Raw genomic sequence first — 69525 nt, 5'->3', positions numbered from 1 at the left:
ATAAAATAAATGATAATAAATTGCAGCAAGGTAATTTTGTATTTTTGGATTAATAGATCTGAAAATATAAGCAAATAAAAATAGACCGCGAAGGCAAATATAATAAAGAAGAGACCCGGGGGCCATAGATTTCACTAGTGGCTTCTCTCGAGAAAAATAGCATACGGTGGGCAAACAAATTACTGTTGGACAATTGATAGAACTTCAAATAATCATGATGATATCTAGGCAATGATAATTATATAGGCATCACGTCCAAGATTAGTAGACCGACTCCTGCCTGCATCTACTACTATTACTCCACACATCGACCGCTATCCAGCATGCATCCAGTGATTAAGTTCATGGAGAAACGGAGTAATGCAATAAGAACGATGACATGATGTAGACAAGATCTATTTATGTAGAAATAGACCCCATCTTGTTATCCTTAATAGCAGCGATATATACGTGTCGGTTCCCCTTCTGTCACTGGGATCAAGCACCGTAAGATCGAACCCATCACAAAGCACCTCTTCCCATGGAAAGAAAAACCAATCTAGTTGGCCTAACTAAACCAAAGATTCAAAGAAGAAATACAAGGCTATAAGTAATCATGCATATAAGAGATCAAAGAAGACTCAAATAACTTTCATGGATAAAAACATAGATCTGATCATAAACTCAAAGTTCAACGGATCCCAACAAACACACCGCAAGAAGAGTTACATCAAATAGATCTCCAAGAGACCATTGTATTGAGAATCAAAAGAGAGAGAGGAGGCCATCTAGCTACTAACTACGGACCCGTAGGTCTACAATGAACTACTCACGCATCATCGGAGAGGCACCAATGAGGATGATGAACCCCTCCGTGATGGTGTCTAGATTGGATCTGGTGGTTCTGGAACTTGCGGCGGCTGGAATTGATTTTTGTCGACTCCCCTAGGGTTTCTAGAATATTGGGGTATTTATAGAGCAAAGAGGCAGTGCGGGAGGCCAGCGAGGTGGGCACAACCCACCTGGGCGTGCTTGGGCCCCCAGGCGTGCCCTGGTGGGTTGGGCTCCCCTCGGAGCACCCCTCAGGTACTTTCTTGGCCCATCTGGTGTCTTCTGGTCCAGAAAAAATCCACAAAAAGTTTGGCTGCATTTGGACTCCGTTTGATATTGATTTCCTGCGATGTAAAAAACAAGCAGAAAACAGCAACTGGCACTGGGCACTATGTCGATAGGTTAGTTCCAAAAAATGATATGAAGTTGCTATAAAATGATTGTAAAACTTCCAAGAATGATAATATAATGGCAGGGAACAATCAAAAACTATAGATACGTTGGAGATGTATCATTGCGGAGCTCCGTCCACCGTGTGAGATAGTCGCGGAGGGACTCGTACTTGTTGGGGAACGTAGTAATTTCAAAAAAATTCCTACGCACACGCAAGATCATGGTGATGCATAGCAACGAGAGGGGAGAGTGTTGTCCACGTACCCTCGTAGACCGACAGCGGAAGCGTTATCACAATGCGGTTGATGTAGTCGTACGTCTTCACGATCCGACCGATCAAGTACCGAACGTACGGCACCTCCGAGTTCTACACACGTTCAGCTCGATGACGTCCCTCGAACTCCGATCCAGCCGAGTGTTGAGGGAGAGTTTCGTCAGCACGACGGCGTGGTGACGATGATGATGTTCCACCAACGCAGGGCTTCGCCTAAGCTCCGCAACGGTATTATCAAGGTGTAATATGGTGGAGGGGGGCACCGCACACGGCTAAGAGATCTCAAGGATCAATTGTTGTGTCCATGGGGTGCCCCCTGCCCCCGTATATAAAGGAGCAAGGGAGGAGGAGGCCGGCCCTAGGAGGGGGCGCACCAAGTGTGGAGTCCTACTAGGACTCCCTAGTCCTAGTAGGATTCCACCTCCCATATGGAATAGGAAAAGAGGAAGGGAAAAAGAGAAGGAAGGAAGGGGGCGCCCCCCTTCCCTAGTCCAATTCGGACCAGACCAAGGGGAGGGGTGCGGCCACCCTTGAGGCCCTTTTCCTTCTTTCCCGTATGGCCCAATAAGGCCCAATACGTATTCCCGTAACTCTCCGGTACTCCGAAAAATACCCGAATCACTTGGAACCTTTCCGAAGTCCGAATATAGTCGTCCAATATATCGATCTTTACGTCTCGACCATTTCGAGACTCCTCGTCATATCCCGGATCTCATCCGGGACTCCGAACTCCTTCTGTACATCAAAACTCAATAAAACTGTCATCGTAACGTTAAGCGTGCGGACCCTACGGGTTCGAGAACTATGTAGACATGACCGAGACACGTCTCCGGTCAATAACCAATAGCGGGACCTGGATGCCCATATTGGCTCCCACATATTCTACGAAGATCTTTATCGGTCAGACCGCATAACAACATACGTTGTTCCCTTTGTCACCGGTATGTTACTTGCCCGAGATTTGATCGTCGGTATCTCGATACCTACTTCAATCTCGTTACCGGAAAGTCTCTTTACTCGTTCCGTAACACATCATCCCGCAACTAACTCATTAGTCACAATGCTTGCAAGGCTTATAGTGATGTGCATTACCGAGTGGGCCCAGAGATACCTCTCCGACAATTGGAGTGACAAATCTTAATCTCGAAATACGCCAACCCAACAAGTACCTTTGGAGACACCTGTAGAGCACCTTTATAATCACCCATTTACGTTGTGACGTTTGGTAGCACACAAAGTGTTCCTCCGATAAACGGGAGTTGCATAATCTCATAGTCATAGGAACATGTATAAGTCATGAAGAAAGCAATAGCAACATACTAAACGATCGAGTGCTAAGCTAACGGAATGGGTCAAGTCAATCACGTCATTCTCCTAATGAGGTGATCTCGTTAATCAAATGACAACTTATGTCTATGGCTAGGAAACATAACCATCTTTGATTAACGAGCTAGTCAAGTAGAGGCATACTAGTGACACTCTGTTTGTCTATGTATTCACACAGTATTATGTTTCCGGTTAATACAATTCTAGCATGAATAATAAACATTTATCATGATATAAGGAAATATATAATACTTTTATTATTGCCTCTAGGGCATATTTCCTTCAGTCTCCCACTTGCACTAGAATCAATAATCTAGTTCACATCGCCATGTGATTTAACATCAATAATTCACATCACCATGTGATTAACACCCATAGTTCACATCTCTATGTGACCAACACTCAAAGGGTTTACTAGAGTCAATAATCTAGTTCACATCGCTATGTGATTAACACCCAAAGAGTACTAAGGTGTGATCATGTTTTGATTGTGAGATAATTTTAGTCAACGGGTCTGTCACATTCAGATCCGTAAGTATTTTTGCAAATTTCTATGTCTACAATGCTCTGCACGGAGCTACTCTAGCTAATTGCTCCCACTTTCAATATGTATCTAGACCGAGACTTAGAGTCATCTAGATTTAGTGTCAAAACTTGCATCGACGTAACCCTTTACGACGAACCTTTTTGTCACTTCCATAATCGAGAAACATATCCTTATTCCACTAAGGATAATTTTGACCGCTGTCCAGTGATCTACTCCTAGATCACTATTGTACTCCCTTGCCAAAATCAGTGTAGGGTATACAATAGATCTGGTACACAGCATGGCATACTTTATAGAACCTATGGCCAAGGCATAGGGAATGACTTTCATTTTATTTCTATCTTTTGCCGTGGTCGGGCTTTGAGTCTTTACTCAATTTCACACCTTGTAACACAGGCAAGAACTCTTTGTTTGACTGTTCTATTTTGAATTACTTCAAAATCTTGTTAAGGTATGTACTCATTGAAAAACTTATCAAGTGTCTTCATCTATCTCTATAGATCTTGATGCTCAATATGTAAGCAGCTTCACCGAGGTCTTTCTTTGAAAACTTCTTTCAAACACTCCTTTATGCTTTGCAGAATAATTCTACATTATTTCCGATCAACAATATGTCATTCACATATACTTATCAGAAATGTTGTAGTGCTCCCACTCACTTTCTTGTAAATACAGGCTTCACCGCAAGTCTGTATAACACTATATCCTTTGATCAACTTATCAAAGTGTATATTCCAACTCCGAGATGCTTGCACCAGTCCATAGATGGATCGCTGGAGCTTGCATATTTTGTTAGCACCTTTAGGATTGACAAAACCTTCTGGTTGCATCATATACAACTCTTCTTTAATAAATCCATTAAGGGATGCATTTTGTTTATCCCTTTGCTAGATTTCATAAAATGCGGCAATTGCTAACATGATCCGGACAGACTTAAGCATAGATACGAGTGAGAAACTCTCATCGTAGTTAACATCTTGAACTTGTCGAAAACCTTTTTGCGACAATTCTAGCTTTGTAGATAGTGATACTACTATCAGCGTCCGTCTTCCTCTTGAAGATCCATTTATTCTCAATTGCGTGCCGATCATCGGGCAAGTCAACCAAAGTCCACACTTTGTTCTCATACATGGATCTCATCTCAGATTTCATGGCCTCAAGCCATTTTGCGGAATCTGGGCTCACCATCGCTTCTTCATAGTTCGTAGGTTCGTCATGGTCTAGTAACATAACTTCCAGAACAGGATTACCGTACCACTCTGGTGCGGATCTTACTCTGGTTGATCTACGAGGTTCAGTAATAACTTGATCTGAAGTTTCATGATCATCATCATTAACTTCCTCACTAATTGGTGTAGGTGTCTCAGAAACTGGTTTCTGTGATGAACTACTTTCCAATAAGGGAGCAGGTATAGTTACCTCATCAAGTTCTACTTTCCTCCTACTCACTTCTTTCGAGAGAAACTCCTTCTCTAGAAAATTTCCGAATTTAGCAACAAAAGTTTTGCCTTCGGATCTGTGATAGAAGGTATACCCAACAGTCTCCTTTCGGTATCCTATGAAGACACATTTCTCCGATTTGGGTTCGAGCTTATCAGGTTGAAGTTTCTTCACATAAGCATCGCAGCCCCAAACTTTAAGAAACGACAACTTTGGTTTCTTGCCAAACCACAGTTCATAAGGCGTCGTCTCAACGGATTTTGATGGTGCCCTATTTAACGTGAATGCAACCGTCTCTAAAGCATAACCCCAAAACGATAGCGGTAAATCAGTAAGAGACATCATAGATCGCACCATATCTAGTAAAGTGCGATTACGATGTTCGGACACACCATTACGCTGTGGTGTTCCGGGTGGCGTGAGTTGCGAAACTATTCCGCATTGTTTCAAATGTAGACCAAACTCGTAACTCAAATATTTGTCTCCGCGATCAAATCATAGAAACCTTATTTTCTCGTCACGATGATTTTCTACTTCACTCTGAAATTCTTTGAACTATTCAAATGCTTCAGACTAATGTTTCATCAAGTAGATATACCCATATCTGCTCAAATCATCTGTGAAGGTCAGAAAATAATGATACCTGCTACGAGCCTCAATATTCATCGGACCACATACATCTGTATGTATGATTTCCAACAAATCTGTTGCTCTCTCCATAGTTCCGGAGAACGGCGTTTTTAGTCATCTTGCCCATGAGGCACGGTTCGCAAGCATCAAGTGATTCATAATCAAGTGATTCCAAAATCCCATCAGTATGGAGTTTCTTCATGCGCTTTACACCAATATGACCTAAACGGCAGTGCCACAAATAAGTTGCACTATCATTATTAACTTTGCATCTTTTGGCTTCATTATTATGAATATGTGTATCACTACGATCGAGATCCAACAAACCATTTTCGTTGGTGTGTATGACCGTAGAAGGTTTCTATTCATGTAAACAGAACAACAATTGTTCTCTAACTAAATGAATAACTGTATTGCAATAAACATGGTCAAATCATATTCATGCTCAACGCAGACACCAAATAACACTTATTTAGTTTCAACACTAATCCCGAAAGTATAGGGAGTGTGCGATGATGATCATATCAATCTTGGAACTACTTCCAACACACATCGTCACCTCGCCTTTTACTAGTCTCTGTTTATTCTGCAACTCCCGTTTTCGAGTTACTACTCTTTAGCAACTGAACCAGTATCAAATACTGAGGGGTTGCTATAAACACTAGTAAGTACACATCAATAACATGTATATCCAATATACCTTTGTTCACTTTGCCATCCTTCTTATCCACCAAATACTTGGGGCAGTTCCGCCTCCAGTGACCAGTCCCTTTGCAGTAGAAGCACTTAGTCTCAGGCTTAGGTACAGACTTGGGCTTCTTCACTTGAGTAGCAACTTGCTTGCCGTTCTTTTTGAAGTTCTCCTTCTTCCCTTTGCCCTTTTCTTGAAACTAGTGGTCTCGTCAACCATCAACACTTGATGTTTTTCTTGATTTCTACCTTCGTCGATTTCAGCATCACGAAGAGCTCGGGAAATACTTTCGTCATCCCTTGCATACTATAGTTCATCACGAAGTTCTACTAACTTGGTGATCTAGAGAATTCTGTCAATCACTATTTTATATGGAAGATAAACTCCCACTTGATTCAAGCGATTGTAGTACCCAGACAATCTGAGCACATGCTCACTAGTTGAGCGATTCTCCTCCATCTTTTAGCTATAGAACTTGTTGCAGACTTCATATCTCTCAACTCGGGTATTTGCTTGAAATATTAACTTCAACTCCTGGAACATCTCATATGGTCCATGACGTTCAAAACGTCTTTGAAGTCCCGATTCTAAGCCGTTAAGCATGGTGCACTAAACTATCAAGTAGTCATCATATTGAGCTAGCCAAACGTTCATAACGTCTGCATCTGCTCCTGCAATAGGTCTGTCACCTAGCGGTGCATCAAGGACATAATTCTTTTGTGCAGCAATGAGGATAATCCTCAGATCACGGATCCAATCCGCATCTTTGCTACTAACATCTTTCAACATAATTTTCTCTAGGAACATATCAAAAATAAACACTGGGAAGCAAGAACGCGAGCTATTGATCTACAACATAATTTGCAAAAATACTATCAGGACTAAGTTCATGATAAATTTAAGTTCAATTAATCATATTGTTGGGGAACGTAGCAGAAATTCAAAATTTTCTACGCATCACCAAGATCAATCTATGGAGTAATCTAGCAACGAGGGGAAGGGGAGTGCATCTACATACCCTTGTATATCGCGAGCGGAAGCGTTCAAGAGAACGGGGTTGATGGAGTCGTACTCGTCGTGATCCAAATCACCGATGATCCTAGTGCCGAACGGACGGCACCTCCGTTCAACACACGTACGGAGCAGCGACGTCTCCTCCTTCTTGATCCAGCAAGGGGGAGGAGAGGTTGATGGAGATCCAGCAGCACGACGGCGTGGTGGTGGAAGTAGCGGGATTCCAACAGGGCTTCGCCAAGCGCTGCGGGAGGAGGGAGGTGTGTCACGGGAGGGAGAGGGAGGCGCCAGGGCTTAGGTATTGCTGCCCTCTCTTCCCCCCACTATATATAGGGCCAAGGGAGGGGGGGGGCGCAGCCTTGGCCCTTCCTCCAAGGAAGGGTGCGGCCAGGGAGGAGTCCTTCCCCCCAAGGCACCTCGGAGGTGCCTTCCCCCTTTAGGACTCTCCGTTTTTCCTATCTCTTGGCGCATGGGCCTCTTGGGGCTGTTGCCCTTGGCCCATATAGGCCAAGGCGCACCCCCTATAGCCCATGTGCCCCCCCGGGGCTGGTGGACCCCCAGACCCCTTTCGGCACTCCCGGTACAATACCGATAAAGTGCGAAACCTTTCCGGCGACCAAAATAAGACTTCCCATATATAAATCTTTACCTCCAGACCATTCCGGAACTCCTCGTGACGTCCGGGATCTCATCCGGGACTCCGAACAACTTTAGGGTTACCGCATACTAATATCTCTATAACCCTAGCGTCACCGAACCTTAAGTGTGTAGACCCTACGGGTTCGGGAACCATGCAGACATGACCGAGACGTTCTCCGGCCAATAACCAACAGCGGGATCTGGATACCCATGTTGGCTCCCACATGTTCCACGATGATCTCATCGGATGAACCACGATGTTGAGGATTCAATCAATCCCGTATTCAATTCCCTTTGTCTATCGGAATGTTACTTGCCCGAGATTCGATCGTCGGTATCCCGATACCTTGTTCAATCTCGTTACCGGCAAGTCTCTTTACTCGTTCCGTAACTCACATCATCCCGTGATCAACTCCTTGGTCACATTGTGCACATTATGATGATGTCCTACCGAGTGGGCCCAGAGATACCTCTCCGTTTACGCGGAGTGACAAATCCCAGTCTCGATTCGTGCCAACCCAACAGACACTTTCGGAGATACCTGTAGTGCACCTTTATAGCCACCCAGTTACGTTGTGACGTTTGGTACACCCAAAGCATTCCTACGGTATCCGGGAGTTGCACAATCTCATGGTCTAAGGAAATGATACTTGACATTAGAAAAGCTCTGAGCAAACGAACTACACGATCTTGTGTTAGGCTTAGGATTGGGTCTTGTCCATCACATCATTCTCCTAATGATGTGATCCCGTTATCAACGACATCCAATGTCCATGGTCAGGAAACCGTAACCATCTATTGATCAACGAGCTAGTCAACTAGAGGCTTACTAGGGACATGGTGTTGTCTATGTATCCACACATGTATCTGAGTTTCCTATCAATACAATTCTAGCATGGATAATAAACGATTATCATGAACAAGGAAATATAATAATAACCTATTTATTATTGCCTCTAGGGCATATTTCCAACACATATTACTTAAGAACTCCCACTTAGATAGACATCCCTCTAATCCTCTAAGTGATCACGTGATCCATATCAACTAAACCATGTCCGATCATCACGTGAGATGGAGTAGTTTCAACGGTGAACATCACTATGTTGATCATATCTACTATATGATTCACGCTCGACCTTTCGGTCTCCGTGTTCCGAGGCCATATCTGTTATATGCTAGGCTCGTCAAGTTTAACCTGAGTATTCCGCGTGTGCAACTGTTTTGCACCCGTTGTATTTGAACGTAGAGCCTATCACACCCGATCATCACGTGGTGTCTCAGCACGAAGAACTTTCGCAACGGTGCATACTCAGGGAGAACACTTATACTTTGATAATTTAGTGAAGGATCATCTTATAATGCTACCGTAAAACAAAGCAAGATAAGATGCATAAAGGATTAACATCACATGCAATCAATATAAGTGATATGATATGGCCATCATCATCTTGTGCTTGTGATCTCCATCTCCGAAGCACCGTGCTTGTGATCTCCATCTCCGAAGCACCGTCATGATCACCATCGTCACCGGCGCGACACCTTGATCTCCATCGTAGCATCGTTGTCGTCTCGCCAACTTATTGCTTTTACGACTATCGCTACCGCTTAGTGATAAAGTAAAACTATTACATGGCGATTGCATCTCATACAATAAAGCGACAACCATATGGCTCCTGCCAGTTGCCGATAACTCGGTTACAAAACATGATCATCTCATACAACACATTATATCACATCATGTCTTGACCATATCACATCACAACATGCCCTGCAAAAACAAGTTAGACGTCCTCTACTTTGTTGTTGCATATTTTACGTGGCTGCTACAGGCTTAGCAAGAACCGTTCTTACCTACGCATCAAAACCATAACGATAGTTTGTCAAGTTGGTGCTGTTTTAACCTTCGCAAGGACCGGGCGTAGCCACACTCGGTTCAACTAAAGTGAGAGAGATAGACACCCGCCGGTCACCTTTAAGCAACGAGTGCTCGCAACGGTGAAACCAGTCTCGCGTAAGCGTACGCGTAATGTCGGTCCGGGCCGCTTCATCTCACAATACCGCTGAACCAAAGTATGACATGCTGGTAAGCAGTATGACTTATATCGCCCACAACTCACTTGTGTTCTACTCGTGCATAGCATCAACGCATAAAACCAGGCTCGGATACCACTGTTGGGGAACGTAGTAATTTCAAAAAAATTCCTACGCACACGCAAGATCATGGTGATGCATAGCAATGAGAGGGGAGAGTGTTGTCCACGTACCCTCGTAGACCGACAGCGGAAGCGTTATCACAATGCGGTTGATGTAGTCGTACGTCTTCACGATCCGACCGATCAAGTACCGAACGTACGGCACCTCCGAGTTCTACACACGTTCAGCTCGATGACGTCCCTCGAACTCCGATCCAGCCGAGTGTTGAGGGTGAGTTTCGTCAGCACGATGGCGTGGTGACGATGATGATGTTCCACCGACGCAGGGCTTCGCCTAAGCTCCGCAACGGTATTATCAAGGTGTAATATGGTGGAGGGGGGCACCGCACACGGCTAAGAGATCTCAAGGATCAATTGTTGTGTCCATGGGGTGCCCCCTGCCCCCGTATATAAAGGAGCAAGGGAGGAGGAGGCCGGCCCTAGGAGGGGGCGCACCAAGTGTGGAGTCCTACTAGGACTCCCTAGTCCTAGTAGGATTCCACCTCCCATATGGAATAGGAAAAGAGGAAGGGAAAAAGAGAAGGAAGGAAGGGGGCGCCCCCCTTCCCTAGTCCAATTCGGACCAGACCAAGGGGAGGGGTGCGGCCACCCTTGAGGCCCTTTTCCTTCTTTCCCGTATGGCCCAATAAGGCCCAATACGTATTCCTGTAACTCTCCGGTACTCCGAAAAATACCCGAATCACTTGGAACCTTTCCGAAGTCCGAATATAGTCGTCCAATATATCGATCTTTACGTCTCGACCATTTCAAGACTCCTCGTCATATCCCCGATCTCATCCGGGACTCCGAACTCCTTCTGTACATCAAAACTCAATAAAACTGTCATCGTAACGTTAAGCGTGCGGACCCTACGGGTTCGAGAACTATGTAGACATGACCGAGACACGTCTCCGGTCAATAACCAATAGCGGGACCTGGATGCCCATATTGGCTCCCACATATTCTACGAAGATCTTTATCGGTCAGACCGCATAACAACATACGTTGTTCCCTTTGTCACCGGTATGTTACTTGCCCGAGATTTGATCGTCGGTATCTCGATACCTAGTTCAATCTCGTTACCGGCAAGTCTCTTTACTCGTTCCGTAACACATCATCCCGCAACTAACTCATTAGTCACAATGCTTGCAAGGCTTATAGTGATGTGCATTACCGAGTGGGCCCAGAGATACCTCTCCGACAATTGGAGTGACAAATCCTAATCTCAAAATACGCCAACCCAACAAGTACCATTGGAGACACCTGTAGAGCACCTTTATAATCACCCATTTACGTTGTGACGTTTGGTAGCACACAAAGTGTTCCTCCGGTAAACGGGAGTTGCATAATCTCATAGTCATAGGAACATGTATAAGTCATGAAGAAAGCAATAGCAACATACTAAACGATCGAGTGCTAAGCTAACGGAATGGGTCAAGTCAATCACGTCATTCTCCTAATGAGGTGATCTCGTTAATCAAATGAAAACTTATGTCTATGGCTAGGAAACATAACCATCTTTGATTAACGAGCTAGTCAAGTAGAGGCATACTAGTGACACTCTGTTTGTCTATGTATTCACACATGTATTATGTTTCCGGTTAATACAATTCTAGCATGAATAATAAACATTTATCATGAATAAGGAAATATATAATACTTTTATTATTGCCTCTAGGGCATATTTCCTTCAGTACTTCTCCTGGACGCATAGGGAGAGCTGGCGTGGGCAGCCCGCGTGCTTGTATGTGCCGGTGAAGTTGTGCACAAACGCCTCCTCGAAGTTCAGCCAGACGTTGATGCTGTTGGCCAGCGGGTTGTGCAGCCACGTCTGGGCTGAGTCAAGAAGCATGAGGGGCATGTAGAGCATCCCCACACACTTGTTGGCGTCGGCGGTGCTGACGGCCGCGGTGTAGCTGACTGGCCAATCCTCCGCCTTGGTGATCCCGTTGTATTTGGGTGTGTCGCGAGCCAGCAAGCCCTTGGGGAAAGACTCCCTGCGAATGCGTGGCCCGAAGCAGGACGGGCCGACAGAGCTCTCCTCCTCTAGAGCAAGGGAGCGCGCCAGCCGCTCATTGTGGAGGCGGGCATCATGCTCATCATCGGGCTTGCAAGGCCCCAGCCGCTCACTCATTACAGGGCGCACAGCCGGCCCTACGGATGCGGGCTAGCCCCCGACGCGGCCGGGGGTTGTCGGGCTGGCTGGCGGTGGCCTCCGCCAGCCGGCTCATTCACCCGGCTATTGACAGTCGGCCGGTCGTGGTTACCTCCGTTCCGGCTGCCCCGCAACTGGCTTCCGTGGCAATCGTCGTCGATCGGGAAAGAAGCTTGTTGTGTTGGCCGAGGCCCCCTAGCTGGCTGCTAGTTGGCCAGCTGGAGGGGACGGGTCCTAGATGGATGTGGCTGGCTCCTCAGGCGGCACTGAATGCGCCTACTGCCAATTCATGGTGGTCACGAGGTCGCAGACGCATCGCTACTACAACAGCAGCTCCTCGCCCTCTAGGTGCTTCAATTCGGCCGCGGCTTGCTCCGCAGCCCTTATGTTCTTGACGAGGGAGTTGTACGTGGGCCGCTCTGCGCCCAGCATTTGGCTGATGGCTCGGTCGCCGCGCCACACCTACCCCAGCCAGCTGGGCTCGGCACTAGTCGGGGTAAAGCTGTGGGCAGTGTTATACTCGTGTTGTGCGGACTCCATCCGACAATGTGCGGCGGCGAGCGCCGTGGCCTCGTCGAGCAGGTGCTTGCACGTCTCAAGCTCGGCCGTGGTAGCGGTGGTGTCGGTGGCGAGCGTGATGGGCGCCTGCAGGTGCTCCAGGTGGACACGGGATGCCAGGCAACCCAGCTTGGCAAATATTCTCATGTCAAATTGATGTATATTGTGACTTTATAAAGAATTCGTAGGAAGGCGCCACCTGCATATACAATACGGTGCCGATGATGTTTGGAATCCGTAGAGCCACGAGGTCTTAGTACCGAGGCATTTCAAGGAGCCCCCAGCTATTTTATCGGCTTTCACAGGTCCGAACTACTTAATGTAGGTATAGTTTAGGAGGACTGAGCATAATCTGTCCATGAGCCATATTATGCGTAGTGCCTCATACAATAAATAATGGAAGAAGACATAGTACTAATATTAGTGCGATAATCTGATGCTAATATGTATATAGAAAAGGTACTAGCTTAAAAAAAGATAACTATCAGGAAAAAGGTGGCAAAGGTAGTGTTTGACCATGAAAACGACGCAATCGGGCAACGTTCCATGCGTTTAGCTCCAGTCTATATCCTTAGGGTCCCGAAGACGATATTCTCCTCTAGCAAGCACCATGTCGATGATAAATGGTCCATCCCATTTAATGGATAGTTTATGTTGATCCGACTTGTCTGGGTGGTTCCGGAGGACCAAAACCCAGACATTGTAGGTCTTTGCTCGGATTTCCCTGTTGTGGTAACGCCTAGCCTGCTGTTGGTAAAATGCAGAACGTGCCCGAGCAATGTCATGCCTGATGGGAAAGAAATTAAAGCTAGAATGAATTACTAGAATGTCATGCTGGAGCTTGTTTATTCGAGAAGGACTATCGCTTGGACAGCTTACAGATGGGCTTGTGTCGTGGCATTCTCACGACAGATGCCATGGGATGGCTTATGTCGAGTGGTTGGGGCCAATGAGCACCGGTGGCGTCTGGAGTCGAGATTGGGCATGAGCACTGAGTAAGAAACAGAGACGTACCAAGGTCTAGGGCCCTCCGAGGGAGGTAATACCCCTGGTCTAGCAAGGATCTCTACCAAGATCAAAGAGAGTACATGGTGCTCCTAGAGCTGTTTGGGTGGAGAAGGAAGAGAGTGCTAGCCTGCTCTCTGCCTCGTGTGAGTGTGTGTGGATGTAGAATTAGCCGACCCCTACTATGGGGGCTCCTGGGAGGTTTTATGCTTGGACCTCCTAGGTTACAAAATATCCGAGAAGACGAGGTGGACCCCGGCTGCCAGCGTCTCTGGTTCCCCGAGGAAGAATTCAAAAACATAATAAGACTATCAAGTGTGGGTGCAAAAAATAATAATTTCATTTTTAACATAAGAAACTATATCAAGTTCATCCCCATAAGCGTCATTAATATTGGCATCATGGCCATAATCATAGCAAGCATCACATGTTGGGGAACGCAGTATTTCAAAATTTTTACCTACGATCACGCAAGATCTATTTAGGAGATGCATAGCAACGAGCGGGGAGAGTGTGTCCACGTACCCTCGTAGATCGAAAGCGGAAGCGTTTATTAACACGGTTGATGTAGTCGAACGTCTTCACGATCCAACCGATCCAAGTACCGAACGTACGGCACCTCCGTGTTCAGAACACGTTCAGCTCGATGACGTCCCTCGATCTCTTGACCCAGTTGAGGACGAGGGAGAGTTCCGTCAGCACGACGGCATGGCGACGGTGATGATGAATTTACCGGCGCAGGGCTTCTCCTAAGCACTACGACGATATGACCGAGGTGTTGAACTGTGGAGGGGCCACCGCACACGACTAAGAGATTGTCTGTTGTGCCTTTGGGGTGCCCCCTGCCCCCGTATATAAAGGAGGGGAGGAGGAGGCCAGCCAACAAGGGGCGTGCCAGGGAGAGGGGAGTCCTACTAGGATTCGGCCCCACCCTTTTTTCCTTCTACCGGAGGGGGAAAAGGGGAAGGAGAGGGAGTAGGAGAAGGAAAGGGGGGTGGCGCCCCCTTCCCAAGTCCAATTCGGCCTCCTCCCTTGTGGGGGGCGCACCAGCGCCTTGTGGGCTGGTTAGCCTCCCCCCTATGGCCCATAAGGCCCATATCTTTCCCCGGGGGGTTCCGGTAACCCCTCCGGTACTCTGGTATGTACCTGATACACTCCAGAACCCTTACGGTGTCCGAATACTACCTACCAATATATCAATCTTTATCTCTCGACCATTTCGAGACTCCTCGTCATGTCCGTGATCTCATCCGGGACTCTGAACAAACTTCGGTACATCAAATCACATAACTCATAATACAAATCGTCATCGAACGTTAAGCATGCGGACCCTACGGGTTCGAGAACTGTGTAGACATGACCGAGACAAATCTCCGGTCAATAACCAATAGCGGAACCTGGATGCTCATATTGGCTCCTACATATTCGACGAAGATCTTTATCGGTCAAACCGCATAACAACATACGTTGTTCCCTTTGTCATCGGTATGTTACTTGCCCGAGATTCGATCATCGGTATCACCATACCTAGTTCAATCTCGTTACCGACAAGTCTCTTTACTCTTTCCGTAATGCATCATCTCGTAACTAACTCATTAGTCACATTGCTTGCAAGGCTTATAGTGATGTGCATTACCGAGAGGGCCCAGAGATACCTCTCCGACAATCGGAGTGACAAATCCTAATCTCGATCTATGCCAACTCAACAAACACCATCGGAGACACCTGTAGAGCATCTTTATAATCACCCAGTTACATTGTGACGTTTGATAGCACACTAAGTGTTCCTCTGGTATTCGGGAATTGCATAATCTCATAGTCATAGGAACATGTATAAGTCATGAAGAAAGCAATAGCAATAAACTAAATGATCATAGTGCTAAGCTAACGGATGGTAAAATTCAAGGACAACCAAAAGCCTAAGCTTGGGTATGCCCCGGAAGGCATCCCCTCTTTCGTCTTCGTCTATCGGTAACTTTACTTGAGGATATATTTTTATTCACCACATGATATGTGTTTTGCTTGGAGCGTCTTGTATGATTTGAGTCTTTGCTTTTTTAGTTTACCACAATCATCCTTGCTGTACACACCTTTTGGAGAGACACGCATGAAACGGAATTTATTAGAATACTCTATTTGCTTCACTTATATCTTTTGAGCTAGATAATTTTGCTCTAGTGCTTCACTTATATCTTTTTAGAGCACGGTGGTAGTTTTATTTTATAGAAATTATTGATCTCTCATGCTTCACTTATATTATTTTGAGAGTCTTTTAGATGGTAATTTGCTTTGGCTATAAAATTAGTCCTAATATGATGAGCATCCAAGATGGGTATAATAAAAACTATCATATAAAGTGCATTGAATATTATGAGAAGTTTGATTCCTTATGATTGTTTTGAGATATGAAGATGGTGATATTAGAGTCATGCTAGTTGAGTAGTTGTGAATCTGAGAGATACTTGTGTTAAAGTTTGTGATTCCCGTAGCATGCACATATGGTGAACCGTTATGTGATGAAGTCGGAGTATGATTTATTTATTGATTGTCTTCCTTATGAGTGGCGGTCGGGGACGAGCGATGGCCTTTTCCTACCAATCTATCCCCCTAGGAGCATGCGCATAGTACTTCGTTTTGATAACTAATAGATTTTTGCAATAAGTGTGTGAGTTCTTTATGACTAATGTTGAGTCCATGGATTATACGCACTCTCACCCTTCCACCATTGCTAGCCTCTCTAATACCGCGCACCTTTCACCGGTATCATACACCCACCATATACCTTCCTCAAAACAGCCACCATACTTACCTATTATGGCATGTCCATAGCCATTCCGAGGTATATTGCCATGCAACTTTCCACCGTTCCGTTTATTATGACACGCTCCATCATTGTAATATTGCTTTGCATGATCAAGAAGTTGACATCGTATTTGTGGCAAAGCCACCGTTCATGATTTTCATACATGTCACTCTTGATTCATTGCACATCCCGGTACACCGCCGAAGGCATTCACATATAGTCATATTTTGTTCTAAGTATTGAGTTGTAATTCTTGAGTTGTAAGTAAATAAAAGTGTGATGATCATCATTATTAGAGCATTGTCCCAATGAGGAAAGGATGATGGAGACTATGATTCCCCCACAAGTCGGGATGAGACTCCGGACGAAAAAAAAGAGGCCATAAAAAAAGAGAAAGGCCCAAATAAAAAAAATAAAAACTGAGAGAAAAGAGAGAAGGGACAATGCTACTATCCTTTTACCACACTTGTGCTTCAAAGTAGCACCATGATCTTCATGACAGAGAGTCTCCTATGTTGTCACTTTTATACTAGTGGGAATTTTACATTATAGAACTTGGCTTGTATATTACAATGATGGGCTTCCTCAAATTTCCCTAGGTCTTCGTGAGCAAGCAAGTTGGATGCACACCCACTCAGTTTCTTTTGTTGAGCTTTCATACACTTATAGCTCTAGTGCATCCGTTGCATGGCAATCCCTACTCACTCACATTGATATCTATTGATGGGCATCTCCATAGCCCGTTGATACGCCTAGTTGATGTGAGACTATCTTCTCCTTTTTTGTCTTCTCCACAACCACCATTCTATTCCACCTATAGTGTTATGTCCATGGCTCATGCTCATGTATTGCGTGAAAATTGAAAAATTTTGAGAACATCAAAAGTATGAAACAATTGCTTGGCTTGTCATCGGGGTTGTGCATGATTTAAATATTTTGTGTGATGAAGGTAGAGCATAGCCAGACTATATGATTTTGTAGGGATAACTTTCTTTGGCCATGTTATTTTGAGAAGACATGATTGCTTTATTAGTCTGCTTGAAGTATTATTGTTTTTATGTCAATATTAAACTTTTGTTTTGAATCTTATGGATCTGAACATTCATGCAACAATAAAGAGAATTACATTGAAAATTATGTTAGGTAGCATTCCACATCAAAAATTCTGTTTTTATCATTTACCTACTCGAGGACGAGCAGGAATTAAGCTTGGGGATGCTTGATACGTCTCCAACGTATCTATAATTTTTGATTGTTCCATGCTATTATATTATCTATTTCAGATGTTTAATGGGCTTTAATATGCTCTTTTATATTATTTTTGGGACTAACCTATTAACCGAAGGCCCAGTGCCAGTTTCTGCTTTTTTTGCCTATTTCAGTGTTTTGCAGAAAAGGAATACCAAACGGAATCCAAACGGAATGAAACCTTCGCGATGATCTTTCTTGGAACAAACGCAATCCAGAAGACTTGGAGTTGAAGTCTGGAACTCCGTGAGGCGGCCACGAAGCAGGAGGGCGCGTCCAGGGGGGTAGGCGTGCCCCCACCCTCGTGGGCCCCACGGAGCTCCACCGACGTACTTCTTTCGCCTATATATACTATTATACCCTAACAAATCAGGGGGAGCCACGTAACCACTTTTCCACCGCCGCAACCTTCTGTACCCGTGAGATCCCATCTTGGGGCCTTTTCCGGCGATCCGCCGGAGGGGGAATCGATCACCGAGGACTTCTACATCAACACCATAGCCTCTTCGATGAAGCGTGAGTAGTTTACCACAGACCTTCGGGTCCATAGTTATTAGCTAGATGGATTCTTCTCTCTCTTTGGTTCTCAATAGAAAGTTCTCCTCGATGTTCTCAGAGATCTATTCGATGTAATACTCTTTTGCGGTGTGTTTGCTGAGATCCGATGAATTGTGGATTTATGATCAAGATTATCTATGAATATTATTTGGTTCTTCTCTGAATTCTTATATGCATGATTTGATATCTTTGCAAGTCTCTTCGAATTATCGGTTTAGTTTGGCCTACTAGATTGATCTTTCTTGCAATGGGAGAAGTGCTTAGCTTTGGGTTCAATCTTGCGGTGTCCTTTCCCAGTGACGGTAGGGGCAGCAAGGCACGTATTGTATTGTTGCCATCGAGGATAAAAAGATGGGGTTTATATCATATTGCTTGAGTTTATCCCTCTACATCATGTCATCTTGCTTAATGCGTTACTCTGTTCTTATGAACTTAATACTCTAGATGCATGCTGGATAGCGGTCGATGTGTGGAGTAATAGTAGTAGATGCAGAATCGTTTTGGTCTACTTGACACGGACGTGATGCCTATATTCATGATCATTGCCTAGATATTCTCATAACTATGTGCTTTTCTATTAATTGCTCAGAAGTGATTTGTTCACCCACCGTAATATATGCTATCTTGAGAGAAGCCACTAGTGAAACCTATGGCCCCGGGGTCTCTTTCTCATTATATTGCATCTCTTTTATTTACATTGCATCTCGTTTTATTATTTTGCAATCTTTACTTTCCAATCTATACAACAAAAATACCAAAAATATTTATCTTACTATCTTTATTAGATCTCACTTTTGCGAGTGACCGTGAAGGGATTGACAACCCCTTTATCGCGTTGGTTGCCAGGTTCTTGATTGTTTGTGCAGGTACTAGGTGACTTGCGTGTTATCTCCTACTGGATTGATACCTTGGTTCTCAAAAACTGAGGGAAATACTTACACTACTTTGTTGCATCATCCTTTCCTCTTCAAGGGAAAACCAACGCATGCTCAAGAGGTAGCACTAAACACCCACTATCATTTGTGGGCTGCCCAAAGCAAGTGTTTGCAATATGGAAATTACTGTCTACACCTGGCACTTGGCATCCTTATCGACCGGATTTACACTGCTGTCGGTAGGGGTAGAGTAGTAACTTCAATCAGACGTGACACGACCGCCTCTGAGCCCATTCAGACACGGTGGGCGCCAAACGTGGGCGGCAAAACACATTTGATTCAAGCTCGTCCGAAAGGCATGTGTCTCTCCCTCCATTTCCCCATTCATACACGGTGGGCGGCAAAACAAACTCTCCTCGTCCGAAATCGATGTAGGCAAATATTTTAAATAGGGCCAGATGTGTAACTTCCCTCAGACGTGACACAACCGCCCTACCTGTCAGCCCTGTTCTACACCGTGGGCGCCAACCGTGGGCGGCAAAACATCCTATCCTCGCCTGAAATCTCTACCGGCAAATATTTGGGAGATGCGAGATTACCGTCCTATCCCCAACCGATGTGATGTCCGAAATTTTAAACGGGGGATAAGTTCGTAACTTTCCCACATTTTAGACAAGCGCATCCCAAAGTTTGATATCCCCCTCCCCCTCCATTTCCCCATTCATACACCGTTGGCGCCACAACAACCTCCCCACTGCGGCCAGCGTCCTCCGTCCGCCTCCCCATCCTCCACCTTGCCGGAGCCGCTACCCCTACTTCATCGTCCACTGAAAGAGATGGACGTCTCTCATCCACGGCGCCGGACCAGGATCCTTTCATCGTGTCCTCTCGCTTCATCAGCGCCGTTGTCCACCTTGCCGTTGCCGCTCCTACGACCGCCTCGTCCACGGCAACATGATTTATCCCCGACCCGGACGTCTGCTGTCTAAAGTCTTCTTCCCCGCCGTCGACAGCCATCGCACCCACAACACCCTCAACATATCAGCAGGGGCCTACACAGCGTCGCAAGAGAGGTGGTACTCTTCCATATGTGCTTAAGTTATTGATCTCACCCGGAAAATAGATCGTAAATTGTTTACTGTACTTTTCTTGTCCATACCAAATCGTAGTGGCTAGTTGAAAGCAAACATTGGTTGCGAAGTAGCTTTGTCCGGTTTGCACCTTCAGTTCCGCCATGGCACGGTCACTATACTCGTAAAGCTTATGGTTTCCCACCTTTATATTCACTACCATCATCGTAGGTGCTTCAGGTCGTGCTAGCACTGCTCCTCAAGACCTCAACCCATCAAGTGAAACAACATGCCACTCATAATTCAAAAGCTTAGGTGTTGAAATACGAATCTGATATGATGCTCATATTACTAAAAATAGAGAATGTTTAATTGGTCATCTAATGTTCCTATATTCGTTTCGAAAAGCATGTGCGCCACCCACTGGTCCAGCTAGTTCAACTTCCCTGATTTTACTCTTGATGCTTAGGGTTTTCCCCTTTTATCTACTCTACTACTTTCTGTCATACTAGCATTACTCCACCCTTCAAGCTAAACAACACAACACTCAAAATTCCAAAGCTTAGTTGTTCAAATATGATTGTGATATGATACTGATATTACTTAACAAACACATTTAATTGGTTAGCTAAAGGTCCCACTTGAGTTTCCAAATGCATGTCGCGACATATAGAGAGACAGCAGAATTGCATCTTTTGTCACTTGTTGACTGTACTTTCTTGTCCATACCAATTCTTAGTTATTATTTCAAAGCAAACATTGGTTGCTAACTACCCTTTGCGCGGTTTGCAGCTTCAGATCTGCCATATCACTGCCACGGTCAACACTATACTCATCATGCTTACGGTTTCCCCATTTTATGATGACCACGATCAGCCTACGTGGTTCGTGTCGTAATAGCACTGCTCCACCCATCGAGCTAAACAAGCTTAGTTGTACAAATTCAAATATGATATTATGCTGATATTAGTAAAACTGAGAGATGTTTAATTGGTCAACTAAATGTTCCTACTTTAGTTTCGAAATGCATGTGAGCCACATATGTATAGAAAGACTTGTAATATCTTCAATCTGCTTGCTCTTCTTCTCTTCTTTAAGATGATCCTCTTCTCTTCTTTAATAAGTATGTTCCTTGTTGGGAAGAGTAGCAGAGACATTTGCGGTCGACTGGTTAGGTCGAGTTGTTCTCCCTTAGTATATTTTGAATCTGTCAGGTCAGGTCGACTTGTTCTTCTTTACTATATGTTGAAGTTGTCATCTGCGAAGTATCATCACTTCTAGAGCTCTCATATTTTGAGTAGTAGGCCACATTATATTAATGCACACACCAAATTACAGCATGTATGGCATCTCTCAGAAGAATTGCAGAGATATCACAAAGGGGTTTACAGGGAGGCAGTATTGGATTAGAATCACTTCTGCATTACAAAGATAATCTCACTTGTTTTTATGTTTTCATGCATGTCAGGTATTGAACATTATCAAAATGAATATGAGAATGGGCGCACGAGAGGAATATTGCGGAACAATCCACTAGCTAACAAACTTGGCTTGGTGGAGGATGGCCTATCTTATTCACCCATCAAGGTGCTTGCTCTAACTTGGCAAGGTTGTATTGGTCGCACATATTTTGCATCTGACCTCTTGCATTACTTCTACTTTGTTACACTATATGCTTAGTTTAAGCATCATATATGAGTATATGCCATACCTATCCATTTTTTGTACCTATTCCATGTGTTGTCATACTATGTTTTTCTAGTCAAATGTTGTTCTTTCGTAATAGATGTGTAAAAGTAAGAGGGTGAGTGCAGATCCTCAAGGAGTACAAACTAGGTATTTGGAAAAGGTAGTGATACCTGTTAAATCAGATAGATCAGCAGCCACAGAAAACATAGGCCCAACTATACCACACTTTACCCCTACTCCACTGGCCAAACCCCTATTAGAACTGTTGAGAGCCCAGCGTCAGGTACTGTCTATGATATCAATTCAAAATTTGAACTCCTAAATTTTTGCATGTGCCTTACCTTCTCTCTTGTATGAAAACTAATTCCAGATGAATCTCCTTGCTCAAAGGATCATAGGATCTCACAACAATACTGGGCTCTGCATTGCTCTTGTCAGTACCTCTTGCCCATTGTCAGCATACTTACACTCATTGCTATTTGATTATGTAGCATCACTGTAAATGTTTGCTTCTTTATCCTCCCTTTGCTTGAAATTATAAGATCTATATTTACTCTTAGATAAATGTAGAATTAAAACAATGTTTATGAAGTTTTGGATTGCTCGTGTAAGTACCTGTTGTCATGTACTCCCTCTGTATCGAATTAATTGTTGATCAGTTGGATGTATTTAGAACTTAATAGTGCTAGATACATCCATTTGAGCGACAAGTAATAACGGACGGTGGTGGTATTATTGTACTTGCATCGCGAGATAGTTGATTGTCTAGCATTACTCTACATCTTATCTGCCCTGCCCTCCACTTTCTCCAAATTATCATATCTACATTTATTCTTACCAAAATGTTGAATAAATCCAATGCCACTGCACACGTTGATGTCTGCATTCCTCTTGTCAGTACCTTTTGCCTTGTAGCCCCGTACTTAATTAATTGCTATTTGATTATGTATCATCAGTCTGCACCTGAGCTTCATTATCCTCTGTTTCTTCCAATATTATTTGATCTATATTTACTCTTTGCAAAATGTAGAATAATGGCAACGCTTATAAAGATTTTCCTTTGGGGAATTTATTGAATTATCCTTCCATCAACATGGAGAAGGGCTTTGTCCAGCCCGTGTTAACATGTAATATAAGTTCATCCTTCTCAAGCCTTCAAACTTTGTTCTAGTATAGATTTGGATAGGCATCATTTCCTCCACTGCTATTTACTTTGCTGTTTACATCTGATTGGATGTTTGCAACAACTGCCATTTTTAAATTGTAGTTGTAAAAACATGTTCCTTATGCAGAAGAGATCCATTTATTTGCTTATATAATTGTGAAACCTGTTACGTGTCTCCTTGTTTCTCTTTCAGAGTCGTATCTCTTATGCCAGGCAGAACTTTAGGGAAGATAGTGAGCCAAACCATATTGAGGATAGCGAGATGAACCCAAGGTCCTGTCTTGATGAAGACAGTGAGTTGAAGCTACTCACCAGCAGGTGTGAGACAACCTCTGTGCAATCGTTGCCTCAATCAGTTCGACTTCTTCAGTCTCAACTTAAAGCAGAAAGGCTTGCTTCAGCTCAGCTCCGACTTGAAGTCAAAGATGCAATGAAGATGTCAGAGGACTGCCTTGCGCACTATGGTGCCATACAGCTAGGGATGGAGCATCTATCGTTGACACAACTGAGGTCTCGTCAGCTTGTTCGGCTGCTTGCGGGGCCCATCCTAGACATGCTCGTGCCTTCTGAAGTGCTCTTAGTTTTGTATATTCTTTTGTCGGCGCGTTTATATGCACTGGTGGCGACCTTTGATGCCCAGTAAATGTAATCCGCGGTCACGTTGCACTTTATTATCACCGGTAGCGAACTTTGATTCCGAGTGGATGTAATATGCCGTAATTTCTTTATTGTATAGTCTAGGTTTATTCTTTGTTCGGTATGCTGTAATTTAGGCCGGAACATTCAGTGGATCTCAGTGTTGTCGGTCTTCAGGCCAGCCCGTTACTCATATGGGCCAAAACGTGGGCCTATAATCATCTTGGGCCATTAGCAGGTCTAAACCTATAGTAGTTTCCCGCCTTTAACAGGCCGGGTAAAGTTCTAGCCAGCTGGGCCAGAGAATACCATGGGCTTTTAACAGGCTAAAACCTGGATTGAGCTAGCGTTGAGCTGAAAAATTCACGGGCCAATACAGGCCGAAACTTCCTAAGGCCCATGTTTGGCCCAAATAAGACGAGCAGTTAACAGGCCAAAATATATCCCGGGCCTGTTTGGCCCAATAAAATTATGGGCTTTAAGCAGGCCGGTATCTACACGGGCCATAGGCCTAAAAGTGTCACGGACCATTATCAGATGGGTTGTAAGTAGGCCGGATTCAACACGGGCTGTAATTAGGCCCAACTGTTACACGGGCCATTAACAAGCTGATAGGCTAGTTGGGCTGAAATTTATCCACGAAGACTACGGGCCGTTAAGAGGCCTAAAGTTACTTGAGACAAGAAATAGCCCAGTTTCTGCATGGGTCGTTAAATGGCCTAAAGTTAAACCGGTCCGACAACATCCCAGATGCACCACGGCCCGCTAACAGGCCGAAACTATTATCGGGCCGAACTGGTAACGGGCATTTAACAGGCTGAAATACAAATCTGTCTTAGAATGAGCCCAAAAAATAGTGGCCTAGTAACGGGCCATATCCGATATGGGTCGTAATTTGGCCCAAAACACGGCAGGCTGTGAACGGGCCTGATCTGGTGTGGGCCTCAATTTGACCCAAAACATGGCAGGCTGTTAACTGGCCGGCCCACTAGTGTCTAAAAAACATGGTGGGCCTCTGTTGGGCCGTGCCACGTGTCGACGTATCATAGGCGCCTCCTGTCCAATGAGTGGATGACATCTGTCCCAACGATGAGCCAACACGTGTTTCCTCCGGCCAATGAGAATTTTACACGTGAAAAATCCTCATTGGTCCGGGCTGTTAACGGGTTATCGGATCCAAAACCGGACCCAATAGCTTAACAGCGACCCGTTACGGTCGATGCCACGTGTCGGTCACCCTTGACGAAAGCACTTCTATGACGCGCGATTTATCGTTATGGAAGTGGACACTTCCGTGATGATAATTTTGGTAATGTCATGGAACACTTCTACGACAGCACGGGTATGACTATCTTGATTCTGTCATAAAATCGTCATGGATGTACATGCATGATAGAAAACGTGACCTACTGTGACAAACACGTATCATCACGGAAGTGTTTTTTTGTAGTGCTCCTTGGGAACATCGGGGATATCAGATGGTTGCCAGGCAAACACATTGATATTCACCCTGGGGAAGGCATCGAGCGTGCTTTCCTATTTGTCAACAAGGGTGGCGCTGATAGTGAAGGTACCATCAACGCCAGCCAGCCCTGCCGGGACCTATTTCACATGCGGTACAGCAACCTTGGATCTCTTGTTGTTGGAACTCTCCGGCAAGTCATCAACAGGCGCAGCTCCGAAGAGGTATGCTTCCCGGATTCCATGTTGGTGTCCTTGCTATCCTTCTTCTTCCCTTTGTTCTCCTTGGCGGGAACTGCTGCTGCCGTGGCCTGTGCCGCGACTGCGTCCCGGTACATCTTATCCACACAAATGATTGCATCTTTCTCATCTGACGGAATGGAAATGACTCCTACAGGCCCTGGCATCTTTAAAGTGTTGTAGGCATAGTGGGATGCCGCCATGAATTTTGCCAGAGCCGGGCGTCCAAGGATCCCATTGTATGGCAAGGGGAGATCGACCACATCAAACACAACCTTCTCAGTCCGGTAGTTCAATTCTCCCCCAAATGTCACTAGCAACGTGATCTTTCCCTTAGGATGACTCCTGCCGGGATTGACACCTTGAAACGTGCCCGTGATCTTTAGCTCTTCCTCTGCTATCTGAAGCTTGCTGATAACCTTTGGGGAAATCAGATTCAACCCGGCCCCGCTGTCAACCAACATCTTTGTGACTTTGAGGTTCGAATTGTTGGAGAGACCAACAACGGCAAACACCCTACCGTGGTGGTGTGGTCAGGATGGTCCTTCGTCAAAGATGATGGGCGTGCGTGGCCATTTGAGCGGCTTCCGAGACTCTACTGCTGGCTCCACGGCATTGACCTCACGCGCCCACCGTTTGAGTTGGCGGTGAGAAGAGTGCAAAGATGCACCCCCGTCAATGCACAGGGCATCAGTGGCCTTTTGGAATTCCTGCTCGCTGGTTTCCTCTTCATCCCCTCCATCACTCTCATCATCGCAAGCTTCCTTCTCTCGGCCCCTGGTGGGTTTTCCTTGGTCCCGAAAAGCCTTGCCGGGGCGATTTGCTTCACCGCCTCAGCCCTTCCCACCAGTGCCATTCTAACCTTTTTCCTTATCACGCTTCTCATATTCAGCCCTCTACCTCTTGACGAGCTGCTCAACCTGATGACACTGTTGGAGGTCGTGGCCTTTGGTCCAATGAATCTTGCAGTACGGCCCATCGCCTTTCCTAGCCCTCTTGGCAGCCACAGCCTCCCGACAGTCAGTGCACATGGCAGCTTCCTTGCCGTGGGCTTCGACCTTAGCCTTCTTACTGGTACTAAGTGTGCCCGATCCTTCGACGGTCATCACTGCCTTATCCTTGCGCCTCTTGTTTTGCTTCTTGTTCTTCTTCTTCTGACTGGTGGATTCATTGTCATCCTTTGAGTCGATGTTGATGCAATCTTCCCCTCTAGGGAATTTCCTTCCCTCCTCCACCCGAGCGCATTTATCCACCAAGGTGTAAAGCTCCTTCACAGTCTTGGGCAACTGAACATTCATCTTGGGACGTATCCTGCGGTTGCGCACATTGGATTGGAAGGCAGCTATCACAGCCGCCGAGTGGATATTTGGGATATTTCTATGGACTCTGCTGAATCTCTACAAATACTTGCGTAGAGTCTCTCCTTCTTTCTGTTGGAGAAGATGCAAGTCGTTGGGCCGTCCTGGTTATTGATGGCCGCCCATGAAGGCGCCAATGAACCCATGGCACAGGTCAGCCCATGTTGAAATGGAGTTCTTCGGCAGGTGCATCAGCCAACACCTCACATTGGACTTGAGGGCCAAGGGGAAGTAGTTGGCGAACACCTTCTCATCTCTTCCCCCGGCAGCTTGAACAACGATGGTGTAGATGCTCAAGAACTCGGCCGGGTTCAGCCTCCCATCATACTTCTCGGGTATCTCTGGCTTGAACGTGTGAGCGGATGGCCAACGGACTTGCCACATCTCATGAGTAAAGGCAGGGCACCCAACCTCGAAAGGCAGGCACCCACCATCCTCGAGCGCACGCTCGTCGACATCGGGGCCATCGCACCCATTGGTCCGACGGTGGTCGTCGCAGCGTCGCTCGAAGACGACGCGTGCGCCTCCCCTCCCCTGTCCTCCAGGGCTTGCTGTTGGCTTGGACGTGCTCGAGGGTCGTAAGAGGCCATCGAGATGTCGTTGGGTTCTTGATTCCGCGACTCCCGCGCTGATTGCCGTGGTGGGGACTGCACAGTGGGGAGGCCCCTTCCGTACGGCCAGCAGCGAGAGCCGTTGTCGTCGCCTGGGGAGTCCGCGACGGGCCAGCTCGCTGTGAGCCCCCAGCCTCGGCGAAGCCAATCAGACTCTGAATGGTGGCTCTCCATTCATCCATCTGATCGGCCGCCGGTGGGAACCTCAATAGCAGCTGGGCCCGTGCCATGGCCTCCGTAGCGGTGCTTCGCATTGGTGCTGATAATGTAGATCGTATCGTCGCCCGGCTTCTGACGGTGCCGGTGGCGACTGCGTTGCACCCTCGCCGTTGTGAACCGGCCACTTGGATGGCATGGTGATGCGGTGAGGGCGATTGAGGGCCAGTGGCTCCATTGGGCACAGTGGCTGGGTCAACCCACTCCCGGGGAGGCGCACGCCCTGCGGTCGCACCCGTGGCGCGGGCGGCCGGAGGGTGGTGATTCGCCCTAGGCCGGGTGCCACCGCTGCGGCTGTACCCTTCGGCGAGGGGAAGAGGTATAGACGGAATAACCCCTTCGTTCGTACCTCGTGGAGCATGACCGCTGGGATGCTGCTGATGCTGCTCTCCTCTGGTGCCTCTCGCTCCTGATTCGGCCGCGAGGGAGGTGGTGACAACACCGCCAGCGTCGATCGCATCCCCCGCAATGCCCACATACTCGTGCGCCTCCGCATTCCCTGTGGCATTGGTGGTGGAGCCTTCGAGGTGGACGGGTGATCTGTGGCACCGGGCTTCATCTTGGGCGCCATAGTCGATGGAGCCGTCGATGATGAAAATGGTGATGAACATGATGCGCTGCTCACGCTTTCTGGTTCGCGCAAGTGACCCTCCTACCTGGCGCGCCAAAGATGTCGTGGAAAACCACGGCCACCTATGGGACCAAGAGTCCCTTTCTGGTTCAGCGGGGGGGGGGGGGGGGTGGCAATTACACAAAGAGCGGAGGAGTGTGGAACAGCATGACAGAGATCACGTGGGCAGTCTTTAGCCAGGTTCGGGCCGCTGTGAGGCGTAAAACCCTACTCCTGCTTTGGTGGATTGATGGTGGAAAAATGGTGGTGAGCGCAACACGCTTGCCCGGCAGGGTTGCCTCGGGGCGAGAACGGCTACGCGTGTATGAGTGTGTGAGGGCGTGGATTAGCCAACCCTTTCTTCGGTTGCCTTGGGCCTCCTTTTATAGATCAAGGGGTCACCACAATGGCAAATCAGTCATTATGCACTGATTAGATAGCAATCAGTGCTATCATACCTAACTCTAGGCTGACAAGGCGCATTAAATGCACTGCTCAACGTCACATCACAGCTTGCCAGCAGGCCCTGTGATGCGACACCGTCTTCGGAGAAGAGGGTGTTCAAGGGGAGGTCTAATCTTCACGGCGTAGGATCGATAAACGGATGGGGATAACTACCTACAAGCAGCCGAAAAAATGGAAAATAAGAGATTATGACCCGACGAGGAGGAGGATCACTGAAGCTTGCAATCCAAACATTCGCCGATCCACAACCTGCAATACTACCCCACACAACCACGCTTAAGTCATGGAGCACGGGGTAGGTGCAATCCACAAGGGAAACCACGAACTCTAACCCACACAACACGATCTAGTCATGGAGCACGAATTAGGAGCAATTTATCAAGGAATCACGAGAATAAGGGTAACAAGAGCTCTCCCATCTTAGAAGGAGTCTATGTCTTTGGTCTTTGATAGAAATGGCAAAAGTCCCCAACGAAGGGAAGAGCTAGCCTATTTATAATCGGGACAACCCCCCTGAAAAGGTGTGACAGAGAACTAGCTTCTCGAACCAGCTTAGGTGTGAAAGTGAACCAGTTTTGTTTGACTAAATGGCTTCAAGACTTAATGAGGTAGCTTCTGGAAAACTCTCGTTGGAGGTGGTTGAAAGTGCAACTATCCCTGGGTGGTTTTGGTAATTCCTAACAACATATAACTCATTGAGCTAATGCTACTTCAAGATAAACATTTCACGAAAGCTCAATGATTGGCATGGCATGGATGAAAAAAGTGGACCCCTCAAAATGCGAAGGACAAAGGATTGGCTCAAGCTCAAAGCTCAGGACTCTACATTTTTCATTTTAAGTGATCCAAGATCACATTGAGTCCATAGGAAAAGCCAATACTATCAAGAGGGGGTGAGGTGTTGCTTAATGAGTTTCTTGCTCAAAGTGCTTAGTGATATGCTGCAAAAACCCTCAACTACTTTCTCACATCCACATATGTCCCAAACCAAAAGTCAAACTCGGCCGCCCCGAAACTTTCTATCCGGCGCCACCGAGTTCAGTTGACATAGCCACTGCCAGAAACCCTAGTCTTTTCGGTCTCACCGATAGGGATCTCGGTCTCATCGAGATGGGATTGTAATCTCTCTGTTTCCCTTCGTAACGTTTCGGTCAACCCGAGATGAGCGATCGGTCCCACCGAGATTGCAATGCAAACTCTTTGTTTCCCTTTCGTAACGTTTCGGTCCAACCGAGATGAGCGAATCGGTCCCACCGAGTTTGCCTGACCAACTCTCTGTTTGTCTATTACCAAAATCGGTCTCACTGAATTTGTGTAATCGGTCTCACCGAGATTACGTTATGCCGTAACCCTAGCGAAATTGGTCTCACCGAGTTGACGTGTCGGTCCCACCGAAAATCCTAACGGTCACATTATGAACTAAATCGGTCTGACCGAGTTTCATGATTCGGTCCCACCGAGTTTGGTAAATTGTGTGTAACGGTTAGATTTTGTGTGGAGGCTATATATACCCCTCCACCCACTCTTCATTCATGGAGAGAGCCATCAGAACATGCCTACACTTCCAACATACATTTTCTGAGTGAGAACCACCTACACTTGTGTTGAGGTCAAGATATTCCATTCCAACCACATAAATCTTGATCTCTAGCCTTCCCCAAGTTGCTTTCCACTCAAATAATCTTTTCACCAAATCCAATCCTCTGAGAGAGAGTTGAGTGTTGGGGAGACTATCATTTGAAGCACAAGAGCAAGGAGTTCATCATCAACAAACCATTTGTTACCTCTTGGAGAGTGGTGTCTCCTAGATTGGCTAGGTGTCACTTGGGAGCCTCCGTCAAGATTGTGGAGTTGAACCAAGGAGTTTGTAAGGGCAAGGAGATCGCCTACTTCGTGAAGATCTACCCGAGTGAGGCAAGTCCTTCGTGGGCGACGGCCATGGTGGGATAGACAAGGTTGCTTCTTCGTGGACCCTTCGTGGGTGGAGCCCTCTGTGGACTCACGCAACCGTTACCCTTCGTGGGTTGAAGTCTCCATCAACGTGGATGTACGATAGCACCACCTATCGGAACCACGGATAAAAAATCTCCGTGTCAATATTGCGTTTGCTCCCTCAAACTCCTCCCTTTACCTTCATATGCAATTGTTTTACTTTCCGCTGCTACACTCTCAGAATTGCATGTGTAAGTTGATTGCTTGACTTGTGCTATGTTGCTAAAATCTGCCAAGAACTAAAATTGGGAAAAGGCTAGATTTTTAATTGGTCAAGTAGTCTAATCACCCCCCCCTCTAGACATACTTTCGATCCTACAAGTGGTATCAGAGCTTTGGTCTTCATTTGCTTTGATTTCCATAGCTTTTGGTGGTCATAGCCTTGGTTTCACAACCTAGGAGAGTATGGCGTCTAGCGAGGGAAATTACCACCGTAGAGGTCCTTACTTTGATGGTACAAATTTTGCTAGTTGGAAGCATAAGATGAAAATGCATATTCTTGGACATAACCCGACCGTTTGGGCTATTGTGTGTATTGGCTTGCAGGGTGAATTCTTTGATGGGAGAGAACCAAACCGTGAAGCTACCGCAGAAGAATTGAAGATGCTGCAATACAATGCTCAAGCTTCTGATATTCTCTTCAACGGATTGTGCCCCGAAGAGTTCAACAAAATCAGCCGTCTTGAGAATGCAAAGGAAATGTGGGATACTTTGATTGATATGCACGAAGGTACCAACTCCGTTAAGGAATCCAAATTGGATGTGCTTCAAAGTTAACTTGACAAGTTGAAAATGAAGGATGGTGAAGGCGTTGCTGAAATGTACTCTAGGCTTGCTCTCATCACAAATGAGATTGCCGGCTTAGGAAGTGAAGAGATGACCCATAAATTCATCATCAAGAAGATCCTAAGAGCCTTGGATGGAAAATATGATACCTTGTGCACATTGATCCAAATGATGCCCAATTACAAAGATCTCAAGCCAACGGAAGTCATTGGAAGAATTGTTGCTCATGAGATGTCACTCAAGGATAAGGAAGAGCTCCACAACAAGTCAAGCGGTGCTTACAAAGCCTCATGTGAAGCTCCCACATCATCAAGTGAGAAACAAACCTTCAATGAAGAATTGAGCCTAATGGTGAAGAACTTCAACAAGTTCTACAAAAGTAGAAGCAAGCAAAGAAGTTCCAAGTCAAGGTCCTACAACGACAAAAGACCTTCTAGTCGTGAGCGTAATTGCTACAATTGTGGAAGACCCGGACACTATTCCAATGAGTATACGGCTCCCTACAAAAGAAGAGAAGATTCTCCCAAAATAAGGAGTAGAAGAGAAGAATCACCACCAAGAGAAAGAAGGAGTAGGGATGATTGTTATGAACGAAGACCCTCTCGGAGAAGCAAGGATTCGGAAAGGAAGGATAAGTTATCAAGGAGCTACACAAAAAGGAGACATCAAGCTCATGTTGGTGAATGGGTATCCGGCTCCGACTCCGACAATCACTCCGAAAAAAGTCATCACTCCGACTCCGAATATACTCAAGATGAAGGTGTTGCCGGACTAGCACTTGTGACAACCAACTCCTACGACATATCCGACTCACCAAATGAAGGAATTGGGAGATGCTTCATGGCTAAAGGTCCAAAGGTAACACACCCCGAGTATGTTGATTTCAATAGTGATGAAGATGATTTGCTAGGAGATGATGATTTACTTGTTGACAACTCTAGTTATGAAAAACTATGATGAATTTGCTATTAATCATGCTAATCAAGATAAAATGAATGATGATGATAAGAAGGAGATTGAGCGTCTAACTAAAGAACTAAACACTCTTAAGTTAGCTCATGAAACTACCTTGGAAGATCATCGAGAACTTTTAAAGACTCATGAGAAGCTACGGTTTGAAAAGCTCAACCTTGAGCAAGAGCATGAGTTTTTAAAGGCAATCAATGATGATCTTCGCAAGAAAAGTTCTTCTTACATTGCCAAGCATTTACTCTTGTCTACTTACATGCCACAAGTTAAATCTAACACCAAGAACAAGAAATATTCTTCATCTAGTAGTAACAACAATCATGCTAAATCCAATGTTGTTGCTTCTAGTAGTTCTCTTGATTCCACTAATGACTCTCTTAGCCAAGTTACACTTGAGCAAGAAAATAGCTTATTGAAGGGAATTATAGAGAAAGGTGTTTACAAGAGCCTTGCCGGTAGTAAGCAATTTGAGGAAATTGTACGCAAGCAAGGAAGGCACCGGAAGAATCAAGGTGTTGGTTTTGAACGAAACTTCAGTGCCAATGGAGTTGAGTGGGAAAAAGATCAATACCCCAAGACGAAGTTTGTTCCTCACAAGAGAAGTATGATCCTACTTCTTTCCAAGGAACACAAGCTCAAGATGATCTTCTGATACGTCTCCAACGTATCTATAATTTTTATTGTTCCATGCTATATTATATTCTGTTTTGGATGTTTATTATACACTTTTATATTATTTTTGGGACTAACCTATTAACCGGAGGCCTAGCCCAAATTGCTATTTTTTTGCCTATTTCAGAGTTTCGCAGAAAAAGAATATCAAACGGAGTCCAAACGGAATGAAACCTTCGGGAACGTGATTTTCGGAACAAACGTGATCCAGAGGACTTGGAGTCCATGTAAAGTAATCAACAAGGAGAGCACGAGGCAGGGGGGTGCGCCTACCCCCCTGGGCGCCCCTCCACCCTCGTGGGGCCCATGTTGCTCCACCGACGTACTTCTTCCTCCTATATATACCTACGCACCCCAAACCATTAGAGGCATCCACGAAAACCTAATTCCACCGCCTCAACCTTCTGTACCCGTGAGTTCCCATCTTGGGGCCTTTTCCGGCGTCCTGCCGGAGGGGGCATTGATCACAGACATCAACACCATAGCCTCTCCGATGATGTGTGAGTAGTTTACCTCAGACCTTCGGGTCCATAGTTATTAGCTAGATGGCTTCTTATCTCTCTTTGGATCTCAATACAAAGTTCTCCTCGATTCTCTTGGAGATCTATTCGATGTAATCTTCTTTTGCGGTGTGTTTGTCGGGACCGATGAATTGTGGGTTTATGATCAAGATTATCTATGAACAATATTTGAATCTTCTCCGAATTCTTTTATGTATGATTGGTTATCTTTGCAAGTCTCTTCGAATTATCAGTTTGGTTTGGCCTACTAGATTGATCTTTCTTGCAATGGGAGAAGTGCTTAGCTTTGGGTCCAATCTTGCGGTGTCCTTTCCCAGTGACAGCAGGGGCAGCAAGGCACGTATTGTATTGTTGCCATCGAGGATAGGAAGATGGGGTTTATATCATATTGCATGAGTTTATCCCTCTACATCATGTCATCTTGCTTAAAGCGTTACTCTGTTCTTATGAACTTAATACTCTAGATGCATGCTGGATAGCGGTCGATGTGTGGAGTAATAGTAGTAGATGCAGGCAGGAGTCGGTCTACTTGTCGCGGACGTGATGCCTATATACATGATCATACCTAGATATTCTCATAACTATGCTCAGTTCTATCAATTGCTCGACAGTAATTTGTTCACCCACCGTAATACTTATGCTCTTGAGAGAAGCCACTAGTGAAACCTATGGCCCCCGGGTCTATTTTCCATCATATTAATCTTCCACACTTAGTTATTTTTATTGCTGTTTATTTTAATTTGCATCTTTATCATAAAAATACCAAAAATATTATCTTATCATATCTATCAGATCTCACTCTCGTAAGTGACCGTGAAGGGATTGACAACCCCTTTATCGCGTTGGTTGCGAGGTTCTTATTTTTTTGTGTAGGTGCGAGGGACTTGATTGTAGCCTCCTACTGGATTGATACCTTGGTTCTCAAAAACCGAGGGAAATACTTACGCTACTTTGCTGCATCACCCTTTCCTCTTCAAGGGAAAAACCAACCCAGTGCTCAAGAGGTAGCAAGAAGGATTTCTGGCGCCGTTGCCGGGGAGTCTACGCAAAAGTCAACATACCAAGTACCCATCACAAACCCTTATCCCTCGCATTACAGCCATTTGCCTCTTGTTTTCCTCTCCCCCACTTCACCCTTGCCGTTTTATTCGCTCTCTCTTTTCCGTTCGCCTCTTTCTCGCTCGCTTCTCGTTTGCTTGTGTGTTGGATTGCTTGCTTGTCACGTTGGCTCAAGATAATACTAAATTTTGTGACTTTTCCAACACCAACAACAATGATTTTCTTAGCACTCCGATTGCTCCTCTTACCGATACTGAATCTTGCGAAATTAATACTGCTTTGCTGAATCTTGTCATGAAAGATCAATTCGCCGGCCTTCCTAGTGAAGATGCCGCTACCCATCTAAATAGCTTTGTTGATTTGTGTGACATGCAAAAGAAGAAAGATGTGGACAATGATATTGTTAAATTGAAACTATTTCCTTTTTCGCTTAGAGATCGTGCTAAAGCTTGTTTTTCGTCTTTGCCTAAAAATAGTATTGATTCTTGGAATAAGTGCAAAGATGCTTTTATCTCTAAGTATTTTCCTCCCGCTAAGATCATCTCTCTTAGAAATGATATTATGAATTTTAAGCAACTTGATCATGAACATGTTGCACAATCTTGGGAGAGAATGAAATTAATGATACGTAATTGCCCTACTCATGGTTTGAATTTGTGGATGATTATACAAATTTTTTATGCCGGATTGAATTTTGCTTCTAGAAATCTTTTAGATTCGGCCGCGGGAGGCACTTTTATGGAAATCACTTTAGGAGAAGCTACCAAACTCCTAGATAATATCATGGTTAATTATTCTCAATGGCACACCGAAAGATCCACTAGTAAAAAGGTTCATGCGATAGAAGAATTAATGTTTTGAGTGGAAAGATGGATGAACTTATGAAATTATTCATTAATAAGAGTGTTTCTTCTGATCCTAAGGATATGCCTTTGTCTACTTTGATTGAGAATAATACTGAATCTATGGATGTGAATTTTGTTGGTAGGAATAATTTTGGTAACAATGCATATAGAGGAAACTTTAATCCTAGGCCGTATCCTAGTAATTCCTCTAATAATTATGGTAATTCCTACAACAACTCTTATGGAAATTTTAATAAGATTCCCTCTGAGTTTGAGACTAGTGTTAAAGAATTTATGAATTCGCAAAAGAATTTCAATGCTTTGCTTGAAGAAAAGTTGCCTAAGATTGATGAATCGGCTAGGAATGTGGACAGAATTTCTCTTGATGTTGATTCTTTGAAACTTAGATCTATTCCACCTAAGCATGATATCAATGAGTCTCTCAAAGCCATGAGAATTTCCATTGAGTGCAAGGAAAGAACCGCTAGGACGCGTGCTAAGAAAGATTGCTTTGTGAAAGCGTGTTCTTCTAATTTTTATGAGAATAACGATGAAGATCTAAAATTCATTGATGTGTCCCCTATTAAATCTTTGTTTTGCAATATGAATCTTGATAATGATGGGACTGGAGATGATCCACCTTTACCTAGAAGGCGTTCCAAAAATTCGGAGTTTTTAGATCTTGATGCAAAAATTGATGAAAGTGGGATTGAAGAGGTCAAAACTTTAGATATCAATGAACCCACTATTTTGGATTTCAAGGAATTTAATTATGATAATTTCTCTTTGATAGATTGTATTTCCTTGTTGCAGTCCGTGCTAAACTCTCCGCATGCTTATAGTCAAAATAAAGCTTTTACTAAACATATCGTTGATGCTTTAATGCAATCTTATGAAGAAAAACTTGAGTTGGAAGTTTCTATCCCTAGAAAACTTTATGATGAGTGGGAACCTACTATTAAAATTAAAATTAAAGATCATGAATGCTATGCTTTGTGTGATTTGGGTGCTAGTGTTTCCACGATTCCAAAAACTTTATGTGATTTGCTAGGATTCCGCGAATTTGATGATTGCTCTTTAAACTTACACCTTGCGGATTCCACGATCAAGAAACCTATGAGAAGAATTAATGATGTTCTTATTGTTGCAAATAGGAATTATGTGCCCATAGATTTTATTGTTCTTGATATAGATTGCAATCCTTCATGTCCTATTATTCTTGGTAGACCTTTCCTTAGAACGATTGGTGCAATAATTGATATGAAGGAAGGAAATATTAGATTCCAATTTCCGTTAAGGAAAAGCATGGAACACTTCCCTAGAAAGAAAATTAAATTGCCATATGAATCTATTATGAGAGACACTTATGGATTTCCTACCAAAGATGGCAATACCTAGATCTATCCGTGTTTTTATGCCTAGCTAGGGGCGTTAAACGATAGCGCTTGTTGGGAGGCAACCCAATTTTATTTTTATTTTTTTGATTTTTGCTTCTGTTTAGGAATAAATCTTTAATCTAGCCTCTGGTTAGATTTGTTTTTATGTTTTAATTAGTGTTTGTGCCAAGTTAAACCTATAGGATCTTCTTGGATGATAGTTATTTGATCTTGCTGAAAATTCCAGAAACTTTCTGTTCACGAAAAAATTGTTAAAAATTACCAGAACGTGATATAATATGGATTCCAATTGCAGCATATAATTAAACAAATTATTTAGGCCTTCCTATTTTGGCAGAATTTTTAGAGTTCCAGAAGTTTGCGTTAGTTACATATTACTACAGACTGTTCTGTTTTTGACAGATTCTGTTTTTCGTGTGTTGTTTGCTTATTTTGATGAATCTATGGCTAGTAAAATAGTTTATAAACCACAGAGAAGTTGGAATACAGTAGGTTTAACACGAATATAAATAAAGAATGAGTTCAATACAGTACCTTGAAGTGGTGTTTTGCTTTCTTTCACTAACGGAGCTCACGAGATTTTCTGTTAAGTTTTGTGTTGTGAAGTTTTCAAGTTTTGGGTAAAGATTTGATGGAGTATGGAACAAGGAGTGGCAAGAGCCTAAGCTTGGGGATGCCCATGGCACCCCAAGATAATCCAAGGACACCAAAAAGCCAAAGCTTGGGGATGCCCCGGAAGGCATCCCCTCTTTCGTCCTCATCCATCGGTAAATTTACTTGGAGCTATATTTTTATTCACCACATGATATGTGTTTTGCTTGGAGCGTCTTGTATGATTTGAGTCTATACTCGTTAGTTTGCCACAATCATCCTTGCTGTACACACCTTTTGAGAGAGACACACATGATTCAGAATGTGTTAGAATAATCTATGTGCTTCACTTATATCCTTTGAGTTATATAGTTTTTGCTCTAGTACTTCACTTATATCTTTTAGAGCACGGCGGTGGTTATATTTTATAGAAATTATTGAACTCTCATGCTTCACTTATATTATTTTGAGAGTCTTAAACAGCATGGTAATTTGCTTTAATCATTAATCTTCCATATTGAGTTCATTAAATATCATGAGAAGTTAGATACTTGATAAGTGTTTTGAGATATAAAGGTGGTAATATTAGAGTGTGCTAGTTGAGTAATTGTGAAAATGAGAAATACTTGTGTTAAAGTTGGCAAGTCCCATAGCATGCACGTACGGTAAAAGTTGTGTAACAATTTTGACACATAGGTGTTCTTTTATTGCTTTCCTTATGAGTGGCGGTCGGGGACGAGCGATGGCCTTTTCCAACCAATCTATCCCTCTAGGGGCATGCGTAGTTGTGACGCCCCCGATTTGACCGTACACTAATCATGCACGCAAATGTGTACGATCAAGATCAGGGACTCACGGGAAGATATCACAACACAACTCTACAACATAAATAAGTCATACAAGCATCATAATACAAGCCAGGGGCCTCGAGGGCTCGAATACAAGTGCTCGATCACAGACAAGTCAGCAGAAGCAACAATATCTGAGTACAGACATAAATTAAACAAGTTGCCTTAAGAAGGCTAGCACAAACTGGGATACAGATCGAACGAGGCGCAGGCCTCCTGCCTGGGATCCTCCTACGCTACTCCTGGTCGTCGTCAGCGGCCTGCACGTAGTAGTAGGCACCTCCAGTGTCGTAGGTGTCGTCGTCGACGGTGGCGTCTGGCTCCTGGACTCCAACATCTGGTTGCGACAACCAGATAGAAAGGAAAGGGGGGAAAGAGGGAGAGAGGCAACCGTGAGTACTCATCCAAAGTACTCGCAAGCAAGGAGCTACACTACATATGCATGGGTATATGTGTAAAGGGGCATATCAGTGGACTGAACTGCAGAATGCCAGAATAAAAGGGGGATAGCTAGTCCTGTCGAAGACTACGCTTCTGGTCATCTCCATCTTGCAGCATGTAGAAGAGAGTAGATTGAAGTCCTCCAAGTAGCATCGCATAGCATAATCCTACCCGGCGATCCCCTCCTCGTCGCCCTGTTAGAGAGCGATCACCGGGTTGTATCTGGCACTTGGAAGGGTGTATTTTATTCAGTATCCAGTTCTAGTTGTCATAAGGTCAAGGTACAACTCCGGGTCGTCCTTTTACCGAGGGACACGGCTATTCGAATAGATAAACTTCCCTGCAGGGGTGCACCACATAACCCAACACGCTCGATTCCATTTGGCCGGACACACTTTTCTGGGTCATGCCCGGCCTCGTAAGATCAACACGTCGCAGCCCCACCTAGGCTCAATAGAGAGGTCAGCACGCCGGTCTAAACCTATGCGCGCAGGGGTCTGGGCCCATCGCCCTATGCACACCTGCACGTTGCGTACGCGGCCGGAAACAGACCTAGCCCCCTTAATACAAGCGCGAGCTTACGGTCCAATGCGGCGCGCGCCACTCAGTTGCTGACGTCAAAAGAGCATCGGCTGATACCACGACGTCGGGATGCCCATAACTACTCCCACGTAGATGGTTAGTGCGTATAGACCAAATGGCCAGACTCAGATCAAATACCAAGATCTCGTTAAGCGTGTTAAGTAACCGCGAACGCCGACCAGGGCCAGGCCCACCTCTCACCTAGGCGGTCTCAACCTGCCCTGTCGCTCCGCCACAAAGATCCACTCGCGGGTACTCCTACGAGCCGACCCGACTTTAGTCATCACATGTGTCATGTATATAGTATATAAGTATATACCCGTGATCACCGCCCAGGTGATCACGGCCCGATAGTATAGCACAGCAGACGGACAAGAAGGTAGGGCCACTGATGGAAAACTAGCATCCTATACTAAGCATGTAGGATTGCAGGTAAAGGTAACAACAGTAGTAGCAAGGATAGGCTATGCATCAGGATAGGATATCGGAAAGCAGTAACATGCTACACTACTCTAATGCAAGCATTATAGAGAAGAATAGGCGATATCTGGTGATCAAGGGGGGGGCTTGCCTGGTTGCTCTGGCAAGTAGGAGGGGTCGTCAACTCCGTAGTCGAACTGGGCAGCAGCAGTGTCGGTCTCGTAGTCTACCGAGAGAAGAGGGGGAAGAAACAGTAAATACAATGCAAACATAAACATGACGATGCGTGACATGACAATGAGCAGTGCGAGGTGTGTCCTAACGCGACAGTAGGTGGTACCGGCGAAGGGGGAAACATCCGGGAAGTATTGCCGATGTTTCGCGTTTTCGGACAGACGGACCGGAGGGGGAAAGTTGCTAGTTCGATAGGTTAGGGAGGTGTGGTGGACGAACGGACTGCGTATTCGGATTCGTCTCGTCGTTCTGAGCCCACCTGTCATAGTCTAATTATCTAAACTAATTAGTTTTAATTATTAAAATGTTTTAATTATCGGATTAAGTGGTGGGGCCCGCACGTCAGTGGCTGGGGCCTGCCCAGTCAGCCCAGTTGACCAGGTCAACAGGTCAACAGGGGGGCCAGAGGGCACACTGGCAGTGACCCAGGGGGTGGCCCCAGGTGTGCCAGCTCAGCGCGGCCGGCGGCTCAACGCCGGCGACGCCAAACACGGCGGCGCGGCTCGGATCTCGCTGGATTTCGCCTACGGGGCTCGGGGAGGAGCGGGGCTAGTCTCATTCGAACGAGCTCGCAGCGCCGCATCCAGTGGTGGCCGTAGCTTCGCCGGACTTGGCCGGAATCGGCGCCGGCGAGCGGCGGAGGTGGCGGCGTGCACGGGTGCCCGACGAAAACGGAGCTACGGCGTGCTATCGAGCAAACGGAGGGGCTGGGGAGTATCTACGCGCTGTTGGGAGTGCAACGGGCTTGAGCCCGTGACCAAAAGGTCACCGGAGCCTTGCCGGCGGCGAGCTCCGCGGCGACGCGTTCGGGCGCAAGCAGAGCGGCGGCTACGAGAGCTCAAGAGGCCAGGAGAGCGAGGGGAGAGTATGAGGGGCTCACCGCGCGGCGCAAGAAAGGCCCGTGGGAGGCTTAGTAGCAGCAGCAGTCGCCGGAGTCGAAGAAGACGGCGGCGACCTGAGGAAGAAGGCGACGGCATTGGGGGTGATGTAGGGGGGGTCCCGGCTCGAGCAGGTGGTCGGGGAGGACGGGCTCGACGCGGCGGAGCTCGTGGACACGTCGGGGAGGAGAACGGGGCTCGGTGGCCGCGGGAACGACGGCGGCACGTCGGCGACCGCGCTCGGGCGGTGGGGAAGAAGGGAGCGGTGTGGATCTGGGGGGAGAGGCGCAGAGGCGAGCGAGAGGGGCAAGTGGGAGGGATGGGCGGAGGCCGAGGCGTCGGGGCAGCCTTATCCTCCCTGTCGCCGGCGAGGGGGTGCGGCGGGGACCTGCCCCTGTTCCGACCCCGGTCGGGGGAACAGGGAAGGGGAGGGCACGAGCGGGGTGGGCCAGGCCGGCTGGGCCTGGGGTCGGCCCAGTTGGGCCAGGGTCCAGTGGGGGAAGGGGGGTTCCTTTTCTTGTTTGTTTTCTTTTTCTTTTTGTTCTGTTTTCTCTTTATTTATTTATTTTCTTTTCTGTTTTAATTCATTTAAAAGCATTTAGGCATTTTATAAAAATGTGATTACTTCACCATAATTACCGATGCAATAATTGACATGGCCCGAACATTTTTATTATAATATTTGAAAACTTTTGTTTTCCACTTTAAATTTAATTGAAGTTTGAATTAGGAGTTTGAAAAGAAATGTGATTCCAATGTGATCAAGCCCTGTTTAGCAACATGATTAGCTTAATCACAGAGAGTTACTGTAGCATGATTCTCGGGGTGTTACAAATCTCCTCCACTACAAGAAATCTCGTCCCGAGATTTAGGAGGTAGAAGGAAACAGTGCGGGGTATTCTTCGCGCAGACGATCCTCTCGTTCCCAAGTGGCCTCATCTTCAGAATGGTGCGACCACTGGACTTTGAGAAACTTGATCGCCTTCTGACGTGTGCGGCGTTCAGCTTGGTCTGGAATGCGGACCGGATGCTCCTTATAGGAGAGGTCTTGCTGCAATTCGAGCACTTCATGATCCACAGCTCGGATTGGGTCCTTGAAGCAACGGCGGAGCTGTGACACATGGAACACATCGTGAACCTGAGAAAGGTTCGGCGGTAGCTCCAGTTGGTATGCCACTTTTCCACGCCTTTCGAGAATAGTGAATGGGCCAATATAGCGAGGAGCTAGTTTGCCCTTGATCCCGAAGCGGTGAGCACCCTTCATAGGTGTGACTCGAAGATAAGCCTTTTCGCCAGGTTGATAGACCATGTCTTTATGATGACGATCATACTGACTCTTCTGACGTGACTGAGCAGTCTTGAGATTCCCACGGATAATGCGGACTTGTTCTTCGGCATCTTGGATAATATCCGGACCGAAGAGTGGACGTTCCCCAGTTTCTGACCAGTTCAGAGGGGTTCGGCACTTTCGTCCATATAACACTTCGAAGGGGGCCATCTTCAGACTAGCTTGATAGCTATTATTATAAGAGAACTCAGCATACGGGAGAGATTCCTCCCATTTCTTGCCGAAGGAAATAACACAAGCTCGAAGCATATCTTCGAGAACTTGGTTGACGCGTTCAACTTGTCCTTGTGATTGAGGATGAAACGCAGTACTGAATGACAGATGAGTTCCCATAGCTTCTTGGAAACTTGCCCAGAATCTTGAAGTGAATAAGCTGCCACGGTCTGAACTGATAACCAATGGAATACCGTGGAGTGAAACAATCCTGGACATATAGAGCGTTGCCAACTGGCTAGCAGTGATCGTTTCTTTGACTGCCAGAAAATGTGCAACTTTGGAAAGCCGGTCAATGACGACAAGAATAGCATCATTACCTTTCTGTGATTTGGGAAATCCAGTGACGAAGTCCATCTCAACATGGTCCCATTTCCATTCAGGAATAGAGATAGGTTGCAGAGTTCCAGCAGGCCTTTGATGTTCTGCTTTGATACGACGGCAAACGTCACACTCAGCAACATAACGAGCAATGGCTTGCTTCATATTAGACCACCAGAATCTCTGACGGATGTCTTGGTACATCTTTGTACTACCAGGATGGATACATAGAGGCGTATCATGAGCTTCTTTCATAACTTCCTGTGTCATATCCAGGTTTTTCTCTGCACATGGCACCACTAGGCGGCCCTTGAAGTATAAGGTGCCATCTTCAGCAATGGTGAAGAATGAGGGCTTTCCTTCTGCGAGGTAGCGCTTAATCTTGTGGGCTTCAGAGTCATACTTCTGTAGCCTTTTGATGCTGTCCTCGAGATCTGGTTTAGCAACTAGGGTATTGAGGGAACCCTGGGTAACAACGTGGAGGTTCACCTTGCCAAACTCCTTAGGAGGGGGAGCGAGTGCACCCGGAGGAACAATATGGAGGTTCAGCTTCCTGAATTCTTCAACAAGCGAGGGCTGAACTTTATGAACCTGGAGGTGGTTGCAGTAAGACTTGCGGCTCAAGGCATCAGCCATTACATTAGCCTTGCCTGGCGTATAGGAAATACCCAAGTCAAAGTCTGCAACAAGCTCCATCCATCTCTGTTGACGGAGGTTCAGATCTGGCTGAGTAAACAGATACTTCAGACTTTGGTGGTCAGTGAAGATCTCGCAACGATTACCGAGAAGGTAATGTCGCCACTGCTTCAGCGCATGAATGACAGCAGCAAGTTCGAGGTCGTGAACTGGGTAGTTCTCTTCGTGAGGGCGCAATTGCCGAGAGGCATAAGCAATCACTTTGCGGTCTTGCATTAGGACACAGCCTAATCCTTGACGGGAAGCGTCGCAGTAAATGACAAAGTCCTTCTTAGTATCAGGTGGAGCTAGAACTGGAGCAGAAGTCAACTTGTCTTTGAGTGCCTGGAAACTTTCCTGACATTTGTCTGTCCATTGGAACTTGACGCCCTTATGTAACAGGTTAGTCAGAGGCCTGGCGATCTTGGAGAAGTTCTCGACGAATCGACGGCAATAGCTGGCGAGACCGAGAAAACTTCTGACTTGCTTAACGTTCTTGGGAGGAGTCCAATCAAGAATAGCCTGAACTCGTTCAGGGTTGACGGCAATACCATCCTTAGAGATGACATGCCCGAGATAGGTTACTTCGGGTAGCCAGAATTCACATTTGGAGAACTTGGCATATAGTTGATGCTCTCGTAGCTTTTCCAGCACAAGTCGAAGATGTTCAGCATGTTCTTCTTCGTTCTTGGAAAATACCAGGATATCATCCAGATAAACCACAACGAACTTGTCGAGGTAATCCATGAATATATAGTTCATCAGACGAGAGAAGGTGGCTGGAGCATTGGTTAAACCGAAAGACATGACGGTGTACTCGTATGAACCATAGCGAGTCACGAAGGCGGTCTTTGGGATATCCTCTTCGCGAACACGGATCTGGTGGTAACCCAACCTCAAGTCGAGCTTAGAGAACACTGACGAACCCGCCAGTTGATCATACAGATCATTGATCCGAGGAAGAGGGTATTTATTCTGAATGGTAGCTTGGTTTATAGGACGGTAGTCTTGAACTAACCGGTTTGTCCCATCCTTCTTCTTGACAAAGAGAGAAGGTGCTCCCCAAGGAGAGCAACTTGGGCGAATGAATCCTTTGCGAAGAGATTTGTCGATTTCCTCCTTAAGCTCAAGGAGTTCATGCGGCGGCATTTTGTAGGGTCGCTTGGCTATAGGAGTGGTGCCTGGTTTCAAGTCGATGATGAATTCGACAGCTCTAGCAGGGGGAATCCCTGGAAGTTCTTCAGGGAAGACGTCGAGGAATTCACGCACGACGGGAATGTTTTCAATGCCCTCGAGTGGTGCAGCATTCAATGCATTCAATGCATAGAGCCTTGCCTCGGCATTTTGCACCAGATGGGCTTGGTAAGTAACTATCTCATCTGAAGGGTGTAGCAGATGGACGGTCTTAGTGGCGCAAACTATAGAAGCAGTATGCGCTTTCAACCAATCCATACCCAAAATGAGGTCGATGTTAGACGACTTCAGGATAATGGGAGAGGCATAGAATTCCAGCCCTTCGATTTCCACGGGGACATCGATGCCAACCAAGGAGGTTTGACACTGTCCCACGGGGGTTTTGACCAATACAGAGGTGTTCATCTCCTCACATTTAACGTCGTGCTTGTATGCAAAATCTTCTGACATGAATGAATGCGATGCACCTGTATCAAATAAAACGGATGCTGGTACTGAATTTACGAGGAGTGTACCCATCACAGTAGCAGGCTGGTCTTGAGCTTCGTTGAGATCAACGTGGTTGGCATGAGCACGACCATAAGACTTAGCATTGTTGTTGCGGGGCTGGTTGTTACCACGGCCCGTTGCTGGAAGGGCAAGTTGATTCTGATTCTGATGGAAGTCCCTAGCACGGTGACCTGGTTGTCCACACTTGTAGCACAGACCATTATTGGGAGTGGGAACAGGAGCTTGGGATGGTGGAGCTAGAAGTCTTGACTGCCTAGATGGTGGTGGAGGCAGACGAGGTGCAGCATAGGTCTGCCTTGGGGCAGATGCATTTGGACGGTACATGCTGTTCGGGATCCATATCTTACGCTTCTGTGAGGGCGAGCCCGAAGATGAGCCCGTGTCACGGTTGCGCCTGTGAGAGCTCTGGTATTCCTGCAGACCAGTTTCGACATTGATGGCCTTGTTCACCAAGGTGGCGAAATCAGCAAAGTCATGCACTAGAAGTGCGAGCTTGATGTCAGCTTGAAGGCCATCACGGAACTTCTCCTGTCTGCGTGCATCAGTTGCAATGTCCTCTTCAGCATAGCGAGACAAGTCCAGAAACTCCCGCTGATAAGCTTCAACAGTTTTGTTGCCTTGGGTGAGGTTGCGGAACTCACGCTTCTTCCGGTCCATGACTCCCTGAGGAATGAAGCGGGCACGGAAAGCTGCTTGGAAGTCTGGCCATGTGATGATTGTTCCAGCTGGCAGAGTACGCCTGTGGCTGTCCCACCATTGAGCTGCGGGTCCCTTCAAGAAGAAGGAAGCAAAGGTGACATAGCTGGCAGGGGCTACATCAGCAGACTCCATCTCATAGGTGATGTCACGGAGCCAGTCATCAGCATCCAGAGGCTGAGTTGAGCTGCGGTAGATGGTTGGGTTGAGGCGTATGAAATCTTGAAGAGTCACTTGGGCTGGCTGCTGGTTCATATTGGGGCGAGGAAACTGAGCCATCATATTTTCCATGAACTGGCGGTTCAGTTCAAACTGTTGGATCATACCAGCCATGTACTCAGGTGGTGGTGGGGCATCGCCACCACGACCACGACCACCTGGTCTAACCATCCTGCTAATATATAACAGGGGTAGTTCAGCATTGAGAAATATTTGCAAAGACAAGAATCATTCATGATGAAACATGCATAACGAAAGGAGCACGATAGCTACTACATAGTAGTCGGCATAACTTACAAAAGGGGTCATGCCTAGAGTTCAGTACATAGAGTTCAGTACATAGGCTAAAACATCATAGGCGGCACACAGGCTCACAGCGAATGCATCTAACACTACAAGCAAGCCTACATCAGTCCCAAGAGGTACTGTGGAGGTAATCGTAGCCCGACAGCTGGTAGTGAGGCAACGGATAGCCCTCCACGTCAGCAGACTGGGGGCCGCGGATACTCAGGTGTAGAGCCCGACGCTCAGGTGGCAGAAGAGGACCAAGTGCAGGGGAGTAGCCTCCCACCTCTGGCCAACCGACACCGTGGGGCATCACGGTCCTGGCTGGGTAGATCGCAGTACGCGGTACCTGTCCAGATCAGACAAAGGGGTGCAGCAGCGTCAGAGCACGGTAAAGGTGCTGACGGGTGGTGTACATCTCGTGGCGAAGAGCTCGGTTAGCTCGATCCAGCCCATCAGCATGCAGAACCAGGTTCTGATGGTAGAAGGGCTCTCGGGTGACAGTGGAGTAGGCAGCAGTATAGTATCCCTCCGCACCAACATCAGATGCGATAGCAATGTGCCTGAAAGGGGAGGTGTCCAACTCCCGATACTCTCCACGAAGACGTGTCAGAGCAGCATAGGCAGCATCGTGGACAGCCATATCGATGGTCACACCAACACCATGTGCGGTGTGCAGCACAGTAGTGGAGTCGTACTCCCGAGAGTAGAGGTGGACGATGGCACGGTACTGCTCCTGGTTAAAGTCCTGGTACTCCTCGTAGACGGTGTACTCAGGGTGCCAGCGATAACCCAGATAGGTCATCATCTCAGCTAGCACCGCAGGTGATCCCGAGGCACCAATGGCCGTCGTGTGGCGAACGACCTGCCTCGTGGGTTCCATCTGAAAGCAAAGACGTTTCAAAGGAGTCAAATGACAGTGTGTGAATTGTTCAAAATACTATTCTAAGAAACAACTATGGCTTATCCAACTTTGGGGTGAATGCGGTCACGGGATCCTAGTGTTAGAGTTAGTAAATTCGTTTAACCCGAGTAGAAGAGAGTTCAGAGTCCCAGAGTAAAGGTCGAGGAGTAAAAGATCCTAGTACCACCCAATGGCGACGTGGGCCCGTAAGACACACAGCCATGTTAGTAAAAGTTTTGTAATGTCTAGACTCGACTTCGGCCAAGGAGTGTGGAAAGGGGGATTCCTACAGGCAGTCGGCTCTGATACCAACTTGTGACGCCCCCGATTTGACCGTACACTAATCATGCACGCAAATGTGTACGATCAAGATCAGGGACTCACGGGAAGATATCACAACACAACTCTAAAACATAAATAAGTCATACAAGCATCATAATACAAGCCAGGGGCCTCGAGGGCTCGAATACAAGTGCTCGATCACAGACGAGTCAGCGGAAGCAACAATATCTGAGTACAGACATAAGTTAAACAAGTTTGCCTTAAGAAGGCTAGCACAAACTGGGATACAGATCGAACGAGGCGCAGGCCTCCTGCCTGGGATCCTCCTAACTACTCCTGGTCGTCGTCAGCGGCCTGCACGTAGTAGTAGGCACCTCCAGTGTCGTAGGTGTCGTCGTCGACGGTGGCGTCTGGCTCCTGGACTCCAACATCTGGTTGCGACAACCAGATAGAAAGGAAAGGGGGGAAAGAGGGAGAGAAGCAACCGTGAGTACTCATCCAAAGTACTCGCAAGCAAGGAGCTACACTACATATGCATGGGTATATGTGTAAAGGGGCATATCAGTGGACTGAACTGCAGAATGCCAGAATAAAAGGGGGATAGCTAGTCCTGTCGAAGACTACGCTTCTGGTCATCTCCATCTTGCAGCATGTAGAAGAGAGTAGATTGAAGTCCTCCAAGTAGCATCGCATAGCATAATCCTACCCGGCGATCCCCTCCTCGTCGCCCTGTTAGAGAGCGATCACCGGGTTGTATCTGGCACTTGGAAGGGTGTATTTTATTCAGTATCCAGTTCTAGTTGTCATAAGGTCAAGGTACAACTCCGGGTCGTCCTTTTACCGAGGGACACGGCTATTCGAATAGATAAACTTCCCTGCAGGGGTGCACCACATAACCCAACACGCTCGATCCCATTTGGCCGGACACACTTTTCTGGGTCATGCCCGGCCTCGTAAGATCAACACGTCGCAGCCCCACCTAGGCTCAACAGAGAGGTCAGCACGCCGGTCTAAACCTATGCGCGCAGGGGTCTGGGCCCATCGCCCTATGCACACCTGCACGTTGCGTACGCGGCCGGAAGCAGACCTAGCCCCCTTAATACAAGCGCGAGCTTACGGTCCAATGCGGCGCGCGCCACTCAGTTGCTGACGTCAAAAGAGCTTCGGCTGATACCACGACGTCGGGATACCCATAACTACTCCCACGTAGATGGTTAGTGCGTATAGACCAAATGGCCAGACTCAGATCAAATACCAAGATCTCGTTAAGCGTGTTAAGTAACCGCGAACGCCGACCAGGGCCAGGCCCACCTCTCACCTAGGCGGTCTCAACCTGCCCTGTCGCTCCGCCACAAAGATCCACTCGCGGGTACTCCTACGAGCCGACCCGACTTTAGTCATCACATGTGTCATGTATATAGTATATAAGTATATACCCGTGATCACCGCCCAGGTGATCACGGCCCGATAGTATAGCACAGCAGACGGACAAGAATGTAGGGCCACTGATGGAAAACTAGCATCCTATACTAAGCATGTAGGATTGCAGGTAAAGGTAACAACAGTAGTAGCAAGGATAGGCTATGCATCAGGATAGGATATCGGAAAGCAGTAACATGCTACACTACTCTAATGCAAGCAGTATAGAGAAGAATAGGCGATATCTGGTGATCAAGGGGGGGGCTTGCCTGGTTGCTCTGGCAAGTAGGAGGGGTCGTCAACTCCGTAGTCGAACTGGGCAGCAGCAGTGTCGGTCTCGTAGTCTACCGGAGAGAAGAGGGGGAAGAAACAGTAAATACAATGCAAACATAAACATGACGATGCGTGACATGACAATGAGCAGTGCTAGGTGTGTCCTAACGCGACAGTAGGTGGTACCGGCGAAGGGGGGAAACATCCGGGAAGTATTGCCGATGTTTCGCGTTTTTGGATAGACGGACCGGAGGGGGAAAGTTGCTAGTTCGATAGGTTAGGGAGGTGTGGTGGACGAACGGACTGCGTATTCGGATTCGTCTCGTCGTTCTGAGCAACTTTCATGTAGAAAACATTTTCATCCGAGTTACGGTTTAAAAGATATGAATTTTCAAAGATTATTTGAATTTCTGGAATTATTTGAATTTAGCAAAAATGAATTATGACGTCAGCATGAGGTAATGCTGACGTCAGCAGGTCAACAGGTCGGCTGACCAGTCAAACCAGACAGGTGGGTCCTACCTGTCATAGACAGTGGACTAACAGAAGATTAAATTAACTAAAATTAGATTAATTAACTACTGGACCCCACCTGTCATAGTCTAATTATCTAAACTAATTAGTTTTAATTATTAAAATGTTTTAATTATCGGATTAAGTGGTGGGGCCCGCACGTCAGTGGCTGGGGCCTGCCCAATCAGCCCAGTTGACGAGGTCAATTGGTCAACAGGTCAACAGGGGGGCCAGAGGGCCCACTGGCAGTGACCCAGGGGGTGGCCCCAGGTGTGCCAGCTCAGCGCGGCCGGCGGCTCAACGCCGGCGACGCCAAACGCGGCGGCGCGGCTCGGATCTCGCCGGATTTCGCCTACGGGGCTCGGGGAGGAGCGGGGCTAGTCTCATTCGAACGAGCTCGCAGCGCCGCATCCAGTGGTGGCCGTAGCTTCGCCGGACTTGGCCGGAATCGGCGCCGGCGAGCGGCGGAGGTGGCGGCGTGCATAGGTGCCCGACGAAAACGGAGCTACGGCGTGCTATCGAGCAAACGGAGGGGCTGGGGAGTACCTACGCGCTGTGGGGAGTGCAACGGGCTTGAGCCCGTGACCAAAAGGTCACCGGAGCCTTGCCGGCGGCGAGCTCCGCGGCGACGTGTTCGGGCGCAAGCAGAGCGGCGGCTACGAGAGCTCAGGAGGCCAGGAGAGCGAGGGGAGAGGATGAGGGGCTCACCGCGCGGCGCAAGAAAGGCCCGTGGGAGGCTTAGTAGCAGCAGCAGTCGTCGGAGTCGAAGAAGACGGCGGCGACCCGAGGAAGAAGGCGACGGCGTTGGGGGTGATGTAGGGGGGGTCCCGGCTCGAGCAGGTGGTCGGGGAGGACGGGCTCGACGCGGCAGAGCTCGTGGACACGTCGGGGAGGAGAACGGGGCTCGGTGGCCGCGGGAACGACGGCGGCACGTCGGCGACCGCGCTCGGGCGGTGGGGAAGAAGGGAGCGGCGTGGATCTGGGGGGAGAGGGAGAGGCGCAGAGGCGAGCGAGAGGGGCAAGTGGGAGGGATGGGCAGAGGCTGAGGCGTCGGGGCGGCCTTATCCTCCCCGTCGCCGGCGAGGGGGTGCGGCGAGGACCTGCCCCTGTTCCGATCCCGGTCGGGGGAACAGGGAAGGGGAGGGCACGGTCGAGCGGGGTGGGCCTGGGGTCGGCCCAGTTGGGCCAGGGTCCAGTGGGGGAAGGGGGGTTCCTTTTCTTGTTTGTTTTCTTTTTCTTTTTGTTCTGTTTTCTCTTTATTTATTTATTTATTTATTTATTTTCTTTTCTGTTTTAATTCATTTAAAATCATTTAGGCATTTTATAAAAATGTGATTACTTCACCATAATTACCGATGCAATAATTGGCATGGCCCGAACATTTTTATTATAATATTTGAAATTTTTTGTTTTCCACTTTAAATTTAATTGAAGTTTGAATTAGGAGTTTGAAAAGAAATGTGATTCCAATGTGATCAAGCCCTGTTTAGCAACATGATTAGCTTAATCACAGAGAGTTACTGTAGCATGATTCTCGGGGTGTTACAGTAGTAGTACTTTGCTTCGAGGGCTAATAAACTTTTGCAATAAGTATATGAGTTCTTTATGACTAATGTGAGTCCATGGATTATACGCACTCTCTACCTTCCACAATTTTCTAGCAGCTACGATACCGCGCATTGCCCTTTCTCACATCGAGAGTTGGTGCAAACTTCGCCGGTGCATCCAAACCCCGTGATATGATACGCTCTATCACACATAAACCTCCTTATATCTTCCTCAAAACAGCCACCATACCTACCTATTATGGCATTTCCATAGCCATTCCGAGATATATTGCCATGCAACTTTCCACCGTTCCGTTTATCATGACACGCTTCATCATTGTCATATTGCTTTGCATGATCATGTAGTTGACATCGTATGTGTGGCAAAGCCACCGTTCATATTTTTTTTTATACAAGTCACTCTTGACTCATTGCATATCCCGGTACTCCGCCGGAGGCATTCACATAGAGTCATATCTTGTTCTAAGTATTGAGTTGTAATTGTTGAGTTGTAAGTAATAAAAAGTGTGATGATCATCATTATTAGAGCATTGTCCCATGTGAGGAAAGGATGATGGAGACTATGATTCCCCCACAAGTCGGGACGAGACTCCGGACTAAAAAAAAGAGGCCATAAAAAAAGAGAAAAGGCCCAACCAAAAAATGATGAGAGAAAAGAGAGAAGGGACAATGCTACTATCCTTTTTCCACACTTGTGCTTCAAAGTAGCACCATGATCTTTATGATAGAGAGTCTCTTGTTTTGTCATTTTCATATACTAGTGGGAATTTTTCATTATAGAACTTGGCTTGTATATTCCAACAATGGGCTTCCTCAAATGCCCTAGGTCTTCGTGAGCAAGCAAGTTGGATGCACACCCACTTAGTTTCTTTTGTTGAGCTTTCATACATTTATAGCTTTAGTGCATCCGTTGCATGGCAGTCCCTACTCCTTGCATTGACATCAATTGATGGGCATCTCCCTAGCCCATTGATTAGCCGTGTCAATGTGAGACTTTCTCCTTTTTTTTCTTCTCCACATAATCCCCATCAGTATGTTCTATTCCACCCATAGTGCTATATCCATGGCTTGCGCTCATGTATTGCGTAAGAGTTGAAAAGACTGAAGCGCGTTAAAAGTATGAACCAATTGCTCGGCTTGTCATCGGGATTATGCATGATGAGAACATTTGTGTGACAATATTGAAACGTAGCCTAGCTATATGATTTTGTAGGGATAAGCTTTCTTTGGCTATTTTATTTTGATAAGACATAATTGCTTGGTTAGCATGTTTGAAGTATTATTGTTTTTATGTCAACATTAAACTTTTATCTTGAATCTTTCGGACCTAGATATTCATGCCACAATAAAAGATTTACATTAAGAAGTATGCCAAGAAGCACTCCACATCAAAAATTCTGTTTTTATCATTTACCTACTCGAGGAAGAGCAGGAATTAAGCTTGGGGATGCTTGATACGTCTCCAACGTATCTATAACTTTTTATTGTTCCATGCTATATTATATTCTGTTTTGGATGTTTAATGGGCTTTATTATACACTTTTATATTATTTTTGGGACTAACCTATTAACCGGAGGCCCAGCCCAAATTGCTGTTTTTTTGCCTATTTCAGAGTTTCGCAGAAAAAGAATATCAAACGGAGTCCAAACGGAATGAAACCTTCGGGAACGTGATTTTCGGAACAAACGTGATCCAGAGGGCTTGGAGACCACGTAAAGTAATCAACGAGGAGAGTATGAGGCAGGGGGCGCGCCTACCCCCTGTGCGCGCCCTCCACCCTCGTGGGGCCCACGTTGCTCCATCGACGTACTTCTTCCTCCTATATATACCTACGTACCCCCAACCCATCACAGGCATCCACGTAAACCTAATTCCACCGCCGCAACCTTCTGTACCTGTGGGATCCCATCTTGGGGCCTTTTCCGGCGTCCTGCCGGAGGGGGCATTGATCACGGAGGGCTTCTACATCAACACCATAGCCTCTCCGATGATGTGTGAGTAGTTTACCTCAGACCTTCGGGTCCATAGTTATTAGCTAGATGGCTTCTTATCTCTCTTTGGATCTCAATACAAAGTTCTCCTCGATTCTCTTGGAGATCTATTTGATGTAATCTTCTTTTGCGGTGTATTTGTCAGGATCGATGAATTGTGGGTTTATGATCAAGATTATCTATGAACAATATTTGAATCTTCTCTGAATTCTTTTATGTATGATTGGTTATCTTTGCAAGTCTCTTCGAATTATCAGTTTGGTTTGGCCTACTAGATTGATCTTTCTTGCAATGGGAGAAGTGCTTAGCTTTGGGTTCAATCTTGCGGTGTCCTTTCCCAGTGACAGCAGGGGCAACAAGGCACGTATTGTATTGTTGCCATCGAGGATAACAAGATGGGGTTTATATCATATTGCATGAGTTTATCCCTCTACATCATGTCATCTTGCTTAAAGCATTACTCTGTTCTTATGAACTTAATACTCTAGATGCATGCTGGATAGCGGTCGATGTGTGGAGTAATAGTAGTAGATGCAGGCAGGAGTCGGTCTACTTGTCGCGGACGTGATGCCTATATACATGATCATACCAAGATATTCTCATAACTATGCTCAATTCTATCAATTGCTCGATAGTCATTTGTTCACCCACTGTAATACTTATGCTCTTGAGAGAAGCCACTAGTGAAACCTATGCCCCCCAGGTCTATTTTCCATCATATTAATTTTCCAACACTTAGTTATTTTTATTGCCGTTTATTTTACTTTGCATCTTTATCATAAAAATACCAAAAATATTATCTTATCATCTCTATCAGATCTCACTCTCGTAAGTGACCGTGAAGGGATTGACAACCCCTTTATCGCGTTGGTTGCGAGGTTCTTATTTGTTTGTGTAGGTGCGAGGGACTTGAGCGTAGCCTCCTACTGGATTGATACCTTGGTTCTCAAAAACTGAGGGAAATACTTACGCTACTTTGCTGCATCACCCTTTCCTCTTCAAGGGAAAAACCAACGCAGTGCTGAAGAGGTAGCATCTTCCACCACAAGACCATAAGCAAAAAAGGCAAGGACAAGCTTCAAGAGGAGATTGATGCATTTGAAGAAGCACCTAAGGCCTTGGTTAAGTGGGTTCCCAAGACTACATCAAGTTCTACTTCATCAAGTACGACTACAACTCCAAGGATTCCAATCAAGATGGTGTGGATCCCGAAGAAGAAGAACTAGAGAGTTCTTGAGGGTGACTCCGCCAACATACTTCACTCTTATCATTTTGGCCAGGACAAGTGCAAACAACTTCCATATCTTGCACTAGTCCAAGGAGTCACAAACCCTCTTGTTGGTAAGACAAGGGACAAGGTAACATAATGCTTTCATGGACAACATCTTGTGTATACATCACTCTATGTCTATGGATATCCTTGCTTGTTCCTTGTGGGACTAACCCGTGTAGGTATTGAAAGTGCAACTCACTCCAATGGATTTCTCCGAATGATCTACATCAACATTGAGAACCCACATCTTCAACACCTACATGAAGTCATCATCGACAAAACCCAAGGTTAGTTCATCCCTCTTAGGGGGGATATCACATCTAGGGGGAGCTTTACTCTAAGAATTGAGCCAAAGCAACTCTAATGGTGTGAGCACAACAATGCTTTATGTAAAAGTGGTAACCCCACTTGTGCTTAAACGATGGGTATGACCTATGATCAAATGTTCTCATTTGACTCCTAAGTCAATATACTCATATATAGATGACCTAGTCATCGCCAATTGCTTGATAGATGCTAGAGTGTTTGTGCATGCTTTGTCACATATTTCATTTGCCATTTTAATTGTGTGAGCATGTTGAATGCATATTTTTCTCATTCGAGGACATCCATTTGTTGCTTTGATTGTTTGGCTTTTTCTCTTTTGCCAAATGGATGGACAAGAATGCCTAAGAACTCCCTCTAGCAATCTATGCTTTCCTCGTCTCAAACTCTATTCATGCTACATCACAAAGTTTGATCAAGTCAGATTCCAACCACTCTATGTGAGGAGCACTCGGAGTCCCCGATTCGTCATAGACTTAAACTTCCAAAACCTCTTTGTGCATTTCGGTCTGACCGATTCATCCTTTTCGGTCCTACCGAGATCACTAAGTTGATCTAGGTTTTCAATCTCGGTGCAACCGATTAGAACCTTTCGGTCACACCGAGTTGAAGTAACTGTCTGCAGTTTTGCATCCCGGTGCCACCAAGTCATTTCACTCGGTCACACCGACAGGGTCAGGTTATATATACTAACGGGTCAAATTTTGGAATTTTTTCCGAAATCCTTCACCCGCGCGTAACCTGCTCTTCCTCTTCGGGTCTCCGGATCGTCTTCTCGCCGCCAGCGACCTCTCGCCACTGGTCTCCGCCGCCGTCAACGGCAATCTGCTCCGCCGTTGCCGCCGTAGCGAACACTCGCCGCTCTAGGCTAAGTGTTCGACCCCTTGTTCTGTCTTTTTCACTCCTATTCCTAGCACAAGGACAATGCCAAGTTTCTTGCCACGATTGAGATTGATTCATCCAGCTAAAACTTCCTTAGGTCTAGATTGATTCGAAAATTTTAGGGTTAGCTCTCCGCAGAATTCATCTCGGACCGACCGAACTATAGAAATCGGTCTCACCGATTCGGCCTTGGCCATTGCACATGCGCTTTTCGGTCTGACCGAAACGTGCAAATCGGTGTGACCGAGTTCAAGATTCTGTGAAACCCTAGCAATCTTGGTGCCACCGAACGGTGACTCGGCCCTACCGAGTTCACTAGTTTAGGTTCCAAGTGTTGCTTCGGTATCACCGAGTTTGTCAATTCGGTAGCTCCGAGATCACTTCTGTAGAGAACTAAAACTAAGCTTTTTGACTCAATTATTTTGCAAAACCTCTGTACTTTGTGATGCTCATCTACTCTACCTCATCTACAACCTATTCACAGGGTCTGCTGACAGTTTGCCTGCAAGATGTCTGATCAAAGTGACAGCCATAACAAGTATGAGGAACAGGTGCAGATGAGTGAGGGCTCAGATCCCTCCAGCACTTCTGATGATGGAAGTAGGAGCACTCCAAGCAACTTGCCAAAGGCAGCTACCAGGACAAGGAAGAAGAAAACCTCAGATTCTGAAGATGAGGATTATGTGGCTGTTGAGGATGAGGCCACTTCAAGAAAGAAAGTGCTGAAGAAGGAGTATAGCACTACTGCTGCAACAAAGCCTGGAATGAAAACAAAGGCTCCAGCAAGAAGAGTTCCAATGTCAAAAGCCAGAGCCTCAACTACTGAAGCTTCCAAGCCAAAGAAAGTTGCCACAGGTGAAACTATGAAGTTCACCATTGAATCAGATGATGGTGAAGCAGCAGGTGATGGTAAGAAGAAGAAGAGGGCAAGAACCACTACTGCTAGAGTTCTTGGCAAGCCCTCAATGAAGAGAAACTCTAAAGGAGAAGAAGAAGAACAAGAGGTGCTGCACCAGCACCCAAAGCTCAGAAGCTCATGGGAGATGCAATCAGATCAGGGGCTACTCCATCTAAGCCCAAAGCTGCTCCAGCTCAGAAGCCTAAACCCAAGAGGAACACCAGAAGTATTCTTGCTGAGGAAAAGAACAAGTCCCCAGTGCCTGAAGCTGCTGAAGAAGAGGAATATGACTCGCTTGTTTTGAGAAAGCTGAAGCCCAAGATCCCTGACCACAATGATGCACATCCTGTTGTAGAAAACATGAAAATCAGGAAGGATTCAGGACTGAGATTATGGAGACAGTCTGATCCATATGCTGTCAGGAGGAGAACTGTTGTGGATTACATGTTCAACACTAAGGAACAACAAGACTTTTATGAGACAATTTTGCTTGACAAGAAGCCCATAGTGTGTGAAATGAGATGGGTTGACTGGGAGTACATCAAGGAGAATGAAGATCACTATCCAGGTGTATATGACAGCTTCAAAGCATGTGGAGTTGATACATTTGTTGCCCAGAAGCTCACCAAGTGGAATGATGAGCTGATCATGTAGTTTTACTCCACTGCCCACTTCTACCCAGATGGGAAGATCATTTGGATGTCTAAAGGTACAAGGTACCAATCTACTATTGAAGAATGGGCTCAGTTGATCAATGCCCCGAAAGAAAATGAGGATGACTTGGATGTTTATGCTGAGAAGAAGAAAGACCATAACACTATGGCATCCATGTACAGAGAGATCCCAGATGATGCTTTGGAGACTCATAAGTTTGGATCTGTCCACTTCTTGTTGTCTGGTCTGCCTACCATCAACTGGATCCTAAGGCACACATTGCTACCCAAGTCAGGTCATCACAAGATGATCAGAGGACATGCTATCAACTTGCTACATTTGTTTGATGTGCCTCAAAAGTTCAAAGTCATGAGTTTGATTGTGGAGACAATCAAAAGGACGGCAGCTGATTAGAAGAGAAGTTGTGGGTATGCCCCACAAATTCAGGAGCTCATCAACTCCAAGATGGGCACAGGAAAATATCTATTGGATAAGGAGCACCTGCCCATCTACCCTGAATTTGAAGACAACACTGTTGTCATGAATGAGAATGAACCATCATCAGCTCAAGCACATGAGAAGAGAGAGAAGGCAAGGGCAAAGAAAGCTACAAGAATGCCAACTGTTGAACAGGCATCTCAAGTGTTCTTGAAGACCAAGCAAGATCAACTTGGATATCTGATCCAATCCACTTTGAGGATTGAGAAGGGCTTGGCCACCCTGACTCAAAACCAGGAGAGTTTGGAGAGGATCATTGAGCAGAAATTCTATGATCTTGATGTCAAGGTAACTGAGATCCAAACTGCAGTTGAGCAGCTACAGGAGGAAGCAGAGGAGAAGAAGGGAAAATCTACTACAGATGCTTTTGCTAGAGTGCCCAGAGGACAGCGATCTGCTGCAATGCCAGTCACAGACACTAGAGCTACAGCATCAGCTCCAGCAGCTACAGCTCCAGTGCCACCTCCAGCAGCCACTCCACCAGCTCCAGCTACATCAACAGATGCCTTCGTCCTTGGAGTTCTCTCTACACCACCTCCCAAAGATCAAGCCTGAGAGACATTTAGTACTATGCATTTTTGAACTTTTTGGTAACTTGTTGCCAAAGGGGGAGAAAAATGTATAGATCATAGGCTTCGAGAGAGAGTGTTGCTTTTTTATCTCTCTTGCTCTTTTGGTTGAACTTCTTGATTGTGTGCTTGTGTGAGATACTTTATGTGCTTGTGAGATACTTGTTTGATCATGTGTTTGATCATATGCTACCCTTAATGCTTGTTGGATGATATTATCTCTTATATCCTTATATGATCATTCACTTGCTTGGTGATGAGTGCATGCTTTTAACTTCTATCATTTTGAGCGCTCCACCAAGATGTATGTGGCATGGAAGAGTAACGCATGATCCTATTCGATTGTGCATTTGCATTCAAAAGTAAAATTTAAATAATGCACAAATTTAGGGGGAGCTCTTGCTTATCACATACTTCTCAAAGCGACGATGTTTTTCAATCTTATTATCATTTGTCGAAGCTTTGATCTATATGTTGTCATCAATTACCAAAAAGGGGGAGATTGAAAGTGCAACTATCCCTGGGTGGTTTTGGTAATTCCTAACAACATATAGCTCATTGAGCTAATGCTACTTCAAGATAAACATTTTCAGGAAAGCTCAATGATTGGCATGGCATGGATGAGAAAAGTGGACCCCTCAAAATGCTAAGGACAAAGGATTGGCTCAAGCTCAAAGCTCAAGACTCTACATTTTTCATTTTAAGTGATCCAAGATCACATTGAGTCCATAGGAAAAGCCAATACTATCAAGAGGGGGTGAGGTGTTGCTTAATGAGTTTCTTGCTCAAAGTGCTTAGTGATATGCTCCAAAAACCCTCAACTACTTTCTCACATCCACATATGTCCCAAACAAAAAGTCAAACTCGGCCCCACCGAAACTTTCTATCCGGCGCCACCGAGTTCAGTTGACATAGCCACTGCCAGAAACCCTAGTCTTTTCGGTCTCACCGATAGGGATCTCGGTCTCACCGAGATGGGATTGTAATATCTCTGTTTCCCTTAGTAACGTTTCGGTCAAACTGAGATGAGCGATCGGTCCCACCGAGATTGCAATGCAAACTCTCTGTTTCCCTTTCGTAACATTTCGGTCCAACCGAAATGAGCGAATTGGTCCCACCGAGTTTGCCTGACCAACTCTATGTTTGTCTATTACCAAAATCGGTCTCACCGAATTTGTGTAATCGGTCTCACCGAGATTACGTTATGCCCTAACCCTAACGAAATCGGTCTCACCGAGTTGACGTGTTGGTCCCATAAAAAATCCGAACGTTCACATTATGAACTAAATCGGTCTGACCGAGTTTCATGATTCGGTCCCACCGAGTTTGGTAAATTGTGTGTAACAGTTAGATTTTGTGTGGAGGCTATATATACCCCTCCACCCACTCTTCATTCGTGGAGAGAGCCATCAGGACATGCCTACAATTCCAACATACATTTTTCTGAGAGAGAACCACCTACACTTGTGTTGAGGTCAAGATATTCCATTCCAACCACATAAATCTTGATCTCTAGCCTTCCCCAAGTTGCTTTCCATTCAAATCATCTTTCCACCAAATCCAATCCTATGAGAGAGAGTTGAGTGTTGGGGAGACTATCATTTGAAGCACAAGAGCAAGGAGTTCATCATCAACACACCATTTGTTACCTCTTGGAGAGTGGTGTCTCCTAGATTGGCTAGGTGTCACTTGGGAGCCTCCGTCAAGATTGTGGAGTTGAACCAATGAGTTTGTAAGGAAAAGGAGATCGCCTACTTCGTGAAGATCTACCCGAGTGAGGCAAGTCCTTCGTGGGCGACGGCCATGGTGGGATAGACAAGGTTGCTTCTTCGTGGACCCTTCGTGGGTGGAGCCCTCCGTGGACTCGCGCAACCGTTACCCTTCGTGGGTTGAAGTCTCCATCAACGTGGATGTACGATAGCACCACCTATCGGAACCACGGATAAAAAATCTTCGTGTCAACATTGCGTTTGCTCCCTCAAACTCCTCCCTTTACCTTCATATGCAATTGTTTTACTTTCCGTTGCTACACTCTTAGAATTGCATGTGTAAGTTGATTGCTTGACTTGTGCTAAGTTGCTAAAATCTGCCAAGAACTAAAATTGGGAAAATGCTAGATTTTTAATTGGTCAAGTAGTCTAATCACCCCCCCTCTAGACATACTTTCGATCCTACAGTGGTTGGCAGTTCCCGACCAAACATTGTTCATTGGGGTCGAACAATGTTCCTTCAGCAGAAAACTTGAGTTCTGGAAATCTTTCGCAAGTTGGGATATCCAAACTCGTGCAAAACATTGTTTCGTCAGAATCGGAACAATGTTTCTTCAGCAGACAACTCATTCTTCATGAATTCCTAACTTTGTTTCCTCGCCATAAAACATTGTTTTGCACGGACTGAAATGTGTTTGGCCTTCTTTGATATTGCACCTGAGTTCAACCAACAACAAAGGAGGTGAAGGCACAACCATGTTTTCAAGGTCAAATGATAGACTTAAGTGAGTGTTCACCTGATCATGTATTTGCATTGCGCGACTTCTTGTGATTGGACCGTTGATGGTTGGTGGTGTGGTGCCCATGGTTGGGATGTTCTCATCATCCTCCCCCTCTTGAGAAGGAGTCGTCCTCGACTCTAAAGGCCCAAAGTGTGGGGAAAGATCGGAGACATCGAAGGTTGGGCTAACACCATATTCTTCTGGAAGATCGATCTTGTAAGCATTGTCGTTGATTCTCTCGAGCACCGCAAATGGTCCATCGCCGCGTGGCTGCAACTTTCACTTGTGTTGCTCAGGAAAACGGTCCTTCCGAAGGTATACCCATACCAAATCGCCTTGCTTGAACACCAGCTTCTTCCTGACGAAATCAGCACGCTTACTTGCATCAATGCTAGTTCGTTCCTGAAGTGGCAAAGGCAAAAGTTCGATGGGAGCAATAGGTTTCAAGCCATAAACAAGTTCAAACGGGCAAAATTTAGTGGTCGGATGTACCGCCCTATTATACGTGAACTCCACATGAGGTAGGCACTCTTCCCACATCTTCAAATTCTTCTTGAGGACTGCTCGCAGCATCATGGATAACGTCCGGTTGACAACTTTAGTTTGTCCATCAGTTTGTGGGTAGCATGTTGTGGAAAATAGGAGCTTGGTGCCAAGTTTTCCCCATAAGGTCTTCCAAAAGTAGCTCAGAAATTTGGTGTCACGGTCTGACACAATCATGCGTGGTACTCCATGTAGCCGCAAAACTTCCCTGAAAAACAGACCAGCAATGTGTGAAGCATCATCGCTCTTATGACATGGGATAAAGTGTGCCATTTTGCTAAAATGATCAACTACCACAAACACCGAGTCACTCCCCCTCTTAGTTTGTGGTAAACCAAGAACAAAATCCATAGAAATATCTTGCCACAGAGTATTCAGAATAGATAGAGGAGTATATAAACCATGAGGATTCAAGCGGGACTTAGCTTTGTGACAAATCTCGCATTTCATCACGTAGCGTTCGACGTCACATCTCATTCGCGGCCAAAAGAAGTGATCAACGAGCACACTTTTAGTTTCTTGGCTCCAAAATGTCCCATGAGACCACCAGCGTGAGCCTCCTGCAAAAGCAACAAACGAACAGAACAATCTGGGATGCACAATTTGTTAGCTCGAAATAGAAATCCATCATGCAAGTGAAACTTCTCCCATCCCTTTCCCTTGTTACACTTTGAAAATGGTTCAGCAAAGTATGAGTCATTAGCATACAATTATTTGATGCTTTCTAAACCAAGGATTTTGACATCAAGTTGGGAAAGTAAAATGTTACGCCTAGACAATGCGTCAGCAACAACATTATCCTTCCCTTTCTTGTACTTGATAATATAAGGAAAAGACTCTATGAACTCACTCCATTTTGCATGTCTACGGTTCAGTTAAAGTTGGCCCTTAAGATGTTTTAAAGATTCATGGTCAGAATGTATTACAGACTCTTTTGGCCACAAGTAATGTTGCCATGTTTCCAAAGAACGAACAAGTGCATACGATTCTTTATCATACACAGAATAATTAAGAGTTGGACCATTAAGCTTCTCACTAAAATAGGCGATGGGTTTACCTTCTTGCATTAGTACTCCACCAATGCCAACACCACTTGCATCACATTTGATCTCAAATGTCTTACCAAAATCAGGAAGTGAAAGCAGTGGGGCTGACGTCAATCTCATCTTCAGTTCTTGGAAGGACATGTCTTGGGCATCACCCCATTGGAATGGAGTGTCTTTCTTCATTAACTCATTAATTGGTGCAGCAATGGTGCTGAAATCCTTCATGAACCGGCGGTAGAAACCTGCAAGTCCGAGGAAGCTACGTACTTGGCTCGCATTTTGTGGAGGCATCCACTCACGAATAGCCTTGATCTTCTCTTCATCGACCTCCACACCTTTTGCTAAAACCACAAAGCCAAGAAACACAACCTTGTTTGTGCAAAATGTGCACTTTTCCACGTTAGCATACAACTTTTCCTCCCATAGGACAGCAAGCACACATTTTATATGTCCAACATGATCCTCCAAAGTTTTGCTATAAATCAATATGTCATCAAAGTAAACCACTACAAACTGGCCAATGAAGGATCTAAGCACATGATTCATCAATCTCATGAAAGTACTAGGTGCATTTGTTAATCCAAAAGGCATAACCAACCATTCATACAAGCCAAATTTTGTCTTAAAAGCAGTTTTCCATTCGTCACCCTCTTTCATTCTTATTTGGTGGTAACCACTTCGCAAATCGATTTTGGAAAATATGGTGGAGCCACAAAGTTCATCAAGCATGTCATCGAGCCTAGGAATAGGGTGGCGATATCTCACAGTTATGTTGTTAACGGATCGACAATCAGTGCACATGCGCATGGTACCGTCTTTCTTTGGAACTAAAAGAATGGGAACAACACAAGGAGAAAGACTTCCCCTTACATACCCTTTGTTAAGATGATCTTCTACTTGCCTCTGAATTTCCTTCGTCTTCTCTGGGTTTGCTCGATACGGTGGCCGATTAGGTAGTGGGGCGCCCGAAACCAAGTCGATTTGGTGCTCAATGCCCCGCTTCGGTGGCAACCCAGGTGGTACCTCCTTCGGAAACACATCCTCATACTCCTGCAAAAGATAAAAAACAACACTAGGAAGAGTTGAGTGTAAGTCGTTAGCAGCCAATAAAGTGTCCTTGTACATGAGTACAAAGAATGGAGTATTAGGTTCTCTCAATTCCCGCAGATCCCTTTTCCTAGCCATCATAACTAATCCCTGTTTTTTCCGGGGCTTGGTCATATTTGGCTGTGGAAACACTCCCTCACTATGTTGGTGGCTCACTCATTGTGTATGATCACTCTCTCGCTTTTTCTTTCCTTTTCTTTTCATCTCATCAAGATAGACTTCCTAGGGTGTCATGGGCAGCTAAGTGAACTTTTCTCCTCTATGGACAAAACATAAGCGATTCGCACGCCCGTTGATTTGCACATCACGGTCATGCAACCACGGTCGCCCAAGAAGCAAGTGACAAGCGTGTGTCGGCACCACATCACACTCAACATCATCCTGATATGTCCCTACTGGAATTGGTATTTGCACGCTGCTAATCACCTTAATTGCGCCGCAATCATTCAGCCATTGCATGCGATATGGGTGTGGGTGACGTTTTGTTCGCAATTGGAAGCTTCTCGACCATCTCCGTACTTGCAATATTGTTGCAGCTGCCACTATCAACAATCACTCGACATATCTTGGAGTTGATAAGGCAACAGGTGTGGAAAAGATTATGCCACTGCCCCTTTTCCTCCTCCACAACCTGGGGTTAAGTGAACGACATACAACCAAAGCTTCTCCATCGAGTTCCTCGTGAGATAAAATAGTTCCTCCTACTTCCCAACCTTGATCCTCTTCCACTTCATCATTGCCGCCTTCAGGGTCACTTTCAGACTCCCATTCACCCTGTTCATTGATGATCATAGTTCTTTTGCTTGGGCATTCCGAAGAAATATGACCTCTTCCTTTGCACTTGTGGCATTGAATGTCGTTGTTGCGTGTAGAACTCTTTGCTGGAGGTGGAGCAGATGATACTCCGGTCGTAGCTGATGGCCTCTTATCTTGATTGCGAATAATAGGCGAGGAAGCCGTCGAGGCATGTGGGTGTCTAGGTGGTGCACCCTCAAACTGAGAACCATATGGCTGTTGTGCTCGCTGCCATGAGCGTGTGGTGGTGCGGCCTTGAAAAGCACGAGTATGACCATTACACATATTCTTCTTCTCAACTCTTATAGCTTGATGTACCACATCTTGTAATGTATCATAAGGAAACATCTCCACAAATTCTGATATTTCATCATTCAGCCTATGTAAAAATCTCGCCATCTTCGCCTCATCACTTTCACGGGTTCTCGTCCGAATTAGCAGCACTTCTATCTCTTTATAGTACTCCTCAACAGTGCGGGAACCTTGAGTGAGCCCCTGCAACCGCTTGTACAATTGCCTCTCATAGTATGATGGAACAAAACCGTGCCTCATGACTTCCTTCATCAAAGTCCATCTGCGGATATGATTATTTCCTAACATCAACTGATCATCTTGCAGCTGATTCCACCATGTAAGAGCATAACCAGAGAGCTCCATAACAGCAAGATCAACTCTCTTGGCTTCAGAAAAACCATGGATGCGAAAGATTTAATCACACTTCTCTTCCCACTCAATATATGCATCCGGATCCTCTTTTCCTGTGAATGATGGCACATGTAGCTTCACTCTCGCTTGGTTGTCACGGTCATCCTGATCACGACAGTCATAATGATGACCATTGCAACCAAAAACAGCACCACGGCGAGGTGGGGAGTAGGGTTCATAGTCCCCCATGCCTTCATCTTCGTCACCATGCTCGGAGAGATCTTCAAGGAAGATGGCATCACCATCATGTGCCGCTCATCGCCGGCGATCAGCAGCAAACCCGCGGGGGTCATGGCCTCACCCACAAGATTCTCCTCCATGCAGCCCACCCTCATGGGGGCAGCAAAGTCGCCACGCCTCCGTTCAGCACCAACAGCAGGGGCACCGTGGGCAGCAGCTCCTGCCGCTCTTCCACGACCAACATGGCGATCACCATTTCCTTGACGTTGCCGGTTATCGGCGGCCAGAGAGGCAGCGGGGCTGTGTTGATGTTGATCCCCATTACCCGCGATAGGAAGACGACCACCGAACATCCTTCGCATAGCTGCAACTATACTCTCCTCAATCATATCACCAAGTGCCGCGTGAGTTTTTGGGAGATCATCTTCCACATGTTGATGTCCATGTACACTCGAGTTGGATCCTGTCATGTTAACTCTCGGAAACAAGTGGTCAAAAGGAAAAATATATGTGGAAAACACTCAGCTCACCTTCTTGCTTACCCAAATTCTAATGATTCCTTGGCGGCTATGCGGAAGTAGCAAATCAGGAGTGGACGGGCGAATGAAAGGAAGGAAGCCGACGGTAGCTAGGTGGATGTGGGTGGGGTAAAAAGGGAGGGCTAGTGCTGAGATCCAATCGATGCAAACCAAATGAACAAGAAAATTTGTAGGTCCTTCCACCATGTTTGAGCTGGAACACTTGCCACTTCAACTTCTGAAATTTCTCACCAAACTGAATATGGTTGCACAATTGCTCAGCACTTTCTCTTCTCTTTTTTTGCTCTTTCTCTCTCTCTCTCTCTCTTTTGGCTTTTTCACTCTCTTTTTTGCAACACAACAGATCCAACAATGAGACTCAAAGACAAACAGCAGCAACTTTGGATAGAAGTTGGTGCAAACACAAAGAGGAAAGCAAACAACTAGATCTCAGCAACAAAGGCTTGAATTTTTTTGTGGCTTTTTCGCTTTGGACTCTAGGACGGGGAAAACCAAACTAAAAAGGATAAATCTAGCAACAAAGATACAGATCCTAACATGTAAACCTTGCTCTGAATACCAGATGATGCGACACCGTCTTCAGAGAAGAGGGTGTTCAAGGGGAGGTCCGATCTTCACGGCGTAGGATCGATAAAAGGATGGGGATAACTAGCTGCAAGCAGCTGGAAAAATGGAAAATAAGAGATTATGACCCAACGAGGAGGAGGCTCACCGAAGCTTGCAATCCGAACATTCGCCGATCCACAACCCTCAATACTACCCCACACAACCACACTCAAGTCATGGAGCATGGGATAGGTGCAATCCGCAAGGGAAACCATGAACTCTAACCCACACAACACGATCTAGTCGTGGAGCACGAATTAGGAGCAATTTCTCAAGGAATCACGAGAATAAGGATAACAAGAGCTCTCCAATCTCAGGAGGAGTCCATGTCTTTGGTCTTTGAAAGAAATGGCAAAAGTCCCCAACGAAGGGAAGAGCTAACCTAATTATAATCGGGACAACCCCCCTGGATAGGTGTGAAAGAGAACTAGCTTCTGGAACCAGCTTAGGTGTGAAAGTGAACCAACTTTGTTTGACTAAATGGCTTCAAGACTTAATGAGGTAGCTTATGGAAAACTCTCGTTGGAGGTGGTTGGGAGTTCCCGACCAAACATTGTTCATTGGGGTCGAACAATGTTTCCTTCAACAGAAAACTCGAGTTCTGGAAATCTTTCGCAAGTTGGGATATCCAAACTCGTGCAAAACATTGTTTCGTCAGAATCGGAACAATGTTTCTTAAGCAGACAAATCATTCTTCATGAATTCCTAACTTTTTTTCCTCGCCATAAAACATTGTTTTGCACGGACTGAAATGTGTCTGGCCTTCTTCGATATCGCACCTGAGTTCAACCAACAACAAAGGAGGTGAAGGCACAACCATGTTTTCAAGGATAAATGATAGACTTAAGTTAGCGTTCACCTGATCATGTATTTGCATTACGCGACTTCTTGTGATTGGACCGTTGATGGTTGGTGGTGTGGTGCCCATGGTTGGGATGTCCTCATCACCCTGCCGGGCTGTTTTGCTAGCTTCGCACCTGTTTGCTTGACACGTCTCAGGACGGGTGTCGCTTGGAGGTATTTTCTATAGGAAGTGGCTGCCATGTGGCAAATACTAGCCACTTAGTCACTTTGGAGCTTGACACCGCACTGATCAACGATGTGCGTCATGATGAGGTGGTGCGGTGGAGCGGTTTTGCCTCCGTAAGCCCCGGCAGGCCTCCTGGGACGACCCGAAGGCTTGCTTCCGGGGGTAACCCCGTCCTTGCCAGGCTCGCCTGCCCGGCAAGGGAGGTTTCTCCCTTCACAATATCTTGCTTCTCTGGCTAATCTTGGTCCTCTTGTGCTGCACGTTGGTCCTTCGAAGAACTGATCCCTTGCGCTCCAATCTGACCTTGGTGTTGTGATCATGTTCTTGTGCCTGTGCACAGTCTGGGCAATGGACCCAAGGTTTGTTGCACCGACAGACTCCTGCCTGCAGCTACTACTATTACTCCACACATCGACCGCTATCCAGCATGCACCTAGTGTATTAAGTTCATGGAAAAACAAAGTAATGCAATAAAAACGATGACATGATGTAGACAAGATCTATTCATGTAGAAATGGACCCCATCTTTTTATCCTTAATGGCAACGATACATGCGTGTCATGTCTCCTTCTGTCACTGAGATTGAACACCGCAAGATCGAACCCATCACAAAGCACATCTTCCCATGGCAAGAAAAATCAATCTAATTGGCCAAACCAAACCAAAGTTTTGGAGAAGAAATACGAGGCTATAACAATCATGCATAAAAGAGTTCAGCAAAGACTCAAATAATATTCATAGATAGATTTGATCATAAACTCACAATTCGTCGGATCCCAACAAACATACCACAAAAAGTCATTACATCAAATAGATCTCTAAGAACATCGAGGAGAACATTGTATTGAAGATCAAAAAGAGAGAAGAAGTCATCAGCTAGTACCTACGAACACGTAGGTCGGTGGTAAACTACTCACGCATCATCGGAGGGGCAAGGGTTATGATGAAGAACCCCTCCGTGATCGTTGACCCCTCCGACAGAGTGCCGGAAAAGGCGTCTAGATTGGATCTCGTGGTTATGGAACTTGCGGCGGCGGAAACTGTTTTCTCTCGACTCCCCTAGGGTTTTTGCGATTTTAGAGTATTTATAGAGCTAATAGGTGGTGGAGGGGGGTCTGTCGGACCCACTACCCACCAGGATGCCAGGGGCCTCTGGCGCGCCCTGGTGCCTAGTGGGCCCCACAGGCCCCCACTGGTGCATTTATTGGGCCTCCTGGGCGTCTTCTGGCAGAAAAAATTCTCCAAAAAGTTTATGGCATTTGGACTCCGTTTGGTATGGATATTCTATGAAGTAAAAAAACAAGCAAAAACTGCAACTGGCACCGGGCACTATGTCAATAGGTAAGTCCCAAAAAATGAATATAGTTGCTAGAAATGAATATAAAACATCCAAGATTGATAATATAACATGGAACAATGCAAAATTATAGATACGTTGGAGACGTATCATTGGCCAAGTGAATTTTCTACTAGATAGCTTATTCTCTAGGAGGCTCCAAATTTCAATCCAAGCATTAAAGTTATCACTCCACTTATGATTAATCATACCATTACTTTCATCACCAGGGCTCCTAACAAGGTTAAAGTCCCCACCAATGAGGGTAGGGGTATCCACATCAACAAAGAGCGTGTGATTTTCAGAAATAAAGGCCTTGTTGCCTTCCTCATAGGAAGAGCCACAGACCATGATCAATCTAAAAATTTTCCCATCTGTTTTCACTTTGACTAAACATCTAATAGAGGATTCTAGATGGGACCAGAAAATTACATCAAAAACTTCTAGATCCACTCCCATCAGGATGCCACCAACAGAACCTTTTGATGGGAGGTGATGCCAAGAAAAATCTCTAGTTCCTACCAATGACTTAAGGTAAGAGGTAGAGAATTCTATTTTTTTAGTTTCCTGAAAGCCCAGCACAGTGGCATGAGTTTTCTTAATGGTGTCAATAATAAGAGTCTTCCTCCCTAGGGCAGCTATGTGCTACCTCTTGAGCACTGCGCTGGTTTTCCCTTGAAGAGGAAAGGGTGATGCAGTAAAGTAGCATAAGTATTTCCC

General features: G+C 45.9%; 1 pseudogene; it reads right to left on the bottom strand.

Moving 5' to 3' along the window:
- Positions 1 to 12576: 12576 nt before the first annotated feature.
- On the bottom strand, positions 12577 to 65449 carry LOC123076267 (uncharacterized; annotated as a pseudogene).
- Between the last annotated feature and the right edge of the window lie 4076 nt (positions 65450 to 69525).

This window comes from Triticum aestivum, chromosome 3D, assembly GCF_018294505.1.
Source record: "Triticum aestivum cultivar Chinese Spring chromosome 3D, IWGSC CS RefSeq v2.1, whole genome shotgun sequence".
In the NCBI taxonomy this organism is placed as follows: Eukaryota; Viridiplantae; Streptophyta; class Magnoliopsida; order Poales; family Poaceae; genus Triticum; species Triticum aestivum.
Note: the sequence above shows the minus strand (reverse complement) of the source record. Positions and strands in the feature narration are given on the sequence as shown.